At 40.8% G+C, this 72,089-nt stretch overlaps 1 protein-coding gene across 3 annotated transcripts; it reads left to right on the forward strand.

Moving 5' to 3' along the window:
* The first annotated feature begins 6,477 nt into the window (after positions 1-6,477).
* On the forward strand, positions 6,478-35,257 carry NREP (neuronal regeneration related protein). Of its 3 annotated transcripts, none has more exons than XM_060296125.1 (5): positions 6,478-6,687; positions 7,248-7,289; positions 8,595-8,663; positions 29,686-29,763; positions 34,038-35,257. In XM_060296125.1, exons 3-5 carry the CDS (start codon positions 8,661-8,663, stop codon positions 34,161-34,163), a joined length of 207 nt encoding a protein of 68 aa, XP_060152108.1. In that variant the 5' UTR covers positions 6,478-6,687; positions 7,248-7,289; positions 8,595-8,660; the 3' UTR covers positions 34,164-35,257. The 3 variants fall into 3 exon arrangements, with proteins under 3 accessions (XP_060152108.1, XP_060152107.1, XP_030725729.1); XM_060296124.2 differs by lacking the exon at positions 6,478-6,687 and adding an exon at positions 6,958-7,060; XM_030869869.2 differs by lacking the exon at positions 6,478-6,687 and having other exon boundaries at positions 6,979-7,289.
* The last annotated feature ends 36,832 nt before the right edge of the window (positions 35,258-72,089 follow it).

A 72,089-nucleotide genomic window follows, 5' to 3' on the forward strand; every position in this document is an offset into this window, starting at 1 on the left:
TTTAATTTTTTTGCCTTTTTCCTCATTTGTTAAATAAAATAATAAAATCTGTTTCTTGAAGCTTATGAGATATATACTGGAAGATTTTTACAAGATAAAAAGAAAGTACAACAAAAATATGTGAAAGTATTATTATTTTTAAATTCAAACACTTTCATCATTCTTTGCATGTGTATTCCCATGAATTCCAGGGAACTACAACATCTGATGTCTAAAGTTTCTGGCAAGGGTTTACCTTCTTGAGTATCTCCACAAGGAGAGGAAGTAAATCACTTCAATTTTTTAAAAGGAGAACTTCATACTAAAGGCAAAAAGCCTTCTGGCTTCCAATCAGCTGTTTCTCTCTTTGGTCAGCCTCCTCCTTCCATCTCCATTCTCGACTAAGTGGTCAGATGAGAAGGGTGATGAGGTGAGGAAAGTGCCTAACGAGGGTTCCCCAAACTATAACCCTGGGTATCTCAGGTATCTATCTATTAAATCCTGAAGTCTGAGGATGACAAATCCCACTGTAAGGGGACAGAACTTAGCTCAGCTGTCAAGGTGCTTGAGTTAATTTCAAAAATAGATTTAGTATGTATAAAATTTTGTTTTAACCATGCCACAGTATCAAGGGATGTTTAAATCTGGAGACTTTTTTTGTTACTCCATGTCCTGAATAAGGTGAGCACTATCTTCATATAATAGAATGGTGTACGTTCTGTCAGCTTCTTAGAGCATGTTTCTGCATTTTCCCAGTGTTATGGAGAATATTCATTGATTACTTTAATCAGTTTTTAAAAATTCACAATTTCCCCTTCTTCTTTGTTAAGACGAATTAGGTAACACACACACACACACATACATGGGCACACACACAATGGGATTTTTAAATTCCTTATACTTGTTTTGGAACAGCATTTACCACTCATATTATTTTTAAAGTTTTGCACCACCATTCAGATAAGTTTTAAGGCAAGCAGAAGGCTAATTTTAAAATGTTTCATATGGGTCTGTTTTGCATAGTAGGATCATCTGAATAAATCTTCCTTTGAGACATTCCTTCCATTTATCTCTTTGTTTCTACAACAGCCAGCTTGTTCTTCACCTACAGGAGGGCTAACTTGACTTTTCCAGGGACTTTCAATTATTTCTAGATGTTGGGCAAAATACAAGACTGAGATCACCATGATTTTCAAAAGTTCCTCATCTCTTACATTTGTCCTTTATCTTTCAAATGCTATGTTCATCATTATGTTTGATAGAGTGACGTAAGTTGGAAGTTATCCTATATTCACTTTTATGTTCAGATTTCACAGTTTGCTAAATATAAACCTATTTTTCCTCCTTTCATTGCCAATGTCCCCAACATCAATGGCTCAGTTCTTGATGTTTTGTGTTACTTCCTGAGACTTACTGAATTCTCAGATATGAAGACACTTTTCTGAACATATTCTCAGTGTGGGTTTCTCAGTGGTGGAGTAGAGAATCCTCATCTGTGCTGCCTTCAGCAGCTGTGTAAATACAGCTGGAAACTTGCAAGTGGACAGCGTTGATTGTAAATTGGTTTCCTTATGTGTTTTGGAATGCTGTTCTGAGAACCATGAACCCTGAATTTCAGATGAGTTTCCATCGCTACAGCTTTCATATACATATTTAATATTACTTTCTGGGTTTGGACAAAGCCTTGCCCTTAGTGGACATGTTACTTCTTTAGGCTTAGGCTCCTTCTTGGACTTTTTATTTTACAATATCCTAAAACTCATGACAAACAGAAATATTACAGATCCTTTAGTCGTCTGGATGTTTGGGGTAAGGCAGGTGTATTAGCCTACTAGAGTTCCCATAACAAAATACCACAGACTGGGTGGCTTAAACAACAGAAATTTATTTTCTAACAAATCTGGAGATTGGGGTGTCAGCAGAGTTGGTTTCTTTCAAGCTTATCTCCTTGGCTGGTAGATGTCCATCTTCTCCCAGCATCTTCACGGGGTCTTTCCTTTGTGCCTGTGTCTTAATCTCCTTCTTATAAGGACACAAGTCACATTGGATTAGGGCCTACCCTCATGAGTCATCTTACCTTAATCATCTCTTTAAAGACCCTATCTCCAAATATAGTCACATTCTGAAATACTGGGGGTCAGGACTTGAATATATGAATTTTGGAGGGGACACAATTCAGCCTATCATAGGAAGGAAGCAGGAGGAAAAGGGAGGTAGTGATAAGAAAATTACTCAAAGCTTGCTGTTGGAGTATTGAGTGTATGAGTTCTACACTCAACAGGTACAGAACTGAACTTATCATCACCTCCTTCTCCTCCCAAATCCACTCTTCTTGTGTTTTCTGTTTCAGGAGGGACCATCGTCATCTAAGCAGTCACAGAGCCAGAAACCTGGAATCCTCTTGGGCTCTCTTCTCCAGCTAATCCCTGTTACTCTATTAAACCCCTAATGAGTCCTGCAATTCTACCTTGGAACGTATCTTGACTCCTTCCCTCATCTCCTTTCCCATGGTCTCTACCTTATTTTGGGCTATTTATAATTACTCACCTAGATTACTGTAATAATCCCCTAATTCATCTTATTTCCTCAATTCTGCCCTTTCTCCATACTAAAATTCATCCTCCAAACTGCTCTAAGAGTAGTCTTTCTAGGAAAAAAAAATCTGGTCATGTCACTTTCAGATTGAATTTCTTTAATGGTTCCACATTGCTTTAAGCATAGAATTCAAATTTCTTAGCTCTAACATGCAATATAATTCTTTCCCTTCAGTCTGATGGTCACATGCTTATTTCTGGGTGAGCGTTATTAGACCCAGGCAATCCAATACGCTGATTGGCTAAAATAATTAGGATCTACTCCTTAGGGTCATCTTCCCTGGAATCATGGGCTGGATGGGGGAAAGATGGGGCCCAGGACAAAATCAGGGTTTCACTAAGAATGTGGAGGAGGAAAGAGACAGTGGGTTTCAGGCAGGTAACCAGTAATGTCTTCAGTCTCTTCCTTCACGGAATTCGCAGCCTAGTGGTGAAGACAGAAAAATAAAGGCAAAGTTACAGTGCAGTGTGATAAGGACAATTGTAGAGTTTTGCACAGGTTGCACAGTAAGCATGAAGGCTCCTTTGTAAATTAGACCAGGGCTTCAAAGAAAGTTTCCTAAAGGAGGTGATACACAACCCAAATTTGTGAAAAATGAGCAAGAGTTAACACATTGAAGAAGAGGAAAGAGGCATTGTGGCAGCAGGAACAGCAAGTGAAAAGGCCCAAGAGTCATGCAAGAGTCACTGGGGAGCCACACATCATTTGGGTTGACCAGAGAGGAACTATATATGTCATATAAGTTTTATTCTATAAAGTTTCCGATAATACTTCTGTTGTATTCTATAAAGCTACTGTGTATGTACTGCTAACTAAAGGCCAAACACGGTATGCAATTCCACTTAATACAGCACTCTGGGGTTAGAATGTAAACCCCAACCGAAAGATGAAGAAACTCAGACTAAAAGGCTAAAGAACTTATACAGGGTCATATAGACCTGGCTCTAACCACTTTTATACACAACTTTTCACTTAGAATTCAACCTCATGAAACTTGTTACCTCAAGCAATGACATAGGCTGAAAACAAATAGAATTGTAGGAATATACATTTGGATATATTTGAGAACCAGATATCTAAGAGAGATTGAAGGAAAACCCTGTTTCTAAAGTACAACTTCTCTTTTTGACCAAGTCCTCTGATGGACTATTCTTTGGCATACATGTCAGGGATAGAACACAACGGTCAGTTTCTGACGCAGGGTTCTTCTGTCACCTGGCTGTCACCAGTCAGCGATCACATTTCTTAGCTCATGATCTGCCCCCGTCTCCGCTGGAATGTCTCTTTCCCCCTTCTTCAATTTGCTGCCTTTTGTTCATTCTTCACAGATTCAGTTTAAGCATCACTTCCTTTAGGAAACTTTCTTTGAACCCCTGGTCTGGTTAAGAAAGGAGGCTTTGTGTTCACAGTGTACCCTGTGTAGAACTCTACAACTGTCCTTATCACAATGCACTGTAACTTTGGCTTTGATTGTTTCCCTACCCCCTCACTGCAGTCCGTACAGTCTAAGATAAGGACATTGCGTTCTTCTTTTTCCTCTTTCCTAAGAAAACCTCAGTTTTGTTCAGGTCTCTGTCCCTCCTGCATGTGGTCCACATAGCTCAAGAAAGGCTACCTCTTTCCTCTCACGAATGGATCTGGTTGTTTAAGCCAGTGATTCTCAACCAGAGGTAAGTTTTCCCCTCCAAGGAACATTTGACAATGTGTGGACACATATTTGGTTGGCACAGCCAAGGCTTGCTCCAGGCATCCACTTGGTAGAGGCCAGAGATGCTGCTAAACATCCTACAATGAACGGGGCGGCCCCCTATCGCCTCCGCACTGGGCCCCTGGGCCCCATCAAAGAGTCATCTGGCCCCAAACAACAAAATACTACTGAGGTAGAGGCACTCTGGTTTAAGTCAGTGTTTGTGTGACTTTGTTTCCTGATCGTTAATGGTCTAGGGATGAATATGAACCATACGGATGCAAGGGACTGATATACCATGAATGGGAAAAAGATGGGATGATAAAGCTAGAAAGCTGGATTGTGGTTACATTGTGGCGAATTTTAAGTGGAAGACTAAGTATGGTCTTTGTATTGTAATGGAGCAGGGAGTAAGTACCGTGATTGAAAAGTATTTCAGGAGAGTAGGTCTACCATGTCACCCGCAGGATAGATGGGAGTGGGACGGGGCATGACAGCCAGGAGCGCCTGAGACAGCTATTGTTACATTTCCTGAGTGAGGTGACATGGTGGGTGGTCCTATTTAGGTCCCTAGTGGTTAGTGTAGTCTCCTACACCTGGAGGGACTCAAGAATGTTTCTTGAATAGTTGGTTTGCAACTGTTTTCTGGAACACAGTAAATAGATTATGATTCTGACCCAGTGTTCTTATTACTTAAAAGATCTGTGTCACCTAGATGTCTGTGATTACACGTGGAGAAAAAATAAAGTTTAATAAATTCCAAATTTCCCTGTGTTTTGAAAAGACATCATCTTAGGTAAATTTTGCATAAACACTAAAGGCAGTTTGTGTGTGTGTGTGTGTGTGTGTGTGTATGTGTGTAGAAATGTTTTCTTGTAGAAGTACCTTTTGAGCATACTTTCCTGGGATAGATTTTTGGTACATGTGGCAGTGCCCTGTTGGGTTTCGAGTCTGACTCTGAGGTGAATGCCCAAGATCTCAATGTTGGGGTACCCTTTACCAGCTTCCTGGGGCTTCAGACGTGCAGAGGCAGCCCCCAGGCTTCTGCCCTATCCCACTGCCCTGTTTACTCGGCAGACCTGCCTTCCATCACTTTCCTGTCTGGTGAACACCGGCCCTGAAGGCATTAGGGAAGTTCACTGAGACTTGTTTTTTCCCTTTGTTCCTAGTAATGGTTCCAAGGTAAGTTTTTTGGCAGGAAAACGACTGTGATGTTTTAGATTAATTCAGGGAAGCTCCTAGTGGACCCCTTAAACATCGCACCCACTGGCAGCCTAATCAGTACTTGCTGCTTTGGTAGTGTGCAAGGACATCTATAGTCCTGGCAATAAGCTTACAGAGAATTTATTCTTTATAATTGAGTGTAAAACATTGCTTTTTAAGGTGTGCTTTTCTGTACTCAAAAAAACTTAAGACTAAAAAACAAGACATTCTATAAATATATGTTTAATAACTTAGTTTTGTAAGTCCACCCCCCCTTTCCTTTTGATTGTTATAATGGAAAACATTGCTTTCAGTGATTAGAAGTAAAATGTTGATGGCAAATTTAAAAGACATTACGATCCTTTATATCTTTTTTCTCTTGGCAAAGCAATTTAATTAGGAAATAATCTTGTCCTCTAACATCTGACAATTACCATAAAATTATATCCCACTTGGTTGGCAACGAAACCAGTTTGTTCGAATTTGTAGCAAAATTTTGAGCTTTTACATTACTGTGAAAAGACAGTCAGATTTTAAATTAGAAAGATGAGGTTTAAAAAAAATCAGAAATGCAAAGAACCGCTTTTAAAACGCAATCTCCAATTTTCAGAAGTATGATTTCAGTGGGGCTGAGAGTGGGGAACCTACTAAATCCTTCAGGGAAGGAGAAGGGAGCACCTGGGGAGGGTGCTGATCACATCAGAGCTCAGCTCTTGCTGCCTGTGCACGCGTGTGACTGTGTGCACGCACGCGTGTGTGTGTATGTGTGTGCCTGCGTGTGTGCGCGCGCGCAGCCACAGGGCCGCTGGGGTGCTCGGGCCGCGGGCTTCCTCGCGGCCGGGAGCGGGGCGCGCGTCCCCGGCTGGGCAGACCCGGGTCGTGCGCAAACGCATGCAACGCCGGCTCTTTGTGTGTCTGTGTGGCTCCGCGCCGCCGCGGGCACCATTTTCTGCTCGGCTCGGGACAGGCACATAAAAGGGAAGGCGGCTGCCGCCCGTCGCCGTCCTCTTTCCCTCAGATGCCCTCTGCTGCAGGTTTATTATTACAGTACGGGCCGCGCCGCCTCTCCCCGCGGCCTTGGCCAGCCGCCGGGCTATGCAGCGCCCTGGCCGCCTTCACGCTTGGCTCGCCCCCAAACCGCCTCCTCCGCCTCCTTATTTGTCTGAAAAGCAACCGCACGTCGAGGCGAAGAAGCCCGCCGGGGCAACAGAGGCCGGGCCGGCGTGAGTGCGCGCCGCGCTGCGGGGGGCGGGGCCGGGGCGGCGCGCCTGTCTGCGGGCCCCTTTGTCCCCCAGGCCCGGGCCAGCGCAGTGGGGGCAGCGGGGTGCCCGGGGTGCCGAGGGCCGGGGCGCGCGCTCGTTGGCCGCTCGCCGACCGGGCCCCGAGTCGCCGATTCCTGCCGAGTAAGCAGTCTGGCTCCGCCGCGGCAGCACAGTGGCAGCAAGGCTGGGGCGCTGGCGCCGCACCAGCCCATCAGAATTAGCTCATTGTTCACTAGCACACTAGCAGCAGAGAGAGGGAGAGAGAGAGAGGGAGAGAGAAAGAAACTGACTCTTAGAGAAAGAGACACACTCTTGGAGAGAGAGAGAGCGCGAGGCAGGGAGACCTTCCCCTCCTTTTTCCAAGGCTGCACTTCTTGGAAGTGAAGCTGGTTTGGGTTTTGTTTCCCTTCCCCCTCCTCCCTCCTCTTCCTCCACCCCTTTTCCCTCCCCCTGCCCCCTCTCCCCATCCCCCAGCTGTCTTTCTAGCATGATACCCTTTTTCATCCACATTTGTGTTTCAGGTGTAGAGAGGAGAGAGTGAACAGGGAGCGGGGCTTTTGTCTGTAAGTATATGCCATTCCCATCCCCGGCCGGGAGCGCTGCTTTCTCTTTTGTGTCGATTTCTTTCCGTTGCTCTTAGCTGGACCCTTCAACCCTGCAGAGTTCATGCTTCTTCCCTCTTAATTTTAAAGAGCTGAAGCGTGTACTTGGAGAAATTCTGGCATTTTGGGTCCTACTGCATTAAGGCTGGAATTTAACTTGGGCTTTTTTAAAAAAAATGCACAAGTTAAGAGGGAGAATTCTTTTGCGAAGGGGTGGGGTTTTTTGCTTGTTGGTGTGGTTAATTTTTGTTCTTCTTGCTCATAAAGCATTGTTAGGAACTGTTTTGTTTCTTTTCATGAGATGCACTTTGGTGCATGCAAGCCTCCCCCCACCCCCCGCGCCTTTTATAAAATGAATTTGTGTCCCTCCATCCTTAGACTTTATTACTCTTTCAAAGCTGCTGTCGCCTCCTGGGGTCTTTCCAGGCATTCGATCTTGCAACACTTTTTTTTTTCCTGCATTTTCTTATAAAGCAGTTGAACTTAAGGGGAGGGAGGGCTTAAAAATAACTGACTGCTTTTTGCTTGATGATGATAATAATCTCATTTGCATTTATATGTATCTGTAATACCATTATAGGAAAACTCGAAGAGCTTAAGATACCCTGTTAGAGAACTTTTAGTTTCTCCATTCATCTTAATTTTTGTCTTAACTTATGTTAACAAAAGAACTGTGTTCTGATGACACAAAGGTTGAGAGGAAAATCACTGCAGCATGTACATTAATGTTTATTTGGTTTAGGGAGAAGGGCATAATGGTGTATATTCCTGACTTTTCCCCCTCAGTGTAGTTTTTTTTTTTTTTTTTTTTTTAAGCACGGAAGGTTATGTAATGCAGTGCCATTTCCAAAAATATCCACTCTGAGGCATTACACTACGCGGTGGAAGGCTGATTCCTATTCTGCTGTCTTGATTGCAAATATACTGCCAGTAGTATGTCTGGGAACAAAGAGCAGCCAGAAAACAATCTATTTTTATCACTTGGTTCTACTTTTAAGTTTGAACTCCTGCAATTTAAAGATGAACCCAACAATAAGAATAGCCCAGGACTCTGGGAAGCTAGGTACCAGGGATTCCTTTGTCCCCTATTTAAGCCTACAGACCGATTGAAAAGCTCTTTCAGAAGCCCCAGTGGTTACAATAATTTGCATGTAACTTAGCTTAACCACAGAAAATGGTTATTTGTCTGTAGCCTCTAAACAGGCTTTCTCATTTGCTGACCTGTGGTGTGGCAATTTGTCTACTGTATTTAAACATATTTTGCAGGTTGGTTGGTCTCCTTGGACTGAAGAGAGGGAGGGTGCAAGGCCAAGACTGTTAAGGATTCTCAAAATGGTAAGCATTGGTCATCAGAGGAGATTCTCAGTTGCTTCTTATTAGTCTTTATTCCATATAAATATCAACCACCCACCTTCATCCTGCTTGAACCCTCCATTGTTCCTACCCCATCTGACCTTTCAAAGGTTCTGTCTCTAGCCTGGGGAGCTTTGCAGTACAGCAATTTATATGAACTGGATGTGGTGAATTAGGGATTAGGTCTTTTGATTTTCAATCATTTTGAATAGAAAACTGAAATTCCTCTTTCAGAAGGGGCGATTTATTTAACTCCAACAACAGAAACCATTCTGTTCTTTAAGAAGAGTGATATGTTGTGACATGCGTGGAAGAGGTGGCAGCAGTAGGGCTCAAACAAAGCAATGAGTCTTCTGTTAGAGATAGCCAGAACTTATCCCCCAAAATAGGAGTCTGTGTCCAGCTAATCCAACAGCTATAGAATCTGCTGTCTTTAAAAGCAATATATACATAGAGCATGGACTTTTATATTAATACACTGTCTATTGTATCTTTAACATAATTAGTGTTTTGTTGTTGTTGTTGATTTATAACTTCATTTATGAGAGATGTCTGCTCAGTTTTAGAAGATAAGCATGTTATCCTCTAAATGAAAGTGTAACTATTTCTGACAAGCATTATGATCCACAGAGGAGGAAGTTAAGTGTTTGATGACTGATTAAAGAAATAGATGAAATACACGTTATAAACAGTTGAATAAGTGTATTAATTTTCTTTGAAAAATTTCCTCTATGGAAATAAAGTTGAACTGAAAAATAGAACAGAAATGTCATGAAACTTTTCACTTAAGTACAGCATGTCCTCCTGCAGATGTTTATGCTCTTTAAAACACCTCTTTGCCACTTAGAGTGTGTGATTTCCAAATTTAGTTTTCATTTTTTCTTTTAAACGAGGGAGGAATTTAATGAATCAAAATTGAATCCGATGTACTTGATGTTTTCTTTGAGAACAATCCAAGTATAAGCTTCCAACGAGAAAAATGAATCAGAAGCAGTTAAATGAATTCTGTTTGAATTCTGTTAATAAGTAAGCTCTTATTTTTTGTATGTGCCTCACCTGTAATTTCAACAGGTGGGTGTCAAGGCACCTAATCAAATAGATCTTGTGTGGGCATAGATTGATAATGACCAAATTAAGGAACTTAATGTTGGAGGCAAAAGGGATGAACAGAAAATTAAACTAATCAGTAGGTTTTGTGCAAATGGTTCCTAACTCCATATTAAATTCCTAACTAGCCATTGTCATAGAGTTCTAGGATGGTAATAAAATAAACTGCTGCAAAGTATTTTTGTTTATTTAATTATCTTTTACTGTGACTGGCCACATCATCATGTCTTATAGCTCTTTATCCCAGAACCTTACCCTTTGTGTCACCATAGATAGACCATGAAGATTCATGTGTGTTGTGATATGTCAGGTGACCAGTTTGGTTGAACATCAGTTTGACCACTGACTCTGCCAAAACTAGCCCTATAGATCAGACTCAAAGAGTAAATATCATGTTTCCATAGTAGTGAGCGGAGTGAGCTTTGTGGAAGGCAAGCATGTGTGCCAAAGCCGAGAATGAAAGTTGGAACGATTTGCATGCCGAAGAGCAAATTCGAGTTATTACTACATGTTGTCAATTTCTCACAGTTGTCGTTTATGTATGGTGGCAGAATGAGAAATCACAATTTGTTGCTCTTGGAAGGATTTTGAGTCATGGAAAAATTCTCACAACTTTTTGGTGATCCTTTCATCAAGATGTCAGTCCCTTTTGGCACAAGCCCATTGCCTGAAATGAAACCACCGACAGTTATTGTCCGTGGGTGATTCCAAGTAACTTTCTAGCAATTCTCTTATTCCAGGAGGTCTGAGGTCTTCAAAGTCTTTTCACATTCTAATGTTAAAAAAAAATGTTTCGATTGTGTTTTTTTTAAAACTGATATTAGAGGGGTCTTATACCTCCTTTTCTCCTTTTTGGAAAAATGAAGTTATTTTCTTTCCTTGATTAAAACAGATTACTTTGCTGATCTCTGTAACTGGCTTTTTAAAGACTTAGCCCGTATACAGTAGAAACTAGTACTAGGGAAGCAATAGAGTTAACACCTGGCCACCTCTAGAAAATATACAAACATGCCTTTTCTATGTGTATTTCCATTTACATAATTTAAAACATTAAAGAGGATCTAATTTCAGTGTATTTGAGCTGCTTAGTAAAGGGCCTATTCCAAATACAAATTTATAGTCAGCTCATTCCAGAGTAAGAAATTAACTAGTAGACTCCAGAATTCAAAACAGAGTGATTCAATATTTAGACATTTGACATACCCTAAAGTGATGTTTCACAACGATAATTTGAAGGCACTAAAGAATACTAATGTGCCTTTTGCATTACCAAAAAAATACAACTGCTTTGTTGACACTACAAGGCTTTAATCACATTGTATTCTGTGTAGGGGACCCTTTGGGCACAACTCCAGGGGGCACCATTTACATAGACTACAGTTCATCTGGGGTTGTGCCTTTTAGGAGGACTGTTAAAAGTTTTAATTTTGAGTGTGGTTTGCCTTATCTTAGTTTCCTAGAATTTTTTTTAAATAACTCATCCCTCAGCTTTTTCAGTTTTCTAGTAAACATACGTTTTTCTAGTCCCCACCCCACCCCCTTCTTTGCAATTAACAAGATATTGTGAGTCTGCAGAAATCTTCAGCATTTCTTTAATTTATATTTGGCTTTTTGTTAAATTTAATTTCTAAGATTATATTTTTATATGGGTCCTTGGTTTTTACTTAGCTGTTTTATTTTAAAGGTACTTGCTTCAGGTACATCACTGAGAAGAAAATATTTCAGGATGAGCAGATGGGTCTTATTGAATAGTTTGAAAAACTAAATTATTTAATTCCATGTCAAGAGTAAGTCCTTATTTTCAACATGACTGCCCTCTGTGCTGTAAACTTGCCTCCAAGTATGGATGTGCCATGGATTCACAGTGGCATAAGCATGGGCTCATTATGTTTTAACAGAGACCTAGGAATTGGAACAATTTTAGATTCTCTCTAAGACCGATGCTGAGCTTTTCAAAAAGATGAGTTGACTCCATTGTACCATTCATAGAGCTCTGCTTTCTGTACAGTCTGTGAAGTGGCATTCATGGGCTTACAAGGAGACTCTTTCAATAATCTCTCCATTAACATAAGGTTTCCTTGTTTGAAGAAAAATACAAAGATTGCGGAGGGATGAGGTCCTGTTGGTAGCTGTGCCGTTGGGTTTTGGAATGTAAATTTACAAGGTGCTTAGTGATTCTTGATTGTGGAGATGCTGAAAAGTACCTAGAAGGGTAATTTTAGATGGTACTATCTTCTCTTTCACCAGGCCTTCTAGCACACTGTGAGGGGAGAATTGGGAATTGTTTAGGGAATGAGGACAGTAGGGATGGTCTATCTGGGTTTAGCCCCAGTCCTGCTTCCTCTTGAACTAAATAGATATTTCAGGCAGGAGAAGATATTTAAGCAGAAATCTTGGAATAAACAGTTATTTAAAGCACCATTCTATTTTTTTTGTTTGTTTGTTTCTTCTATTTTAACCTGATGCAATCCTTAAAAACTGGCATGTAAATCAGATCTTCATAAATACACTGAAGGAATTCACTTTATTTTAAACCCTAAGATGAATACTTTAAAATCAGAAAATACACTTCTAAAATATGAATACTTTAGTAAGCCAAATGAGTAACCTCCAGATTATGAGTCTTATACATCCTGTTCACTTACATTGGACCGACTGGGAGCCTTGGAGTGAAGTACTGTGGCTTGCTTGCTCTTGCACATATTTTTTTAAATGCTGTTTCTGGCTGGAAAGTCTTTTAAGGTCTTATTCTCACAACCAAAGTGAAATGGAGGGTTGAGATAATTACCTGAATAATTATGCTTAAAACAAAAAAAAAAGTTGATTTTTGTCTGATTCATCTTGGCTATTCAAAATGTTGCTGGAGTGAGGTAGGAGTGGGAGGGATTTGCCTGAATTATCTGAATAATTCCTTTCTTATTCAGGAAAAAACTAGCAATAAGGAAATCTTACCAGCAAATCCAATTTGAGTATACCAGAAAATATATTGCATGTACATGGACTGTGTCATCTTAGTTGATGAAGATACATTTAAAAAATTCTAATTTTAAACCACTCCTTTGCTTTGTACTGGAAAACAGGTTAACCATAAATCTCAGCCCACAGCTGTAGAAATTATGGTTACTAAAAATATTACTTATTGGTTCTAAATTTATCTGAAATGGGTATTTCTGGACATGTTTTGCACCTAAGGACAGCTTCAAGAGTCTCTCATCTCAGTGGTTTAAAAAACAGCAGTGATCCTGAAACTGATCTATTAGCGCATGACAGTATTAGCAGCTCTAATGGTTTGGGACTTAAGCATTAGCATGGCTCTCAACTAAATTCTAAATATCAATTCAGTTATTAGTAGCAGTGACATGGTATTAACCTAGTGTAACACTAGATTATACTCTCTTGCATTATTTGTTAGTTGGACCACATACATTTCTTTCACTGACCAGCTAAATTATAGGCTCCCAGAGGGTTTATAAACTTCATATATAGTGCTTAATAAAGTATTAAATATATGTTAGAAGCTCAGTAAATATTTGGTCTATACATGCTAATACCTATTAAGTTGGACTTTCAAAAAATTCATCGTTAATGACTTAATCTTGTTTAGTTTTGCTGGACTAGAAGTAATTTGTATCCTTCCATTCTTCTAAAGAGCTAGGAAGTTGAAGTGAGTGTAATTTTAGTTTCCACAGTAAATTATTTTCCTTCCCTCCCTTTTCTTTTTTAATGTACCTCAATGGCATATTGATTGTTTTTAATAAATTTATTTTATTTTATTTTTTTTGGCCACGTTGGGTCTTCGTTGCTGCAGGTGGGCTTTCTCTAGTTGCAGTGAGCGGGGGCTACTCTTTGTTGCGGTGCGCAGGCTTCTCACTGCAGTGGCTTCTCTTGTTGCGGAGCATGGGCTCTAGGCACGCGAGCTTCAGTAGTTGTGGCACACAGGCTCAGTAGTTGTGGCTTGTGGGCTCTAGAACGCAGGCTCAGTAGTTGTGGCGCATGGGCTTAGTTGCTCCGCGGCATGTGGGATCTTCCCAGACTGGGGCTTGAACCCGTGTCCCCTGCACTAGCAGGCGGATTCTTAACCACTGCACCACCAGGGAGATCATCCATTATTTATTAACAGGAGAAAAAAAATGTGCTTAAGCCATAAAGCCACTTGCCCAAAAAAGAATGGCTTGCAATTGCTCACCTTTACCAGCATTTAGAACCACACTCTGAACAACCTGGTACGATGCTAGTTCTCCAGGTTTGATCTAGCTGTGGTACTCAAAACTCACAGTAGCTTCTCCTGCAGTCCTAAAAATCCCCTCTGGGATCTAGGAGGACCTTTGCTCCCAGTTTTGGAACTTTAAAGAGTCTTTACTTATTTCCAGTATAATCTCATTCTGTGATATTATGAAAGTGGTCCCAAGAAAACAAAGATGCCATGTCTGAAAGTACTGAAGAAAATGAGAAGAGTAAAAAAAAAAAAAAAAAGAAAAGAAAATGAGAAGAGTTAGCAGTAGGGTTATGCATATATTCCCATGTCAGCTGAACAAGTTTTTGTTGTTGTTGTTGAGCATTTTCTTTATGCTTAGTTCTTTGCATTATGGAAAGTGCACAGTTGGCCAGTGGCCTCAGTGGATTTATATTTTAGTTGTGGCAAGAAGACTAATATGCATGACAAACTTAAACATTGTCTTGCAGTATAATCTAGTGCTAAATTGTAAAATGCAGAAGAGTGGTATTATTGGGGACTGGGGATTATAGGCAAAAACTTTTTTTTAAGGAGGTAGAAATTCAGCTAGACCCAGAGATGACAAATGTATGGCATGTGTGCCACCACTGACTCCTGCTATATACCTGTGGCAGACATTGCTAATCAGTGTCTTGACGCTCATTATTATTATTCACCCTGAATATGATTTCCCAATCCTCACAATCTTGTTCTGTTGACAACTGATTGGAGTCGGCACAAAATTTGAAACTTAGAAGCTCTTTGAGAGCAGGTACTATGCCTTCTTCAGATTTTTAGGGCTTAGCATCAATCCTTAATAAATATTGAGTGAATGAAGAATTAAGAATATTCCGGTAGATTTAGTTGAGAGAAAAGCATATTTCTCATAAAAGAAAAGTATGCTTACAGGAGTGAGCATAATGCGTTTTTACTACAGTAGGGAATGTCCTCCTCCCTGTTTAGGGCCTCTGTGCTCTCGAAGACAGACCTCACACACTCGACCTAGAGGTTGAGGACTTGATGTGCTGAGCCAGAGGAAGCCACTGAGCGGGCATCTTGGAGATGGCCCGAGGCTCTCACTCAGGTTCCAGCCTGTCTCAGGTTCTTTGCGTTTTGATTGTGCCCAACAGAAAAGGGCACACACACTCACATACACCTTCTGATTGATTGTAAGCTTAATTTACTGCTGCCTCTCACTCTCTTTGGGTCAGGGTGGAGTGGTGGAAAAGAAAGAAGGTCCCTAGCTGGAGGGAGTTGGGAAGGGAGCATACGCTTAACCTCTTTCTTGGGAGAAGGTGGCAGCACTTCCACTGGTAAATGCCAGAGGGTTCGTCAGTGTCCACTTGGCCAGAGAGGGTGTTGCTGCCGTGCCAGCTGCATGAAAGGCGGCCCCATGCGTCCCTTCTGTGAGGCTAACTGGGTGTAGCCATGTGCTAATCAGTTGTAACCACACGCACCCAGCTGGTTCTCTCTCTCTACTTCTTCCTGATTAGCCAGATGTACGTATTCAGAGTTCAAGCCAACACTTACATCACCATAATAAAATTGTTTACAATTTGAGGCCTACAGGCTGTTACTAATTTAGTCAGTAGTCTAGTGACCATCATAAGGGAATCTTGTCACATGATACACAAAAGTTGGGGAAAGCCAAGACCAAGAAGGATTTTTCTGGAACCTCTTCTGGAAACAGCACAGACTCAGAAGGCATCAGCTGCAAGGTTTTCAATATGAAACGATTTTACCAGCTCCTTTGGCCCCTTCAGATGAGGTTGGACTCATCCCCTAAGTCTCTCAGTAAGTGACATAGGTAAGCACTGTTCCTTGAATTCCTTAAGCCTACTCCCACCTCATACTTTCAAGTATTTTTTTTCAACTTCGGTGTTTAAACCTTCATAAGTTTAATTTCTGTGACTGGGCAGCCATGCCAGGAACTATGTGAACTCATCTTTTATTTCTATCTACTATAGCATATATTTTCTTAGAGGGACCAGGCCACTTGTTATTCTGAACATGCCCCAGGAGGCCCTCCCTCTGTGCCTTTGCTTACTCAGTCCTAGAAAGAATGCTCCTCCTGACAAAATAAAGCTCTTCCTCCAGACTGAATTTAAATGACAACTCCTCCATGAAACTCACCCCAGGACATCCAGCAGGAATGATCTCATGCTCCTCTGTACACTCATCACACAACAGTCTACTTGTAGCTGGCTTCTTTCTGCATGCTTTTCTACCCTCCAAGATTGTAAACTTGAAACACGAACACTGACCACTAGTAAGTGAACATCAGGCCTCTTTTTATGATAGCAGTTGAGGCTGTGATGCCTCATTTTTTTCCTTTTCCTCTACCAGGATGGTGAGTTCAGATGTGGGAAAGTTTCGTCATTGAGAGGGAACTCTAGAACAGCTAGTGAAGTTGATTGGCATTCTTTTCCTACAAAGTAGAAGGAACCCCTAACCTTCATGGACCTTAGAATAGATTGCACCTCCATGAACCACTCTGACCACTGCTCCAGTACCTGTGTAGGAACTGGCACACTCTTAGTAATCGATAAATGTCTGTGGAATACATGAATGAGTCAGAGCTCAGGGATACGTGGAGATCTGTTATTTCTGGGCAGAACCGGGTGGTTCACCTTGAGATTTACAACTAGTAATAGCCCAACACTTTGCAGGGTCGCGACAGTGCAGATTGTAGAATGTATGACCCAGGAAATGAGATCACCATGGACAGGTGATGAATTTGCTGCTGAAAACCCCTCTCACTGAATAAAGAAGGCTCAGTGTTTGTTAGGGAGGTAAAAGGGGAGAGTTAAGTGAAGTCTAAGCACAATACAAAACCAGCTCTGTAGTTCTGTGCTCCCTTCCTCTACACTTCTTTAGACAGAAGAGGCCCTGAGAGTGTCCAGAAGGTTAGTTCAGTGTGGTCTGCTGGAAGAGGACTCTCATCTTTAGGGTGGAGTCACACATCCATCCAGAACACTGGCTGTGGGGTGCCGTTGTGCTCCAGGTCATCAATGGTGTTTTGCCAGTGGTCCCAGTTTGCCTCTCAGCAGTCTGACTAAGGCATTCATGACGGTAGAGCATCATCTGCTCTGGTTTCACAAGGTAATGATATCTTCATAAGTGAAATGATTGCCTCTTATTACCTTAGAATGGTTTCCAGTCTAAGCTTTGTGCCTGAAAAGTGTTAGGATTATCTAGCTGGAAGTATTTTTAAACCCTTGATTTTACACTATCCTTGTTTATCCTCACTTTCATAGACTAAAATACAAACATAATTCGTGTTTGAAAAGGAGAAGGAGAAGATATTTAAGAGAATGTGCTTGATGAAAGGAAGGTCTCTTTGCCCCTTTTAAGCTGAAATTGGGAACCAGAGCCATTGACTGGAAAGAAAGGGAGAATGGCTGAATAGTTGTTGCCAGTGAAAATATGAGCCAGAGACTCATACCAATAGGCAATTAAAACAAGAGGGAGATTCATAACGTGCACAGAAGTTTTGGTGTCGTTGCCCGGTTCTAGCTCTTCTCCCTTCTCCACTCCAGCCCTTACTCAGATCACCATCACACACCAGTGTCCTTTGATTACTGGGGCAGGTAACAGCCTTCCTGTCTGAATTGTGTTTGATACAATTCCAGCAGGGAAAAATACTGCAGTCCAGTGGCTGAACAGGGAGAAATCTACAAAAGTTGGGTTTAAAATGGGTCCAGGCATTTTGAGGTCACTTTTATTGGATAAAGTCAGTGTCAGATATAGAACCCATTCTTGGACAGGAAAGAGTAGAAATTAGAAGATACTGCGTGTTTGGCAGCCAGCGTTAAGAACTGTCAAGGAAAAACTAGCGTCTGTAGTTAGATGAATAAAACGTATTGACTAAGATACTTATAAACATGACCCAAGTAAGGGATTGTTATCAAGTACTTTACTAAGAAGGACTGTTTCATGTCCTTCATTGTCGTCATAGTGAAAGTTACCAAAAGGCTTACTGAGACCATGAGGGGAGAGTCTGTTCTTGTGCACCTTTGCCAGGTAGTTGCTGAACCTGCGTGCACTGTTGGCAGCACATGGTTGAACATTTAGCCTAGTGCCTGCTGCGTTGTAGGGACTCAGTTAACACTGGCTGAGAGAATGAATACTGGGCAGGGAACGGACCCACTCTTTGAAAGATGCGATCTCATGTACTTTCTGTGGTTGCATGGCTAAGAGAATTAGAATTTGAAAAGATGAATTCATTAACTGGCCCTCTCCTTTCCTGAATAGATATCCAGGATTTGGTGGCTTAGCTCTGAAAAACTTTTTTGAGAAAAAAAAAAAGGGGTTTTCTTTGCTACTTTGGCACTTCCAGCCAAGGTCATGGGACATTTTCTTTGATAATATGTTCATTCTCTAGAGCTGAAAGCTACGTACTAAATATTAAATGCTTCACAGAAAGTAAGTACTTGGTAACTATTTCTTGATTTATTGATTGGATAATCAATTAATATATCTACTCAACCAATTCAGTTAGTAGAGCATCAAAAATTCTGCCTACATCTTCTTGGAGCCCTTCTCATCTTTGTAATTTTGATCCTTAGTCACCTGGATTTGACTGTTTCCAAAGCCTAGGTGCTCTGGACCGCAGCTAAGGCTCCATTTCATGTGCCCTGTGGAGACTTAGGTCTAATTATACATCACAGAATGCCTCTGGCCTTTGGATATTTTGTTCATTTCTTGATAATAGAATCTCAAATTGTTCTGATCTTGTTATCAAGGTCTGGGAGTCAAGTCTCCATATCTTTTCATTTCATCTTCATTAAGCCTATGCTTTTTTTTTTCATGAGGACTCCTTTTGAAACTTTAATTTTCTTTTACAGGATTAATTGTCTACACTGTCACAATCAATTCAATCAGAAGTTCAATTAAATTTGTTTCTTTGGCATCATATAAACAATTCATCTGATAGTTAATGTGAATTTTTACCAAATTGATCAGTATTCTTACGTTGTTCAGACAAACCCAGAGGGGCACTATGTCTTTGACTGATTGAATACAGTACTCTGCCTGTAGTCTGAGGATCAGATACTACTTTCCTTGTTATTTTCTATTTGTTACCTTCATGATAGAAATAACTAATAATTGGCTTGTTCCCTGATCTCTATTTTTCCATTTTTCTGTCTTTAGTACTGACTGCATTTCTACTACATTAATTAAAAGTTTCCAAATGGAATCGGGTTAAATTTTTTTTTCTTTCTGAATTACCATTCTTAGTAGTTTCCACACTGCCTCTCTGGTCTAATAAGTGTTTATTTTCTTCCTCTTCAACTAGGATTACTTTATATGTAGTGTATGGTTTGTATATCTGTATATCATTGGTAAAGATAAGAGTTTAAGTCTCCTTTGACTAAACAGTTTGTTCTGAAATTGAAATTTTGAAAAGCAAAGTTACAGTGAACATGATTTCAAAGGCATCTGATGAAAGAAAAGTATTCTGGATTAGACTGTCCGTTACTAGGCCATCAGAGAAGAAGTCGTTTGAGAGTTCATTTAGGGGTCATATGAAAACCATTTGTTTCTCAGCAAATGCCCTCTGTAATTAGCTGCAGTGTTTGCTAGATATTTATATTGTGCTGAACATTTCCTTCCAGGGAAAACTGAAAAAGACAAAACTGTGGTGATGAGTGTTGCTGGGGTTTAATTAGATCCGCAGCCCTCATGTAGCCAAGCGAGAGTTGCTGCTCTAAGAGTAGTCTTTCCCCCACTACTGTAGTGACATGTGGACGAGCACACCCTCTGTGCCCTCAGACAGTGCTGATTTTTTTAGGTAAGTTATTTTTGAGGGCAGCTATTTATCAGAAACACAGCTGGCAGAGTAACAAATATTTCTGAGAAAACTACTCTTGATAGTAGGTGTCAGAAATCTATCTAAATTTCATCACAAGGGCACTAAGTGGAGATGCTCAGCACCTACTTGGGGGTTGAAAACAGGCCCCAACTCTCAGGAGCCTCATGACGCCACTGCAGGTAGCTCTGGGGAAATAGCAGAGAAGATCGATATTGAGAGACCGTGTTCTCTGAGAAGAGAGACTGGGTTCGCATCCTGTCTTCTCCATTTCTTGGGTGTGTGATCTTGGGCAGGCTCCCTGACTGCTCCCCCTCAGCATTCTCATCTGTCAGACTGTGAGGGTGATGATAATAACAGCTACCCCAGATCCACTTAGTCCTTGTGTGCTGGGCCCTGTTGCCGCGACTTTACAGGTATTGATGCACTTCATCCTTGCGACAGCACCCTGAGGGTTAAATGAGTGTGCCTGGAAAACATGTCTAAAATTAAAAAAAAAAAAAAAATTACAATGAACTCTAGTATGCATTGCCATGGGAAACTGTGGGTCTCCAAATTTACATACTCTGCCCGTGTGGGTTCCAACAACCCTCATGCGTTGCTCACAGTTCTCTTCCTTTGGAGTAGTATAGTTTTGCTGATTGGTTTGCAATGGAAGAAGGACTGAGGGGGCAAAGCCCAGAAGATGTCAATGTCAATGTATTCTGTTGTCGCAGAATGCAGTCAGGACTTGGAATGAAGTTCTGAGTTTCCAAAGCTGGCTTTTTCGCGTCAGTTGGAATATGTGATCCCTTTCCCAGGGAATTTAGCCTCCTAATTTGGCATTCCTTTTGCAGTTATCTTCACAGCTCTTGAAGTATTTTTTGGGTGACTCCCAGTACCGAAACACCTTGTCTATTTGGGTTGGTGGCCGCCCCCATAGGTCTTCTCTGCTTCCCATGGTACTGCCTGGCTGAGCCTTTGTCAGGGAGAAGACTAATACTGAATCAGACCAAGCTGTACTCAGTGGGGCTGAAAATCCAGGTGGTGTACAGGGGCACGTCCATCCTAACCTTATTCTATTCCTCTTGTACGTTTAGCTTTTTGCCAGTTTTCATAGAGGACAGGTTACTGGAAGCCTCTTAGTGCCCTGTTTGTGACCTAAACACTTACAGCATGCAGATACGGATCTGGCTATATTTTCCCCCTTTTTAAAGCCAAACTTCTTATAAGATAATCAACTAGCCTCTGATTTAAACCAGTTTTAATTACACCCTCTCCACAACAGAAACCATTTTCCCTCCAAATTTGGTGATCTGTTATGATGCTGTTTGCTGTTAAAGAGTTATCAGTCTTTGAATGACCAAGACGGTGCAAGACAAGCACTGAACTGTGAAATGTGTTTTGCTAAATGCTGAGCGGTTTGCAGCTGCCAGCAGAAGAGGGTGCATTGATGGAAAGCGAGAATAACTTCTTTCGGAATGAGCACTTTGGGAGAAAATACACACTTTCTGGAAAAGTCAGTCTTGCTCATGTCATCAATAGGAATGCTTTGAAATGTCCACAAGCTCGTCAAAAGCAACTGGTTATCTCATCATTCATCCAGATCAAGAAGAACCCCAAATCCTTATGTCCAGATAAATAAATACCTATTGCACTAGCCTTTGATTGAGGGCTTTAGCGAAAGAAATCTGAGTTTTGAGGACTTATTCTTCCATGTTGTTGGTGAAAAGTTTTATAAGATTTTAGTGGATGGTGCAGTAACTTCAGGACAAGAGGAAAGAAAAATCAGTATTCTTGGTGAGTAGAAATCAGACTTCTTGTAGTTGTTTGAAACCCAGCATACCTAAAATTATTCAAACCAGCTAATAAAAGCAAGTCTAGATGTTTCCTATTAACCTTGGAATGTGCTTGGAAAAAGTCCTGCTAGTTCCAGATGTCTAGTATTGGAAAGCATATCAACAGCGTGACTCTCATTTGTGGCAGAGAATACAGTTCAAAAATTCCTAAGTGCAGTTTGGTGCACTGGGGCCCAATATGGTTTTCTTTCTTTCCTTCCTTCCGTCCTTCCTTCGTTTTCCTGTTTTTCAGTCTTTTGCTCTCTTTCTTTCTTCCTCTCTTCCCTCCCTTCATTCCCTTTCATCCTTCCTTCTTCTTTTCTTTCACCTTAAAAGTAGGAGAAACATTGCAAGATGTGGTGTTTTTCTGATTTCTTGGTTACAAATGAAAACCAATTTATATAAGGGAATAAGGTGGTCCAGACTTAGAACTCAGACGTGTTAAGTAAATATTTATTCTGGTTCCACTCCAGGGAGGTAAAGATTTTATTAACATATTTGTTGAGGTCATGGGGCAAGGAGAAGCTTATGCTGTGCTTAAATGCCTGAGGGGCCTTTTCTTTTTTCTTGCTAGTTAACAAAGGCCAGTATTTTTTTTCTGCTGAAAAGAGCAAATGTCTTGTTTTGTGGCCTGCACTTTCTTATTGTTCACTCACAAACTGCTTAATCTCAAACTAGAGTTTTTAAAAGCTGCTTTATTTTTTCCCTTTGTTCAGAAAATCTCTTCTTAGATATCCCTTATGAGATTTGTTTCCAAGCTTTCTTCTTGTACTTTTTCTCCTGGTTTACTTTGGGCTGTTATCAGCTTTTTGTACTTTGTTTTGTCTTCATCACTGAAAAGAAAAGTCACCCATTAAAAGTCTAGATTTGAAGTGGTGAACTTAATTCCCGGAGTCCAGTCCACATTTTGGCTCTGATTCCTGTACCAGGCTGACCTCCAGCCCAGGGGAGGGTGCCTTGGCAGAAATCTGAGAATTCCTCGATCAGTAACTCCCTTTTTTGGATTTATGGAGCCTTTAGGTGGATTGCTTTGTGTTAGGCACGTTCCTGTTGGAAAGGAATGAGGCTGGGATGAGAGGAGTTTGCACAATACAAACGTTTGCAACTGACCTCGGGTTCAGCACACTGAGTTCTCCAGCTACTGCTTCACCCCTGCCTTGAACCACACGCCATCCAAACCCCCCAAACTCACATAGCGCATGGTTTCAAAGAGGGGTGACAGAGCAGAGTTGGGTAATGTTGTTAACCTTTTGTGACTTGCTCCTGACTTGATTCCTGGCTCCTCTAACTAAGTCTTTGTTCTTATTCATAGAAATCAAATTTTAAAAGACTCAGCAGCCAAACAAGCAGAATATTATATTGTGGAACAGAGTGACTGTGAAAGCTCTTTGTGCTGACGATTAATTTCACATGTAAACACTTTCATTTTGTTGCCAGTGAGGAGACTTCCTTTTCCTTTCTCTGCCTAGTTGAAATCTAGAAATGAAATTCCACAGCTGTCAGGCTCCCACATATTCATCAGCGGCCTCTCAAGATGGCTTCACAACCAGCAGAGGGAATCTAGAGGATTCCACTATTAAACTCTACACAGCTTGTTTCAAACACCCCAACTCACAAAGTAAAGAGATATGAATCCTTTGCCTGCCTGACCTGTAATCACGGGCAGTAACATAATCTGCTGCATAATAGTAATAAAATGTGGACATTTTCTGTGCCCATAGTAAACATATACACCCAAAGCAAAGTTAATACCAGTGGGCTTAACCAGTTTGTGAGCTATGAACCCGGTTGTCTCTCCCACCCTCATTTCTACAGATTAAGAACTTACCAGGCCATGGAAAAACCGGGAGTGTCAGCAAGTGTTGTAATACAGCAGTGCCCTAAAAGGCCATGCCTTCCTTTCTAGCAGGAGGGCATTTGTGGTTGAGTGCAACAGTCAGGTGTTTGTAAGTCTTTCTCTGTGATTACCCATTGTTACCACAGCCAGCTCGTGTGTGTGTATTTAAGTTAGGTCGCTGCATGTTTCACTTAGTTCTCAAACCAGAATGTTGGCCAACTTAGGGACCAACTAACACTTTTATTTTACTTTCCAGAATCTGCAGAGGTGACGTACACTATCTGAATGACCCAGTGTTCTGCATATTTATCTTTTGGTCTTCTAATTGCAGGTCATTTCCCCCACTGTGTACTCCATCTCCAAGCAGCATTCACAGGGTTAGGCAGATTCTAAGAGTAGGTCTCTAGAGAGACAGCTCAGTGCATCATCTTTTGGCACCATCTAATCTTTGATGTAATGCTGTTCAGAGAAAATGACCTTGTAACTCATTTATGGTTTCAGTTTACATTCTGCCCTCTCCCATGACCAGTAACACCTGGGAGAAGACTGACTTTTGAGGGAGATTCTTAATAGCACCACTTCAAAGGGTATTTGCAGAAATGAAGAGCATGTATGTGCACATAAATTCTCCTTGTATTACAGTACTGGGTTTCACAACCTCCCAGCCAATTAGGCAGAATAGAACTTGGCTCCACGCGCGCGCGCGCGCGCGCACACACACACACACACACACACACACACATTGGCAGAGAGATGATAAAATATACTCCTTTGCTGCTCAAAGAATTAATTATGCAGGTTGGACATCTGCCACTCTAGTTCCCTCTCCTAATTGCTGGGGGTGGGCACCTATCCTTGGTAAGTCATAAAAAGGCCATTGTTTAAGCACATAGAATCCCACTAAGGGTAGAAAATAATATTATAATTATGGTCATTAACAAGCAAGCCATGCAACATCTTCATAGCAGGTTTCTGAGAAGTTACGTTAACCAGCGAAATAAGCAGCGTATATGTCTGTGGTATACTTAGGCTCCGAATAAAGCCATGACCCTGCTTTGAAGATTGTTCTCATATAACAGTCTCCCCAAAGAAATATTGATAAAGACAGTAAATGAGCAGAGGAAAATACGAATTTAGAAACAGGTACTAAATAGATATAGTTCAAAATTTACATGCAGTTTGGTAGAAGTGATAGGAAACATGTCAATTAGATTGATTCTGTATGTGGACTATACTGTTGGAAAATAAATAGCAGGTTTTGCCATGAAAAGCTTGAGAGGTTAGAAAAAATAATTTGAATGATAATCTAGTTGGCATTTTGAGAGGCCGGGGTACCTTGCCTGAGTGGTCTCTGATTCCTCCACATTTTATTTTTCTAATTTGGCAATAATCATTGCAAGCTAATTGTCTTATAGACTTTAAAAAACGAGGTTATTTTTCACTATGCATTGCCCTGAGAATAAAACAAGCCTGGAAAGAAAGAAGGAAATAAAGATTACAAAAGGCAAAAACCATGAGCATTTTCTTCTAAACTTGTATGCAGTGATAGACAATTGAAACTTAAATGCCCAACCATCAAATACATTTAAGGGAATGAGGAAGAAATAGTACCTTTTCTCCATAAAACTATATTAGTGGGTTAAAATATATAAAGTATACTTGAAAGCAAAAAAAATTGGTTTTAACTAAGAATTTGCTCATGGATATCTAAATACATATCTATCATGATTAGTGTATTTAAACCAACATGATTCTTCATGTTCTGTTGTTTCTAAACATAGTCATCAATGAGATAAATGTGGCATTATAGAAAAAGACGCAATGACTAACATATTCAATGAGCATAAACACTCAACCTTCCCCCGAATTCAAGCAAAACCTTTGCATGTTCTCCAATTTAAAACATTAAAATATTTCATCCCGTCTGTATTTTCACAAATACTGATGTTTTCTTAATTGCTGAGGCTATAGCTTGCTTCTCTGATTCCTGACATCTGGAAGAGCAGTATTCGAGAGGGTTTGAGGATTTTACTTGAGCAAAAACAAACAGTTGTTTATTTTATATATGGAAGACAGTTTTAAGAGAACACACTTCTCTTGTGAAGACTAAGACAAACTTTGGTTTACTTGTTTAATAAAACAACAGTTGTGAGGGATTCCCATGTGCTTACATTTCTGAGGTGCTCACACCACCACCACCACCAAGAGAGAACTTGGTGAAGTTTAAGAGAGGAAAAGTTAGTTTAACCGGTCTTCATGAAAAACACAAACTTGAATCCAGAAACCTGAATGCAAGGGATACAATTTAAACCATGTGTCCACTTTCGGAGCATCAGTTGACTAATACCAAGAAGAATGAACAGCTTTGGGGTCCAGCAAGCACAGATGCTCTCCAGAAAGATAGATCAACTTACCTTCTTTTCTGACCCACATATTATCAGCACTCAGAAGCCTCTATCACAGGATCATTGTCAGCTTCTGATATTCTGAACTAGGTAAGAAGCAGCCTGTGGGGTTGCATCTGTGTCGTTACTATTGTGGCCACTGAGAGCTGTAGCGAGATCTGGCCGTGGAGGTGCCTCCCCCCCCAGAGTTCATTACATCCTTACCCCTCAGCCTTCTGTCTTCCTTGGCTTGCATCTGGCAGCCATCACATACCCTCCCAGATCCCTCGCTGCCACCCTTACTTCCTCTCTTGACAGCACTAGTGGATGTCTTGCTAAATGTTGGTTTTGTTCGTTTTTTTAAATTTGTTGATGGATATTCCAACTGCTATTACAGTTGACATAACCTATACATTTTTTAAAATTGCACTTAAAACACACTGTGTTAGTTTCCTAGGGCTGTCAAAACAGAGTACCCCAGACTAGGTGGCTTAAACAACAGAAATTTATTTTCTCACAATTCTGGAGTCTCGAGATCTGAGGTCAAGGTGTCAGCAGGGTTGGTTTCTTCTGAGCCCTCTCACCTTGACTTGTAGATGGCTGTCTTCTCCCTGTGTCTTCACATGGTCTTCCCTCTGTGTAGATGTGTCCTGATTTCCTCCTCTTATAGGTACACCAGTCATAATGGATTAGGGCCCACCCATATGACCACATTTTAACTTAATTACCTCTTTATTACCCTATTTCCAAATTCAGTTACATTCTGAAGTATTGGGGGTTAGGACTTCAACATATGGATTTTGGGGGAAACACAGTTCAGCCCATAGCACATGCTTTAAAATGATCTTTTAGAGGATCTATCGCCCCTGCTGTTTGCCTCCCCTGCCCCTTGATTTGAGTTCCTAGGAGTCAGGAACTCTATTTTTCTTCTTGTGATATCCAGAGTCTATCTGTGTGCAGCACGCTGCGGGCATTTCACAAACTCATGGTGAATGCCTGCATGGACAAAGGTATTCTAAGTTATTTGAGAGTAAGGATAATGACTGTCATTGATTTTTTTCCTCTTAAGTCCTTCATGTTAAGAGTCTTCAAAACGCCACAGGTATAGGAATGAACAAAGCTGTAATGTAGGTAGCATATATTTCTAATAATCTACCACCTTTTCCCCAAACCAAAAAATAAAAGTTTAACTACTCCCCTTTAGATTCTGTGTCCAGGGATATACTGAGTTCTTAGAGACCAGCCAGACAGGTGTTAAGAATGTAATTGAGATTCTTATATGTCCATGCCATTTTGGGCTTAAAATTCTGACTCAGAAGGAGACAAGATGAATTTACCACAAGGCCAAAGTGACATTTATTTTTCGTAACATATACACTGATTACTTTATGATTCACACACTAAGAAAATGCCTAATTAGAAATGCCCTTGGTCAATCTGTAGCTAAATTAATATGTTTCAAAACAACAAATTTGAAGTAGGGAAGGAACTTTCCTTAGTCATGGATTTGCCGGCAGATACTCATTGGCATACAGTCGCTGGCTGTTTTTCTTTAAAAAAAAGGAAATTTCTTGGAAAAAAAAAACTTGTAATAAGTATTGTAACAGTAAGTATAATAATTTCTGAGGGGTAAGCTATTTTTCCCTACAGATCAGACTTGGGTGGCTTCAGTATTCATGTTTTGGACCTAGAAGTTAAATGCTAATGTAGTGTCATTTTGTTAAAGTAGAATATCATAAAAAAGCATAAGAAAACAGATACAACATTTACTTGATTTTGCTTTTCATTGCATCCATGTGTCTACTATGTTTCTACATGTATTTCTATCAATGTTTTTGGTTTACAGTAGAGTATTATTTCTTGCTGATATGTGTCATGTTTTTAATTATACTTAAAGCATGCCTTGAAAAGCAGTAATGTAGAGATGTCATCGTCTTTTATCTATTTATTTGAGTGAATTTACAGTAGGTCCCAATTTGAGATCTCCTATAATTTCCCAAAGTGGGATTCTGTGTGCTGTAACTTTCTTTTAAGCCTTAAACAAAGCTTGTGTATCTAAGATGGCAGTTTTGTTCTTTTCACCCATTCCTGGTTCAGGGGAATGTCAGTGGTGGCTGTTTGTCCCAGACAAGGCAGATGGTGGCATTCTCCTAGAAGGAACTGAGCAGAGCAGGGAAAGCTGAGCAAGAGGCAGGAGTTTGGGGTTGGGGGAACCACATGGCCCAGAAAGCAGACCCAGTCCGAAGTCAGAAAACAGGCCCAGTTCTTGCAGCATGAGCTCTCAAATATTTAAGACCTAAATGTGTGTGGTGGCTGTGGACTGGTGTAATTTTGAAAGAGAGGTGGTAGGCAATTTGCATTCTGGGATAATTCGAGGGCATCAGGATGGCGGAAAGAACCCAGCTTCAGAACCTGGGAGGCTGGCTTGAGTTTGAGTCCTATCCTACACTGTGTGACTTTGGGCAAGTCATGTGACCTTTCTGAGTTTCAGTTTCCTCTTCGCTGTAATGATAAGACCTATTTACAACCTACCTTCAGGATAAATTAGGTAATGCATGTAAGATTGCTTCGTACAGTGGGATGTGCCATAAATGTCCCTGGGGTTGAGCAAAGATAGTTTCTGTTAGACTCTCCCACAAAACAGGCACAGCCGTCACATTTTGTGCCTCAGACCCCCTGACCGAAGTGACTGATGGGGACATTGAAAACATTGCAGTCAGCCCGATGATTAGGCTACCACATCTAGTGCTTTCAAACATAAACAAAAAAAGACATACAAGTCTGTTAACCAATTAATGAGGTGTAATTCTTAATATTATTTATTAAATGTGAAGCTCATTTACAGCATCTAGAGAATCAGATCTGGAGGGAATCTTACCTAATTTTCTCCCCTCCCTTCAAGCAGGGCTGTATCAAATGTAAATTAGCCCTGACAGATGGTTGTTGGATTCGGTTTCTAAATTTCTTAAAGAAGATTTCACAGTTTTCCTCTCTAAATTCTTTTAGTAATTTAACAATTCTTATGCCAAGTTCTTCCTTACAGCTGACCTAAATCTGTAGTCGTAATTTAAGTCCTTATCCCCTCTCCTGCCTTTACCAGAGATGGAGAACAGCTAGTCAGCAACCTTCTTAGGATCGTCATAACCCTTTTTAATATTGAAAGAAGAGTTGCTCAGTAGGACTCACTCTCTCCACCTCGTCCCACCCCTGCCCCACCCCCATATGCAACAGCTAGCGTTCTCTGAATCATTCATGGCGATGCCACCAGTCCCCTGCCCTGCCCCGCTCTGAGACACTTGGCTACTTTCAGGCAGCTGGGCAGAGTATGTTGTCAGCGGACGTGTGGATCTGGGGAGGATGCAGGCTGCTTCTTCCTTTCCTCCATATGTTTTGTGCATAATTGAGCCTTCTAATAAATGAGTCAGGATTTAACAGTGTTTGGTGGGTACATGACACATTTATCTCATAAACATGGAGTTTTGCAAGGATGCTTATCACAGGTTGCTTTGAAAATTAGGCCTCCCCAGTGCCTTCGTTTGCTCAGGCAATAAGCCACGAAGCTACCACTTTGCATGCTAAAAGATAGCACTGATTGATATCTCTGCTCTGCTGGACTTGGTCTTGGAAGACATTGAGCTAAAACTCTCCTGAGTGCAGTGTACATTCAGAAGCACACTGACAGTCTGAAGAACTGACGGGCTTCCCCAGCACTCTAAGTTGCAATTGGCAAATAAGTGACCATTGAGGAGAATTGAGCTCATTAAGCTGTTCCCAAGTGGTTTCAGAGTGGATCCAGTTTTTAATCTGAATGTGTGTACTTTTATATCTCTCTAGGTTTGTTACCCAGAGCTTTCTGTCTGGGTCAGTCAAGAACCATTTCCAAACAAGGAAATGGAGGGAAGGCTTCCTAAGGTAAGATCTCTAGCTGACATTTTGTTAAGGTTTTTTGGTTTTTGGTTTTTGGTTCTTTTCCATTTAGAAACAATTTCAAAACCCAATTATTTCTAATTTTAATACTCATTATTGTCTACTATAATAATCCATTAACCTGATACTATTATGACCTTGGAAATAACATATACTACAAAAAGAAAAAGAATATCCTAAAGTCCTGTGACTCTTACAGTTCATACTATCTTTCTTTCTTGACAAGTCCAAAGTCCAAAGCAAATTTTCATTTAAGAATCATGGAACCAATTTGTCAAATGTACCTTTTGCAGGTTTTTATTTTGTTCGTTCCATTCCTGGGTGGATAAACTCAAATATGAAGATATCTAACTAAAAGTTATCTTAAGAGTATAAGATGGTGACAGTTTTGTCTGGTAATAATACCTGACTATCTGATAAGATTACCCATGAAACAAAACAGAAAGAATATAAAAAAGCTGTTACATTTTTTCTTATAATTTTTAGCCTAAAAATATTTTCTATAAACATGCTTTCATTGTTCAGACATCTTAAGGCGTGACAATTCTCTGCCTTAAGAAAATTTGTAAAATTTACGTTTTAGATTTTAGCAGCATTTCAAAACAGCAACAACAACAACAAAAACATTTACCAGTTTTTACTGTAGATACCTTTGGACTTTCCCGTTAGGGTAAATATCAATTTGACCTTAAGCAAGGAGGACTGTACTTTTTACCACTGACCAATTGATTTTGCAATTAAAAAAAAAAAATAGAGTCCATTGAAAATAAAATTTCCATTTAAAAATTTCTTAAGTGTAATTGACCAATGGAGAGGACTCCCCAGCTACTACTGTCATTTCAACTTTGGGAAACTATCTTACTTACCCTTAATGGTTTCAGCAATTTCTTATCTTTTATTAACAGGCAGACATTAGTTAAAGAGATTATGTCTACTGGCAGTTTGCACTGGAAGAAAACAGTTCTAAATCACTTTTAATCTTTCAGAGAATTTCTGAAGGTCAAGGTTGAAATCATTGGCAGCAAAGTGGGTGAACCAAATGATTTGGGCCCTGCCTGACCTAGAGTTACTCTGATCTTGTAGAGTTGGAGTGGAGCTGCGCTAAAATACTGGAGCTTTACTTAAAACACACCCACACCCCACCTCCTCAGCAGGACCACACCACCGGGGGCGCCATATAGTCTAGACATTCTTTACTGGGCCACCTCAAGGCATAATTCCCCTGAGTAGCTGAGAGGAAGATGTGATTATGGAAGAGAAGGGGGAGAGTATAGTCTTTTCATTAATTCCTGCCCCATTGAGGCATCCAGAGGTCCTCTCTTTGATACTGGTGGTATCAACCAGAGGGGTAGACTGGGCAAGTTCCTCAGTGAGGTCAACAGTGCCTCCCTTTCCTCTTGGAAGGCCAGTCTGTGTCCTAGGCCTTCCCTGCATTGAGGTATGCTCCAGGGGGCTGGCATAGTGGATCCTGGAATTCAGGTCTTCTGTTATTTTGAGTTCTTTCCTCTCTAAATATATGAATAGTATTTCAAGCATAATATATTTGTCCTTTTTCTAGCTGTTGCCTTCTGGAAAAGCACGTCTTTGCATAATCATATGGAAAACAATCTTGGCTTACTTGGCCCAAAGCACATTATTGAGTAACTGGGGGATTCATGTACTAACAGTCATGAGCAGACAGGGCCATCCTACCTGAGGTACATCAGCGAAGGGACGTCTAGGAGCACATCCCCTCCTCCAGCCTTCTGGATTACTCAAGTTCCTCAGTCCTGTAGAGACCATTATATGGTGGATGATAGAGGAAGATATGACACTGTGTGTATGAATTCTTGCAAGGCCTTACTTGTGGGGAGTAAGACATCTTTGTGTCTCCTCTTCAAAATACCTCCTCCCCTTGCTGCAGAAGCTTGAAATTCCTTTAATGGGGGCAGAAATATCTTTTTTTGTTGTTAATGAAGGACAGGAGGTAGGGACTGAAATCTAGTAAATTCCAGCCTCCAAAGGGAGTATACACAGAACTTTATCTCCCCAGGAGCTCCCCAGGGTGCCTCGTAGCAGAACTCCCTGCATGGTTTACCACCACTGCCTTGTTATCCTCCAGTTATTTAGGTGTCTCCCATACAGCAAATGAATTAAGGGCAGGCTGGAGGGACTGCTTTTGTCTCCGTTGACTTAAAATCTAATAGAGTGCTCAATCCATATAGTAGGCACACAAAACATGAATAATGAAGGGAAGACATGTGTGAACATTTTGGGTCCTTGAAAGAGAAAAAAATAGTAAACGTGATAAATTCAAATCTGAAATAATCTCCTTCACGTTTTTTTTCCTGAAAGGACATCTTTCCCAATTACCCAGATCCCACCCAGCTCTTTATTTCATTTTGTTGTATATTTTTTTATGGAGATAAGAGATTAGTAAAACTGAGACTTATATAAGGACCAACTGATGTTCTATATATTCACTTCACAGTAAGTCTGAAGGAGGCAGTGTTAAGGCCAGCCATGCAAAGAGTATAGCTGTTGAGTGAAATGTGTTATGAACTTTTGATTTCCCTTTCTAGGCCTATGACAGTTAACAGCCATTGAATTCTTCATTTGCCCAAAACTTAAGCTTGTCATATCCTGAACCATGATGCTAACTGGTTGATAGGGGAGGAGAAACAGACATTAAAGACATCAGGATTACAGTGGATTTCTTTTTTTAAGTAGTGGGATTGCATGCCAAAATTTCAAGATTGAAATTATTTTCACAAGTGAAGGGAACTGCCCAATACAATGCTTTTGGATATTTATCTAGATCCTTAAGTGTGGGTAAATGATGAATTATATTTTAATTTAATTTTCTGGTTTGGTCCTGTTGGTATTTAATGATACAAAAACAACCTCTAAATCACAAACTAAGACTGGAGCATTAAAGTACGTACTGAGTGGATTTCATATACGTTCTAAAAATGTTACATGCTCTCAAAGTCTGAGATTTTTAAAACATATTTAGGTATAACAGATGTTTAATATGGGAACCCTATACAGTAAATAAGACTTCTTAAAGTTGAATTATCTGTTACATTTAGTTCACTCTGGTGGCTGCTGAAAACACTTATTTGGTTTCAAGTTGCTTGGAAGTCCCTGACTTCTGAATTTAAAAAATTTGAATAAAGTAATTTGCAGATCACAAAGCAAGATTATCACTTTAACCCAAGTACTTATATTCAGTCAAATTGGCTTATTATAACTATCCTGTTAGAACATGTAACCTGAACAAAAAGGAAAAGAAAAAAAAAAACAGATCTTTTAAAACCATAGTGGATAATTTTTTTTAAGACAACTCCAGTAATTAAGTGTTAGCCTAAAAGAGACTCTTGTCAAATGTTCACTGTATTCATTTCTGAATGAGGCATAAAGTCTAGTTGTGATAAGACCTTTATTTTGCATCATCGTTGGGGCAAATGGGCTTCATTGTCCTGTCCTCTTGCTGTTTGGTTGTGATGGGGAGCTTCTCCCTGTGGGTACTCAAAGGATCATCAGTCACAGTGTGTTTGGATTCTCCGAGTCAGAACCACGAAACCCTCACTCATCAGGATCATGAGGAGAGACTAGAAGAGCCCCAGTCAGTCCAATCTAGCTGAATCTCACTCTCTTCTGGCCTTGGTTTCCCACTAGTTTCCTCTTTTCTGCAGCCGCCGCCTTCCCACCCCCAGCCCACATGATTTCCCTCCCAGACACTCCCCTGCCTTTGGTACCCACTTCTGGTTCTTACTATAAGGCCCATAGGGACTGTCCCAGTTGCTTCTAGAATAAACTGTACATAAATTACATTTGTGCAGTTGTGGCATGCTTTAAATATTTTTATTATGTATTAGAAAACAAGTATCCCCACCACGGCCACTGAACTCTTTAAAAAAAGTGTTAGCACTCCTAGGAACACCTCTCACCCAGTCTTTTGTCGGGGGTCCTATCGGGTCCTGGAAACTGTCTTCAGGAACCTGACTCTGGGGAATGCTGTCTCCTGCATGGCTGGGCCCAGCCATTAGGGATGTGCTTGATGCCACTGCAGCCACGGCAGCTAGTGTTTAATTACTTCATGCCCCGACAGACCTAATATTTACATTCAGGTGAACTGTGTTTAATATGTAAGCTCTGCAAAACACCAGGAGTTCAGGAATAAAAGGCGGGAGAGAGAAGCAAAAGTTTTCAAATGGTTTTAGGAGCGTGACTCAGTGTGTCTCTTTTCTGTGTGTGTCTGTCTGTGTGCTCTTCAGGGAAGACTTCCTGTCCCAAAGGAAGTGAGCCGCAAGAAGGATGGCCAGACCGAGGCTGCCTCCCTGCATCCACTTGGCAGCAGTGAGCTCCACTCCCCGGGAATCAGTTACCTCCTCTCTTTTTAATCACCTCCATTTGTATTACACATGGTGTATGGGTATTGATGAGGTCATGGTATCATATATGGGATTTTTTTCTGTGTAAATCATCAAGTATAAGAAGAAACTATGGGACTCTGAGCCTTGCTTTAGAGAATTTACAGTGGACAAATAGGTATCATCAAACCAGTTTTTAATCATTCTGACTCAAGTGAAAACGCTCAGAATTTCACACTGTGAATCCACGTTTACAACCCTTACAGGTGGGCCTTCAGGCCTGGTTTGCTACGACGATGTCTTCCACAACTCAAACCCCCTCTGCTCTCACACAACCGGTCCACTTCTGCCTTTTCACTCACACAGCTCCCGACTGCTTCTTGCAGAGGCTGAGAGTCCCCATTTTTTTTTTTTTTTCATTTAGATGTAACAAGCCTAGTAGTTTATGTTCATCAATTGTCTGTATATCTCTATATTTTATCCATGTACTCTTTCGATGTATAGAAGTAGTTTGAAACTCATTGTTTCCTTGTGGTAAGTGATCGAGATGCTGCCACAGGACCTGAGACACTGATGAATGGTGCTATTTTGGACTTTCAACATGCTCCTTGGCAAGGTAGCTCTGATGGAGTTATTTTTTATTTTCATGTTCTAAGAAGGTGTTGGTACTCTGTTTCCCCGAATGTTGTTCTCTAGACTGGATTGACTTGTTCTCCTTGTGTCTTCAGTGTGGCTTTCTTCTTCAGCGTTGTAGGTTGAGTGAGTGCCACCACAGAGCGGTAGAGACCCATGTCTCATGGGCTGGCACTCCTGGACACGCAGTCACTGTAGCGGGAGCAATCACAAAACTGTAATTTCCTTACCAAATCTCTTCCTTTCCATAGCCTCGCCTGCCTCACTTAGAGAACAAAAAGCAATAATTTGACAGGCATTTTTAGGTGTCTCTTTTGGTTCTTTTCATTTGAAAGAATATTTGAGGAAGAAAGGGCAAACTTTTTTTTTTTAACAAATGCCCTCTGAAAAAAATCTAAAAAACTGACATCTCAGTAGGAACATGAAAATTAGACCTTTCCCAAAAATTAGGTTGGAAAAAAATGTTTTTACAAATTTTTTTTTTTTTTAAAGGCAGAGCACTCTCTTTCGGCAGTTCTGATAAGCAAGGTGTAGATTTTACATTTTTGTCCTTGCTCCCAATGAAATGGATAAACAAAAATACAATCAGACAATACCATCCACTCATGGAATGTTGTTGTGTTAGCCAGTCTGAAAGCCCACCTTAATTTTTATATAACTGTCTTTTAGCTCTTCCTTTGACAGGGCAGGCTTTGTTCTGAACTGTCCCGCTTCTGACTGTTACACATCAACCGACGCATGCACTGCACTTCTTCGTTCTCTTCTCGCTCCCCCATTGGCCTGAGTTTCCTGTGCATTTACCCCCCTCCCTCCTTTGTTAGAATAGGTATATCCGCTGTGTAAATAGAGCAAGAAAACAGTATTCTGCATCTGTGGCATTTCCGTAGAGTTGCAGTTGTGTACTGCTGAATATGCAGGCTTTTGTAGCAATGTGATCTTTACTGATGCACTCACAACAAGTACCCAATGTATTTTAGCTATTTTAGTAGTATTCAATAAATATGCAAGCTGTATGGTAACTGGCTTGGCTCGTCATTGGAAAGGCCTACTTTTGAATGCTTTCACTTGTTCATGTTAATTCATGTGCTCTCAGAGCCCCAAAAGTAGACCCAAGGACAAATGTTAAAAGAGATAGAATCAGCTCTGCCTTTCATGCATTTTCCCTTCTGAGGGTTTTATGAGATTAGGGGCTAGGCAGTGGCTCATTAGGATGGTATTTGCAGAGCTGCCTCTGGGTACAAAGGAGAATTAAATCGAGACCCTTTTATTTCTATATTTTTTCTCTTTCAGGGCACTCCCACACACCTCAAAACACTCTTTTTTACCCCTTGCCATAAAGACCTACTGTGTGGTATTCTTTACCCATCTCAAAAGATACCTGACCTTGCTGCTTCATGGAATATTTACACACACACACACAAAAGTGTACAAATGTATAAGACAAAAGGCTTTATCCACTTGTAAGTGGATAAAAATTTGAGATAGGATTTTAAATCATGAATTCATATATAGCCAGCTACCTGGAATCTAGCAAATGATAAGCTAACATCACAGCTGGGAGGAGTTACATCTTGTCTTCTTTCCCTGGTTAAACTGGAACAGGAAAGGTGATGAGGCCAGGCCAGGAGGACGGTAGGCTGGGTTGCTTTATGCCCCTCTGTGTTAATCTATTGCCACATAGCAAATTACAGCCATACTTGACATCTTGGAACAACAAAATTTGCTTGTCTCACAGATTCCATTGGTCAGGAATTCAGGAGCAGTTGAGCTGGTGTTTATGGCACAGGATCTGTCCTGGGTTTGCAGTCAAGAGGTGAGCAGGCCGCAGTCATCTGAAGGCTTAAACAGGGCTGGAGAATCTGCTCCCAGTATGGGTTGCTCACATGGCTCTTGGCAGGAGAACTCAGTTCCCCCATGCATGGGCTTCTCCACAGGGCCGCTTAAGTGTCCTTATGACCTCTGGCTTCCCCCGCAGTGAGTAATTCAAGAGAGAGCTGGGAGCAAGCCATAATGCCTGTGACCTATTCTCAGAATCACTATCATCCATCATATTCTATTCATTAGAAGCAAGTCACTAAGTATAGCTCACATTCACAGGGAGGGAATTAAGCTCTACCTCCTGAAGGGAGGAGTATCAAAGAATTTGTGGACACATTGGAAAACCAGCACACCATCTGAAGTTAAAGCCTCAGGGTAATTGTAGGCCAAGGGCTGGAAGTGAGAATGGCTGAGAGCAGACCTATAGATATTTCTTTGATTGAAGAAGGTTTTACAGTCCTTGAAGCTCCAGAGACTGAAGGCAAATGAGGAGAGCATCCAGGAACTATAATACTATTTACTAATCCAAGTGCTATCAGCCCTGAAAGGAATATTTAGAAAATGTTAATGGAAGCTGTAAAAACAGGGAAGCTGAAATAAATGATGTTTGAAAGTCCATCCAACTAAATGGCTTGGGTTTGATGATGACAACTCCCTCCATCCCCATGAAGCTTGAAATACTAGATAATTGACCATGCACTTCACTCTAAACTTGCAGGACCCACGTGTGAATCAGCTACGACTTGTTCAGGGTTAATAAACTGCTGAAGCGGAGCTGGAGCTAAGAAACTGGAGCAGTAGCTGGAGTCAGAGCGGGAGACCCAAACTTTAGTTAAAGACTGCTTTGTTCTCTCTCTAGAGGTAAAAATATCACCCAGTTGCCTTTGGGCGGACAGAGATTGGTAACTAACAACCGCGGACCAGATATGACCTGTAGACTTGTTCTGTTTGGCCTGCAATGTGTTTTATAAAAGTGTTGATTTAATTGCCAACATTTACAAATTGGAAGATTTCACATGAAAATTCAGGTTTTTGGCTTCCCTTGAAAAATGGAAGCTGAGTAGCAGCCTCCATCTCTGGTGAGGCCTGGCCCCTCCATTATCCAGTCTCACACAGCTAATCTCAGACCCCGTCTGCTTTGTTCGTTTACATCACCTGCCTCCCTCTGTTGGCCTGTGAGTTTGCAATATGAAACTTCTAGTTTCAGAAGATGGTGGTGTGCTTATTTGCACCAACAAAGAGCCAGGGGATCTTCTAATTTCTGTGATAGCTGGAGCACGTGCATGTCTGTGAACACCAGACTGGAAACAGAGGCTCCTCATTACTGGTCCCCAAACAGGGGCTGCTGCAGTTCTCTCTGTACCTCTGGGCCCTCTTTTCAACTTTTCAGTTACTCTCCTCCAGTGACTGAGATCCCCAGGCTATAACATCTTGGACTGGGTTAGGTTAGGCTACATACGGGTCTGATAAATGCATGGTTTTCAAGCCGGGGTATGTGTAACTCAGAGTATGTGAAGTCTTTCCAGGGAGTACATACATGCTCATGGATAGTTTTAAGGAACTCATTTCTAGATCCTCTATGCAAACTAGACGTGTTCCTAAGATTGTTCTGCTGAGAATGAGTCTGTATTCACAATAGTCCTCTCCCCACATTATATAAAAAAAGATACAGGTCTCATACATCCCAACTCTTAATATAACAGATTGCCTTAATACGACACAAAAACCCCAGATGTGGCAAACAAAGAGAAAGTTTCCTTTAATGATTAATCATAAATCCATAGTGCTTTGGGCTTTCCCTTCTTATACACACAAACTGATAGATTAGAAAATACGGAAGTGAGGTGTTTGGACTCATTTGGATTTTCAGAACTCAGATAATACTGGTAAAGTGGAGTGATGGAAATAATGACAATTTTTATTTAATGCTTTTTCCTCTTTCTCCTCCTGGCTCTTGTCAAAGAATGCCTTGCACTTGAGGGAGAGTCCTGAGAGAGTGAAGCAAAGAGAAAATCAGTAGGAGACATCAACTACCCAAAATGGCTTGTTCATGTAATTGTAAGCAATTTTTTTCCACTATTCTCCATACTTATCCCTAGGATATTTCTTACCTGGGAGGAAAGTAACTTAGAACAGCTAAAGCAGTATAGGTTTGCAATGCTGATTATTTTCAATGCAATTAGGATGCCTTTTGAAAATACTCAATTTTTACACGATAAAATGGATAACACTCAAGAATAAAAACTTTTCATTATGGATTCTTTCAGACTTGATGTGCATTAGTTAATAAAATTATCAAAAACCTGTGGTATCAAAGCATAGCATGAGATATTTGTTTCAATTATAGTCAATTCTCATCATATTCTGTCTTATAAAATGTTTAATATCTTTTTCATAACAACAACAAAAAATATTACGTGCTGCTAGACTGATTAGCCGCCTAGAACCTTTCTATTATTTGTGGCGTTTCTGATTTTTACACTAGTTCTTACTTATTCTCCAAAGTCAGTCAGCAGCATTCAGTAACCTCACACAGTTTTACTAGAGATACATCATGCCTTTCGTCATTCTTCTTGATTGAGAAAGTGTATGGATCATTTTGTTTTTATAACTTATTTAAGCATGCAATAAATTATATTAGCTCTATATCATTTTCTCTGATTGGTTTTAGTGATCAATTTCACAAGATATGCTTTTAATTCTCATTGATTTTTATAATAATCCTCAAAATAGCTATTTGAATTGAAAAATGAAGTCAAAGTTTTTTTTTCTGACAGAAAGTGAATCTGATTTGACTAATTGGTTTAACAGTGAAGACTGGCTCTGCCAATGAGGTTTGTGATGGACATGTTCCGTAAATGGGCTGAATCTGCAACTCCAAGGTAACAGTAATATGGTTAAGGGAAAAAATAAGATCAAAATATTTTATCCAAAAGCATTATTTTGGCAAAAGTATAATGAAATTAGTAATATATCTGGTTTTCCTTTCATTTCTGAAGACATGGGATTTAAAAAGGTGGGTCTAGGTGAAAGCGTTACAGCATAATTAACAATCATTTGGTAAATCGTAGCAAAGATCTTTCTTCCCAGAAATTGAGAAAGTGAATTAGATTCTAATGACGAGAAGAAATCTCTTTGCAAGTCAGGGTGCTTTCCAATTCGTTGCTTATAAGAAAAATGCATAAGGACCTAATCAAGTTGTCAGGTGACAGGAGATTAGAAATATTTTTTGATAATAGATCATTATATGAATTTTGGCATATAACATGGAAGGAGATCAAAGAGTTGAATTACATTGCTATAATAAAACACTTTCAATTCTTACAGTTCATAGCTTAAAAACAAACAAACAAAAGAAATAGAATTGATGACAACCCCTGTCTCATTTTAGCAATAAGTAATATCCATCCACGGATACTAGAACTAACCGAAAAAATTGGTCTCATTGAGGTGCATTTTCATTATAATTTCAATTTTTGTGTTTAATAATTAATATAATATATGCATGTAGTTTTAATTAGTAGTGAATTGCTAATAATGCTAATTCATCCACACAGATTTCTTTAATGCTTACAGTTTTATGGTCACAGAAGATAAAAGTTTTAAAATTTAGATACTTTTTTTTATTGCAGATAAATGTGATAGGGTGATCAATATTTATTAATATAAGATTCTTAGAGGGAACTGGAATAAAAATTTAAGTTCATGAAAAAACGTCAAATTTCTGCAAGTTAAAGAATTGTTTGTTTTCAAAAATAAAATTATGGATTATCAATTGCACGGTGTTTGGATTTTATTGTATACATTTATGAAAGAAATTAAACTTTTATGTTAAAACAGAAACATTTACAATATACTCCAAATTATAACCTTTGAAAGTATTTAAATTTACGATGAAAAACTTTACTATTAACTTAAAAATTGCATGATGGAAATACTCTATTAAGATTCTCTTTTTTTAGAATAAAAATGTTTTAAGATCTCTGAGCTAGATAACCACCTATCCACTGGGCTTTGAGGAACTCACTCTTGGCCAGAAGTACTTCTCACCCAGCCCCAGTGCCTGAATTCCCCCATTATTCTTCTGAATGAAGAAGCCTTGAAGTTTGCTGGCCATGAACTTAGTGCACTGCAGGGAACAAGACTCCCAGGGAACACAGCAGGAATGAATTTTGATGGCGAAGGGAAAGAAAGATCCAGACTACCTGTCAGTGGATGGTCCACCGAGGCCCTACTGCACAGGGAAATGGCAGGAGGAAGATCTCAGAGATCAGTCTTCCTGGGCTTCGAATTCAGTAAGTCGGTAATTCTTCTCAGAGCCTTTACTTCATTTCCTTACAAGGTCAAATCTCTTTAGTGCTAATCCTTTTCTTCCAAATTCTTTTAAACACTTCGTTATAGCTCTATCTAGCATATCCAAAAGGCGGGGGTGGTGGTCAGTGGTCACAGGAGAAGGGGGCCCAGGTCAGTGAGAGGTGAGTTATACAGCAGGCTCCCAATCCTTGAGTCCTTGGGACCCCAGCACTGCTGAAGAAAAGCCCATAGAGCGGCAGGCAGCTTGGGCATCAGGGCAGAAAAAGGGGGTCATCTTCTTTTATTGTGTGTGTGTCCGTTAGGCTTACCTCTGAGCATAACTCCATAGAAATAATGTGAAATTGATCTATTCCCTCTCACAGTACACAGTGCCATTAACACATAGCTTAGCTATTTCCCTGGGAGACCCATGCAGCTAACGTGAAAGCCTCATGGAATAGAGAATCTTAAGAATGCATTAATTTGCTGATCCTTCAAGTTGGGCAGCTTTAATTATTACTTGGAACCTTTCTGAGCCTAACGCTTGTATTACTTTCCACCCACCCTTTGGTCCTAGCTGAGTTCTCAGAGCTACAGAGGTTAAGTGGGCTCTTTCTTCCACACAACAGCCTTTCGTGTCCTGCTCCCTCACCTTTTTCTCCTCCAGGCAGAACTGCCTTAGTTCCTTTAGCCAGTTCCCCTGTGATCTGTTTTCTGGAGCTTTCAACCCCCTATTGCCCTTTTACAAGAACCCTTGTTTGTGGCTGACCCAGCTCTTTTTTAAAAATGATGGCCGAGGTCTGGGAAGGATCAAGGGTGGAGGCTTACACCAGGGACACGTTATATGGCTCGCTGGCCATCGGGGTGTCCTGTGACGTAGCTAAGCTGAGGGAGCAGGGGTCCCCTTACTGTCCCTACAGCTGCTGTAGAGTCCCTTGCTCTCTGCTCCCTGACACTTGGGGCAGCCCCACTCCCGAGCCAAGTCTCCGTACGCCCCTCACCATAGTGTTGCTCCCAGTGCCCCTGAGAAGGAGGAAGACAGTCACGTCTTTTCTCAGAGGCCCTAGACCTCCTCCCTCGTCTCCCTGGGCTGTTTGTACCTAAGGTTCTGGAGAACTGGGAGAGGGGAGCAAGCAAGGGTAGCCACTCAGGCCTCTTCAGAGGCTGCTTCCCTGGCTCGCTCCTTCAAATCCCAAAGCTAGCTTCTGAAAAGCAAATGTTCCCTGCAGAGCTAAGGGGCACGGCTTTCTTGGAGAGAGGGGTAACTGGGATGCTCTAATTTGTCATTAACAGCTAGGATCTGCTTTGTCAGATGTGATAATGAAGGAGCATTTGATATGAGTTCTTGAGGAGGGCTAGCTCAGAGGGACATTTAAAAAGTGTGGTGGCAGCTCCTGGGAAGTGTGAAAAATACCCGCTTGCTCATTGTCTGTGTAGGACACTTGAGGAGCTGCCACTTATATCACTTCACATATGGCCCCTCTGCAGTGATACGAGGTCAGAATCATTAGCTCGGCTGAGGGAAAATTAGTTGCCCGGAGTGGAATAGCTTGTCTAAGATGGCAGAGCCTTTTCCTTAACCTTTACATTTCCTACACACTCTTACGTGGCTTTTGGGGATGCAACACGGTGTTAAATGTAGACTTAGCGTGTTGCTCATCAATTCCATGCCTAGGTGTACAGCCAAAGAACTGAAAATATGTGTACACAAAACACATGTATATGGCAGCATTATTCATATTAGCCAAAAAGAAGAAATGACTTAAATGTCCATCAACTGATAAACAGCTAAACAAATGTGATATAGCCACACAATGTAATACTGTGCAGCAATAAAAAAGCAATGAAACACTGAGACATCTACAACGTGGATGAACCTTGAAAACCTTATGCCTAGTGAAAGAAGCCAGTCACATAAAGTTATATATCGCATGATCTTATTTATATTAAATGTCCGAAATAGGCAAATCCGTAGAAATAGAAAGTAGATTAGAAGTTGCCAGGGGCTGAGGAAGGAGAGAATGGAGAGTGACTGCTAACGAATATGGGTGATTGCCATGTTCTGGACTTACATAAAATGTCATGGTTACACAATCTTTTGAATATACTTAAAACTACTGAATTGTACATCTTAAAAGGATGAGTTTTATGATATATTAATTATGTCTCAATTTTTTAAAATTCAACAGTAAAAAACCAATCCAATCAGAAAATGGCAAAAGACATGAAAAGACATTTCAACCTAGAGAATATACAGATGTGGCAAGTAAGATTTGAAGATTGTTCAACATCATTAGCCATTAGAGAAATGCAAATGAAAACCACAAAGAGATACTGCTACACGCCTATCAGAATAACTAGAATAAAAATAGCGCCAACACCAAGGGCTGCTGTGGATGAGGAAAGACTGCATTGCTCATACATTGCTGGAAGGTAAAAAGTTCAGCCCCTTTGGAAAACAGTTTGGTAGTTTCTTAAAAAATTCAACATGCAACTAACGTATGACCCAGCTATTGCACATCTGGCCATTTATCCCTGAGAAATGAAAAGTTCTGTTCATGGAAGAGCCTAGGCCTGAATGGTTATGGCAGCTTTATTCATAATACCCTCAAACTGGAAACAACCCAGATGTCTTTCAATGGGCTGGTTAAACAGACTGTGTACACCCATATCATGGAATACTACTCAGCAATAAAAAGAAATGAATTATCGATACATGCAACAACCTGGATGAACCTCCAGAGAATTAGGCTGAGTGAGAAAAAGCCAATCCCAAATGCTTACATACTGTATGATTCCATTTATATAACTTTTTTTAAATGACAAAAGTGTACAAATAACAGATTAGGGGCCAAAGAGAGGGTGTGGGCAGGATCAAGTGATTAAAAGCACAACATGACACTTCCCTGGTGGCACAGTGGTTAAGAATCTGCCTGCCTATGTAGGAGACACGGGTTCAAGCCCTGACGCAGGAAGATCCTATATGCTGCGGAGCAACTAAGCCCGTGCGCCACAACTACTGAAGCCCGGGTGCCTAGAGCCCATGCTCCACAAGAGAAGCCACCACAATGAGAAGCCCACACACACACCGCAACGAAGAGTAGGCCCCGCTCGCCGCAACTAGAGAAAGCCCACGCGTGGCAACAAAGACCCAACATAGCCATAAATAAATAAATAAGTTTATTACAAGAAAAAAAAAGCACAACGTGAAGGATCCTTGTAGTGATGGAAACGTTCTGCATCTTAACAGTCTCAGTGTCAGCGTTCTGATTGTGATACTGTGGTACAGTTTTGCAAGATGTTATGACTGGGAAAACTGCGTAAAGAGTACATGAGATCCCTCTGCATTAGTTCTTACAACTGCATGTGAGATTACAATGATCTCAAAATAGAAAGTTTAATTTTTAGAATAGAGGAAGAAAAAAACATTGAATGGCTGCCAAATATTCAATTATAGCAAACTTCCTTACCTATTACCTTATCTATGATGAAACTCTTTGCCGCCAAGGCTATATATGTATCTGTCATGTTTCCTAATTATATTTTGCCAAACTGCTTTCCCAAGAGCTTGTACCAACTTACACTCTTATCCACAGGGTAGGCACAGATACCTGTCCTACGACATCCTCACCAGACTTGCAGTACTCACCTGGTTTCCAATCTGCTAATTTTGTAAGAGTAAAGTAGTACCTCGTTGCTCCTATTTGGGTCTCTTTTCTTTTCTTTTTTCATATTAGTGAGGATGAACATTTTAAAATGTTTATAAATCATTTATAGCATTTTATGATTAGTCTGTTCATCAAGGACCAAGGGATTCCTCTGACTCTTCATGCATGAAGCAATGGGCACAGGAAAACATTATGAGCTGGTTAAAAATTGATTGCCAATTATTAAAAGATACAGTAAAAGTAACAGGTTTGGGTGTTAAGGAAATCCTCAGGTGAAATATAACCAAGAAATGGGGAGATGAGCAGACATAACCAGGGCAAGGTCAGAGTTGGGGTCTAGACATCATTTAAGCCTAGGAGAAGTCAGGAGGTGATTTCTGTATAGATAGAGGTATTACATCAAGAATTTCACAGATAAAGAGTTGCTTGTAGCCTTTCCCGGTGGAGAAAAGGAGCACAGAGGTGGGTAAATATTACAAAAATTGTGCAAGAATCAAATGGCATAGAAATACAAATGGCAGAAAGCTAGAGAGGTAGCCCAGGGTACAATTTTAATCCCAGAAACAAGGTCCTAGTCTATTCTTTAAAACAAATATGGGGTGAGGGTTGCTTGAAGATGTGTGTGACTGTGCATGTAAAGTGGGGAATGGGAAATGTCAGATTGGTGATCGTGGACTCACCTGAAAGAAACGTGAAAGCAGAAAATCATCTACACTGCTTATAACAGGAATAAAGAGGTAGCAGAGACCTTGTGACTGTTTTCCAGGAAAAGGACACAGAGTTAGAAATGAAGAAAACAGTGATCTCTCTAGACCAACCTTCTCAATCTGTAAAAGTACAAGACTAGAGGACCCTCCTGTGACCACACATGGATAATCACATCTAAATTACACCTGCCAGGAAAGAAAAGGGGCCAATATTGTAGAATCTGTGCTGGAGAGAAGTAAAGAGACCTCTCTACATCTAATCTTCTACCCTCAGCAGGAATCTCCTCTGAAACCTTAGATAAACTCCTGGTAAGACCAAAGACAGTTTCATCTTGGATACCGACCTTGATAGGAATTTATTTCAGCAAAAGATACCTTCATCTATTTCTGTAATGGTCTAATTGCCAGAAAATTACTTCTTTGAGTTGACTCACTATTTTCCCATTTCTCACTCTCACCCATAAACAGTAGTTCTCTCTCTGGAATCACACAAAACAATGACAATAACAGTTTATATTTACTGAGTGCTGGCTATTTGACACTATGTACATAACATGCATTATTTCCTTTAGTTCCTTTACTTAAAATAGGTAATTTTTATTATATCTGCCTTACAGATGAAGAAATGGAAGGCAAAAGAGATTATGTAAAATTCCCAAGTTGATGTATGAGAACAGCCAATATTTGAATTCAGGCTTTTTTTCTAAAGTATTTTCTTAGGTTCTGCTAAGCTGCCTTACAGGTCTAAGCCTGTGCCCTCGTGAGAGCCCTGTTAAGTTTTGGAAGCCAGCTCCTCCATAAGAGGTACAGATTTCTGCCATCAAAATGTTGTTACATCTGCTTCTAGAAACATCTCCATGAAAAGTATGGTCAGATGCCATAAAAGGAGAGAGAACTGGCATTTCAGATTGTATGAAGTGTTTCGTGCCTATTTTTTTTTTTTTTTTTTTTTTTGCGGTACGTGAGCCTCTCACTGTTGTGGCCTCTCCCTTCACGGAGTACAGGCTCTGGACGTGCAGGCTCAATGGCCATGGCTCACGGGCCTAGCCGCTCCACGGCATGTGGGATCTTCCCAGACCAGGGCATGAACCCATGTCCCCTGCATCGGCAGGCAGACTCTCAACCACTGTGCCACCAGGGAAGCCCCTTGTGCCTATTTATTAATAGATGTTTGCTTAATAAACGTCTGATAGACATGTGGCAGAATTTGTTTGGAGACCTGCTTTCATTATAACTTGGTAGTGACTTTGTGGGGAGGTAACTAATCTCACCCATTTCTATTATCTACTAAAACATCTGCCATTATTCACAAAAACAAACTAAAAAGAACCTCAGTGAATGATCAAACTGGCTCAGGACAGTTAGCAACAATTGGTCTTAAAGACAGGTTTTCCAGGAGTGAGCATGGTATGTCAAGGGATCTGATCAGTGTAGAGTGGAGAGAGGTGATGGGCTCCCTCTCTCTGGACACTGACCTCTCTGCTCAGTCCAAGATCGTGGCGGCTCTTGGCAGGTTCAACATCACGAGACCTCCACTGGAGCTTTAAGGACTCAAACTCCAGCCTTCATCATTTTCACACTTGCTGCTGGTCATCCCAACTTTGGACAAGCTAACGTGAGGTTTTGATTCACTCAAGGATAGCTTGTCTATGTAGAAAAGACTATTCAGGTGTTGATTTTGTTCTCAAAAATCGATACTCACTTAGTTAAAGTCACTGCTTTTTAATAACCTCATTCTTCCTTAGGCTGTAAATTCAATGTATAAATCCTGTTATTCTAGTTATGCTTAGCAATTTTAGCAATCACTCTAATGGACTTCGAACAACATTTGATCACATTTAAAACTAGTTAATTAAACACTTTCACATATTTTACATTGCATTAATAATTTTAATATATTTTATTTCCATTTAAAGTAATTTGTTTGCCTGATTGGCAAACTTTCCCAAGTACTAAGTAATTCATATAAATCTAATAAATTAAGTTTATAAATATTGTGAACCCTGAGTTATCTTAAGTGGTACTGTTGTATCATATAGTTAGTAAGAATTCCACTGCAAACCAGAAGTCTGAATCAGTTACTTAAATATTTTACATTGAAGTTACAAAGCTGTCATTCAAATGCAATTCTCAAACATTACAAGTATGCAAAATATTGAATTTTAAGTTTCCTTGATGCAAAAATGTTGATATTATTGGGTTTTAGTTTTCTAAGATATTCCTCTACTCAATTTTCAATTCTGAGATTGAAAAATGCTTACCTTTCAAGGAGGGCAAGTACCATCGTTGTTAACTGATGACTAGCGTTTTTGGCCTGGACCTTGTTGAGATGCAGTACAGTTTTTTAATACTTGATTCCATAATTTTAAGAAAGGTATGCCATGTGATCTACATTTTTGGATTCAGGACATACACATTATCTATTTTTTCCTGAAGTCTACTCACAGAAATCTGTAACTCCCCATTCGTGTGCCAAAGTGACCACATGATTGATTCTTGTCTTGCAAGGTCTATACATAATCATCTTCCTGCCCAGGCCGAAAGACCTTTGACCATGGCCAGATCCCTGCATTCTTTTTCATTGACTTTCTAATATTACAAATTATAAAATGAATATTAGATGTCTCCCCTATGACTTGAAGTCATAGGTGATGTGAAAATTTTACTGACAGGCGCTTTTTTTTTACCTAATCTTTGGTTTCTATCTGGTCAGACTTAGGCTGAGATCATTTCAGATGCTAACTCTACCATCTTGTCCAGTTTCATGTCATCCTAGAATGTGATAAACTTCTCCTCCTTATCTGAGACACTGAGGAAAGTGTTGACTGGAATGGAACACCGCATGGCATTTTGGGGTGTCTCCCTTCAGCTTGTCTTTTGTCTGTAAGTCAGCTTCCTTCAGCGATGTCATGCCTGTCTGCTCATGGGAGTCATCTGGGGAGATTACCAAAACCTGACTTCTGGAATTCACTCCAGAGCCTAAAGAGCTATGGCACAGTCGACTATCTTGGAGCATTTAACAAGCTCCCCAGGCTACTCTTAAGCAACTGTTTTGGCAGTAGTCCAAGGATTAGCTTTCATCACTGCTGCCTCTTTTTCCCTGACTTGATTACAAGGACAGAACTTAGGCTTTGTCAAGTGACTTGCTTAAGTCTAGACTCACTCGATTTAAAGCACCCCCATCTACCTGTAGAGTAGTCGTAGCCATCAAGGAAACCATAGCCTGGCATGACTTTTCCTTTGTGACACGGATTGGCTCTAAAAGATTAACTCCAACATCATCATGTGCTCAGGAAAAATCCCGAGAATGGTGTTAAATTTAATAGTCTTCAGCATCTACCTTATTCTCCCTTTTAAAAAGTTAGGTCGTTTCCCCTCTCTGTACCACGCACGCCCCACCCCCCCGCCCACCAAATCCTCCAGCTCTGTCCTTGGTCTACATTGTTAGTTTCTCAATATTTATCTGTGATGAATCACTGACATTATTGTCATCTTTCTTTTACCCACGAGTGTAAATTTTCCAGGTCTGAAGAAACTATATATATATATATATATATATATATATATATATATAAACTTTATTTATTTATTTTTGGCTGTGTTGGGTCTTCGTTTCTGTGCGATGGCTTTCTCTAGTTGCATTGAGCGGGGGCCACTCTTCATCGCGGTGCGCGGGCCTCTCACTATCGTGGCCCCTCTTGTTGTGAAGCACAGGCTCCAGACGTGCAGGCTCAGTAGTTGTGGCTCACAGGCCTAGCCTAGTTGCTCCGCAGCATGTGGGATCTTCCCAGACCAGGGCTCGAACCCGTGTCCCCTGCATTAGCAGGCAAATTCTCAACCACTGTGTCACCAGGGAAGCCCTAGCTATATATTTTAAAAAATAAAAACATACCAAAAAGAATTCCAGGATGAAGACATAAAAAATAGGCTCTAGAACAATGACTCTAATTGTCTTGATTACTTAAAATTAACTTGTCTGGTTTTTATCTGAATTGCACTTTGGCAAAACGATCTTTCTGCACTTATGGTTGAAAATAACTTTGTTGATTTTACTGTTCTCTTTGTGTTCTTATTTCTGGTATTCCCAAAAACCTGGCCCTTTCCCCACAACTGCTACCCACCCCTCTGCCCCATCTTGCCACTATCTACTCTCACTATCCATTTTTTTCTAGTTATTCTAAACATTCACAATAGAAATGCGTTTTATCTTATGGAAAAATATATGTCACTAGAACATGACCTCTTGTGTGAATATCCTTTCCAAATCCCCACTTTGTATGGGCATCTGTGACTGACCAGTCCGAAGTGTGCATCTCTAAATCTCCCTGGCCAACCACCTATCTTGAAAATCTCTTATTCCAACTGGGAAAAATATTTGCTAACATGCCTATGATAACCTCCTCATGGAGGGCTTTTTCTTGGTCCCTTTCCTAGTATGGCCTTGGCGATGGTGGAACATCCTCCTGGCTCAGGGCTCCGTTCTCCCCTCCCTCCCCTTTCTTCCCAACCTCCTTAACTTCATGCCAACTTCTGCTTTATCCAAAAGCTCAGATTTCTTTATTTCCTCTCACAAAAGACTTTAATGGCCCAATCAGTAAGAAACTTGACTCTACTTTAAACATGAGCCCAAATCTTCAACATCAAAAAAACTGGCTTTACTTCCCCAATGTAAGGCAATTTTAATCCTCAGAAACACAATTACTTGATCCACTGCCCGGGATGAACAGGGCATATTTGTGTTCCATCCTGGGGAAGGTCACTTTGTATCTTAGAATGCGCCAAGAAATTAAGAATGGGTTGAGATTTTAACCTCAAAACATGTTCATTCATATCCTGAATTATATGTCATCAGCTCACCTTTATAGGTGAGTATCCAGATAGGTGGTAAGAGGGTGAGTGGGCAGGAGGAGGGAAGGTCCTGGGTCAGGGGAAGGAGAGTACGTGGATAGGAAGTGGGACGCTGGAGACTAGGAGGTGGGAGTGTGGGTGGTACTCTGCAAGCTTGGGCTTGCCTAGAGCTGGGAAGATATTTGAGCACTCCAAACCTCTTAGAATTCTCTTGTCCATTATATCTTATAACCCAACCACTTGAATTCCTTTCTTCTTTCTTTTCTTCCATGTGCTTGCAATCTTTGCTTGGTACACAGATTCCTCATAAGAGTTCTATGATTCCAGAGAGAAGGAGGTGATTCTAAGTAGAAATAAACAGCGCCAAGTTTTTGTAAATTCGTAATTCTTATTTTGACACTAAGCAAGGCATTTTTCAAGGTTTTGAAATTCTAGCCTCATCATAGCAGAAGACATTTTATGCAGAGAAGATTGCCAATAATGGAAATGAGACTCAGAAAAAATAATTGCTGTGTTTTTGAATACTATTGAGTTAAGTTGAAATTTTGAATAAACAGATAACTGGATTTATTATTCTGTAATAGAGGAATCATGGTACTAGACAGAGTATAAAGGCATAATCTTGTGGTTCTCATTCCAGAGATAACAGTGGCAGTATCGTTGACTAACGTAAATGGAATTATGTTCATTTAAAAAGTATCTACGAAAAAACTGTCAATTAGAAAGTCATCGTTGAACACTCACTGAATGCATCTCCTTTGTCTCCTGGAGAATTTCATTTTTATCAACTTCAAGGAAGAAAGTAAGGTTGGTGTTCACCATCCACCACCCACCCACACATGCAAGGCACCCGATTTCGAAACACCTGGAACCACCCATAAGGCCTGGTTTTAAGTTCAGGGAGTTTTTTTTTTTTTTTTAATTCTAGAATTTTTGCATATATTTGCATGTTGACTTTTAAACATATGGAATCATATATACAAAAATAAGTTTGATAGCGTCCTGCTATTTTGGTGGCCAAACTCAATTCAAAGAATTGTCACATGTAAAGGATTCTAAATTGATTAGATTCTGGAGTATAGGAGAAAAAAAATACAGTGACACATAAATGTAAGGAAAGAAAAGATGACATTTAAAAGTCTTCCTCAATTCACAAATGGAGCGATATAAAAAGAAATTTATACCATGAACAGTCTAATTAAATCCACTTTAAAAATATTCCTTTGTTAATATTGCCTGGAATCCTGTATCCAATTCAATAACAAAGGGGTGCTTTTTTCTCACTCTTCACCCTGGGAATTCTGGGAGATTTCCTTAAGCTTATTGTCAAGCTGCAGAAGCACCGGAAGAGTCAGATGTAGAGAGCCGTGGAATCATGACATCCTAATGTCATTGAGAGACATTTTGATGTGAGTGCTGTCACTTTGTGGGAAAGAAAGTGAATGCAAAGCAGTTAATTTCGAAAAGGTTAACAAGAGGGTAGGACCTCCTTGTTAGCTTTCAGTTTCCTGTGAAAGAAAAATGTCTTCTGTTTTAGTCTCTTACCAAATGCCCATTACTGACCTCCCTTGTTTCCAGAATTCACATAACATCTGTTGCTGTATTTTCAGAATAGGTTTCTTTCCCTTCTTCCAATTATGAAAGCAAAACATAACTGTAAAATCAAGTTCAAATGTTCAAAGAGGGTGAAAATGTTCCAAAATCACATAGACAAATGATAACCTCTTTATTTTCCAGATCCTTTTGTTTGCATATATAACTTATTACACATATGTTATGATTTGCTTTCAAAAGCCAAATTGTTTTAGACGTACTGCATGCAACTTGCTTTTTTTTTTCACTTAACAACATATTGTGAACGTTTTCCATGCCAGTTTATGCATCTTCATCTTGTTTTGAATGTCTGCTTAATATTCTGTTTTTTTTACTACATCACAATTTAATTAACTAGTACCATACTGATAGACTTTTAAGTTGTTTCCAATTATTCATTACTATAGATATTTCTGCAGTGATCATACTTATGTAAATTATCTTTGTGCCTGTAGGTGGACATTGCAGTGGGGAAGGGAGGTTAGACTTTTCCAAGAAATGAAGTTGTCATGAGAAATATATATAATGGAATATTATTCAGCCATAAAAAAGAATGAAATCTTGCCATTTGTGACAACATGGATGGGCCTAGAGGGAATTATGCTAAGTGAAATAAGTCAGAGAAAGAAAAATACTGTATGATTTCACTCATATGTGGAATATAAAGAACAAAGCAAACCAACAAACAGAACAGAACAGAAACAGGCTCACAGATACAGAGAACAAACTAGTGATTGCCAGATGGGAGTGGGGGTATGGATTGGGCATAACAGGTGAAGAGGATTAAGAGGTACAAACTTCCAGTTAAAATATATGTCATGGGGATGTAGTGTGCAGCACAGGGACTATAGTCAGTAATGTTGGAATAACTTTGTATGGTGACAGATATCTACTAGGCTTATCATGGTGATCAACTCATAATGTACATAAATGTTGAATCACTATGGGATTTTACTATGTGAAACTAATGTAATATATATCAACTGTACTTCAATACAAAAAGAAAAAGAAAAAATAATCTTTGTGACATGTGAAAATAATATGAAATTCAAATACCAGTGTCCAGAAACAAACTTTTATTGGAATTCAAAAAAAAAAAAGCATTTATCCTGCTATAAGGATACAGACAGTCTCTGATGAACTCTGAATTACAGATACTCAAACACAATGTTATGAGGTTATAGAAATGAAAAAGATAGATTCTCCATTAGGGGAATCTCCAGAACCTGTGAATATGTTACTTTACATGGTAAAAACGACTTTGTAAATGTGATTAAGGATCTTGAGATGAGGTTTCTTGGAGGATTCAGGTGGACCCAATAAAATCACAGAATTCTTATAAGAGGAGGGACAGAGAGGAGGCAGAGTTATGGCAGAAGCAGAGAGAGATTTTAAATATGCGACCCTGCTAGCTTTGAAGACGAAGAGGGGCCACAAGCCAAGGAGTGTGGGTAGCCTCTAGAAGCTGGGAAAGCCAAGGAAACCTCCTCTAGAACCTGCAAAAGGAACATAGACCTGCCAATAGTTTGATGGTAGCCCAGTGAAAGCCATTGCAGACTTCTGACTTCCAGGATTATAAAGGTATAAATCTGTGTTGTTTTAAGCCATTAAGTTTGTGGTAATTTGTTACAACGGCATTAGAATACAGAGGAGTAGAGACAGTTTAATGGAAGGTAATGTTTCGGCTGAACTTTGATGCATAGGTAGGATTCTAATAGGCAGAAATGAGAAATGGAATTCCCAGCAAGAGAACAGCATGGGCAAAGGTACAGAGGTGAGAAAGTACAAGGTGTATCCAATAGATATTAAAAAGCACGGGAGCCATTAGGGAAGGAGAGCCTGGGAGACACACAGAAAACAATACCTGAACTCACATGCTCCATGTGCAGGGAGTACTTGGATGACCTCAGAGAAGAGGTGGAGGGGATCCCTCTCGAGCAACGCCTGGGAAAAAGAATTTGCGTCTGGCGGCTCAGCTAGCATTAGGTGAAGGGTGCAGGAGGGGTGCTCTGGTGGAGGGCAATGGGATAGCAAGAGGCAAGAATCCAGCACTGACAAGAACGGGCAGGGTAAGGAGCTGCTGGGGAGAAAGGATGTGGGGAGGTTCGGGGCGGGCTAAAGGATGCCTCTAATACTGAGTGAGGATTGTGACCTTCTGTAGGGAAACACTGAAAGAATTTGAGGACACCAGTAATATGAGTTGCTTTTTGTATGCCTTTGTTCCCTGCAGAATGAGCATGCAAAGCCACATCATGCCCTTTAGCTGCTCCAGGGGCTGGCTGGTAAGGGAAATGGACAATTCTTGAGGCAGGGAGACAAGAGTAGCTTCGGGCTTTTTGGCTGCACAACTCACGTTCTCAGACCTCTTATTTTGTCTGGCATGCAGAGAGTTGATTTTATCGATTGGAGGCTAGGGTGGCACTGTGGGATAGATGGGATGGTGCAGAAGCCCTTGCGAGCCACATGCTATAACAGCATGAACCCTGAGCTAGAAATCAAGGGACCTGAGTTATGGGCTCAGCTTCACAGCAATGAGCTAGCTACACGAACTTGGGCAAATGACCGTATGTCTCAGGGACTCAGTTTCCTCACCCTTGAAATAAAGGCCTGAGCTGGGCTGTTTGGCAGCGGTAGGGGATTCAGTGCAGCTATGCTGATGACCCCTGAAGCATTTCCACTTTGACTCTCTGTCCAGAAACCCTGGGTTTCTGGGCTGGTGAAGGTGCTTTTAACATGCAGCATTGGACAACCCAAGTCTTTCCTCAGCCACTTGTCACTCAGTGACCGTGTCTTGGGCTCTTTATTTGCAAATAGCAGGTCACTGAGCAAATCTCCCTTCCTATTTGGCCAATAGCACAAGGCAGGAGTTCAGAGCCAGCCCTGACTGATCCCACTGCCAAGTTGCCAGATGGAAGGGAGAGGGCACTGTTGGGTGGATGGTCTTCTCAAAGATGTGAATCCTTGCTGAAGACTGAGGGAAGGAGAGCAGAATAGGAGACCACAGAAGGAGGGGGACACAGCAAAGTAAGCTTTGATCATCCATGTAAAAGTACAGCAAAGTCATAAGCAAATAGCATAAGATAAGCAACCAGCCAAATTTCTAATGTATCGTAAGAAAAAGAAAAATTGCTTCAAAAAAATTGCAGAGGGTTCCCCCTGGAAATCTGCATTTATGACCAGCATGACTCTCCAGATTTCAAGGGAGTTGACCATACAAGTCATCCATCGGGCAAAAATTCTTGAATTAGCCACAGGCTAAGTGCTCTTCTAGCTGTAGCCGTAACTAACACTGGAAATCAAGATTTCAAGGGGAACCCAGGGTCACCATTTTCAGAATTCAGTTTGTGTATTTTCTTGGAAACGTTGGATGCCAGGCCTCTTCCTGAGACTAGATATGGGGCAGAGGATTCGGTAATACAGAATTAATTCAAGTTCAGACACTGTTAGGGGAGTGACCTGATATAGGAAAATCCTTCTGACAGTGAAATATACAGGAAACACTGCCTTTCTGCCCTGGAAAGTGTTGATGGTTTTGTTGCATTGGAGTTTTCCTGGCAGATTTAACTGAACAATTTCTTGTGGTCTCGTCTAGCTTTATGATTTAGTGAATCAAATTCATCTCCTTAGATGGCATCTTCAATCAAGGAAACTGAAGGAGAACCTCGGGCAATGCCAGGTAAGTTACAGCGTAAGAGCAAGAAAAAGAGCAAAGTGATATCACTCAATAGAAATAAGTTCATTTTTAATGCATGGTTGTTATCGTATCAGTGAATTGAAGAAATAAGCCTGTGCCAACCAAACTTATTACTATGAAGCCATTAATTGTTAATTGCTAAAAGACAGATTGCTTCTGACCTGAAAATCCGGAACTTGCTTTCTGCCACCATTAAGAATAACTGCATGGGCATCCTTGATGCTTATGTCAAGAATATTTGTTCTAGAAAACAAAATTCAGAGAACCCTGAGGGACTTTGAAGTAGACGGTGAAGCAAGTAGCATGTCAACATCCTGGATACCTTGTGTAATTTTCTCGGCCACCATTAACTCGAAGAATGAAGCACAAGAAACCTGCCAGAGAAACGTTCAGCAATGTTGGAGTGCTTTGCCTTGAGTGTGTTTGAATGAAGTGCTGGATGCCCCAGAGGCAGTGGGGAGGTCGAGTGCTGAAAGCAGATCTGTGTGCAGCAAACCTGTCACGTCTCAGCCAACGCTCTTCCTGCTGGGCCGAGAGACCGGAGGCTTCCTTCATTTCCTGATTTTTCCCCTGCAGTCCTTCCCACCACACCGTTCCACTCACCCCTAATGGAGACCTCTTTATTAAAATCTTCGAGAAAGCATCGAGGAGACAGCCTAGGGTTTTCAGAAAGACGATCCGTTAAAAACAATGCCATGTTTTGCAGACAAAAGAGAGGATCAGAATGAAGAGAAGAAAGGCTGTCACCTGACGTTGATGGCCACCTGCCTCTCCTTCTTTTATTTTTCTAGACTTTAGGGCCTAGATGTTATTGCCTTTTGACATCTGTATTAACCCCTGAATTGTGTCCCTCCCAAATTCATATGTTGAAGCCCTAGCCCCCAGGACCTCAGAACATGACGGTATTTGGAGATGAGGTCTTTAAAGAGGTGATTGTGTGGTTGTTAGGGTGTCCTTATAGGAGTTACAGGACTGGTGTCCTTATAAGAGAGGGAGAGACACCAGGGATGTGTGTGCCCGAGAAAGGGCCTCGTGAGGACACAGCGGGGAAGTGGCCGTCTGCAAGCCAAGGAGAGAGGCCTCAGAAGAAACCAGTCCTGCTGACACTTTGATTTCAGACTTCTAGCCTCCAGACTGTTAGAAAATACATTTTGTTAAATCATGCAGTCTGTAGTATATTGTTATGGTGGCCCTAGCAAACGAGGACAACCCCAATGTCGGCAAACTCTCCAGCTTTTTGGGTAATTTTTCCTTTTAATTCAAACAATGACAGTAGAAAAACAAACACAATGATAGTCTGGAATCCTATCCCATGCCATGTGGAAATCTGGTCTTCTCACATTCTTCTCTACCCTCCCACCACCCCTAGTAAACTTTTGAAAATTTGCTTAGGGATGATTTTATGTTCCATTAAACAACTTGTTCTCCCCTGCACCCCTCAGCTGGCTTTCTTCCTCTGACTGATATTCCTTGTCTACTAGTCATTCATCTTTTGCCATCTCATAACTTGCTTCCTCCTGAAGTACTGACGTTGGACCCTCCCATATGGACATGGATAATTCCTCCAACTACCAGAGAGTCTGCAGCAATGTTTAACATAGGCTTAGTGAAGTATTAGGTATAAGAGGAGGGAATAATAACGCAGAAAGAGAAAATTTAAAACTGGCTTCTAGATAGGATGTCTCCTGGAATCTCCTCCTAGGGGCTTCCGCAGGCTGCCTTGGTCCTGAGCTCCCTATACCCTGCCACGAAGGGATCCCCTGACCTCTGTGCATGGGACTGAGCTTGTTCTCCTCTAGCCAGCATTGAGGGCTCCAACCTCAGCTCAATCCCAAGAAAAGAGAATAGTCCCCCTTTATGAAGGTGGGATCAAGGCATGACTTAGTTTCTCCCTGGATCTATGGTTGAGGAAGAAAATCCCACCTTCCAGAGGACATCCCCACACCCACTCCCAGGAGATGGATGTGCAGCAAGGCAATCCCATGATTCTGTGCTCAAGTCTGGCACACAGTTGTGTAACTAAAGGGAATAGTTACACAGGAGACAGTTTATGAGAGTCATTAATTAAAAAGTAATTTAAAAAAATCACAAGATGTCTGTGATGTGTAAGAGATTCCATTTCTGCATTTAGTAGAGAGCAAAAGAATCATGCCTCAGATTATTGCTTTCCCAAAGGGTTTCTTTATGGTGGCTGATAGTTGTGAACAAATAAGAAAAAATCTTTCCCCATGAAAGAAGAACATTTAGGGATAAGGAGAGACATCACTCAAAAGTATATGCTTTTCTCATATTCTTCTTTCCCAACTGTAATCTTGTAACACCTCTACCATAATGATGACAACCATGAAATAGACTTCCTGAGCTAGACTGGTAATTGCACTTGACTGTAAAAATAACAATAGCAGCAACAATAAGAGTAATAATAATACAGACACCATCTATTTGGGTCTTAAAATGTGAGAGGTGTTGCCTTATTGCTTTTCAAACATTATCTTTATTGATCTTCATCACAACTTATTCTGAAGTAGGCAATATTACCCTTGTTTTCTAGATGGAGAAACTGGGTTTAGAAAGTAAAACAAGTTACCCATTAATCTCAGCTCTCAGAAAGATTTTTTTTTTTTTAACCTTTACTCTCTTTACTTAGTTCTTCCTAAGCTGATTCCAGGGTTATCCTTTTGTCTAAGAGAACATGATGTTGCCACAAGGTATGTGCTTTCTAATTACCTGACTACATGAGAGCCTGTCACCTAGGCCCTTCCCCGAAAGACTATTTAAGGAGGAGTCAGGCTTTAGCAGTTACTGTATTTTCATTTGTGGTTAGAAAAGAGTGGGTTTTCCTCTCCTCCACAAATATTTGGCCACCAAGTGCCAAGAGTATCACTTATGAGCCATCTGGAAGAGCTGTTGGTCCTTAATTGTTTCCAGATGACATTTCAAATGGATCATGTGGTGGAATTCGATTCCTACTCTCAGAGTACCAAGGATAAGCTTAGCACCTCAAAGCATGCTACTTGAAGCATTTTACAGAGAGCATGTGCAAACAGCACATGTATAGAGAACTTGTCCCTAAAGAGGAGGCTTTAGGTGACAATGCTAATATAAAATCCTTGAAGCGGGGATAGCCTCTTGTTCAACTTGGGCCCCTCATGGCTCAGTGGCTACAGTGGCCTTTCTAGCCTCTCACTGAATCTTGGTCCAAATGAATTAAATTACCAATCTAAAAGAAGCTGACCTTAAAACCATTTTATGTTTCCAAAATCAATTCAGGATACTAGGTTTTCCCAGAAAAAACAAACTGTCATGTATGATCCTGGCTAAGCAGAATGCCAGTATCCAATTAAGTAAGTAGACACAGCAGCCATCTTGTAACCAAGAGGTGATAATGTCTTCTTATTAAGGACAATAGAGGAACCTTGCCTCTAATTGTATTTTGAGTTGCAGCATTAGTTAAAAGTCTTGTTAGATAAGGTGGGGGGGGGGAAGATAAATCCTACATATTTAAGCTAGTGGAGATTTGGTTTTTTGATATGAGCAGCTAACTTCTCTCCTAGTTCATGTAATGCTGCAGGGCCTCGGTACTGTTCTTTGGTACAATGTCAGGACTTGACACAAATCTGTTCCAAACATCAAGAAGCAGCCTGAGGACCTGGAAATGTGTATAGGAGCCACTGGCACAGTGAGTGACTTAAGACTTAATAGTTCTCTGAGAATAAATACAGAGTGAAGTTTTGCCCTTTCCAGGTGTGACTACAAAGCCAATGGACCCTAAGAAACTATGCTCATTCAACAAACCCACAGGAGTCTTCACTTCATCATGAGACACGGGAGCTTGGGATCCAGGCTTCAGCTGCCTACACTCAGCTGATTTCTCTACGTTTGCAGTTGTGGAGAGGTCTGAAAGGGAAGAGTATGATGGGAAAGAGAATGGACTCCATCTTTTCAGAGACATTTGGCTTCTGTATAGGACCCCTTGATGATGGGGTAAAAGGCTCCATGTCCTGTGCAGAAGAGGGATAGAGTTCCCCTGCGGGAGAAAGTAAGTGCACAAACTTGGGGTGGGCTCTGTTCCTGTTCTTTTGAAATCCGAGGAGCAGGCAGGACAGTTTCTAGATCCCAGGGCTGAGCTGGAGTCCTTAGCAAGCCTGCAGTAGCAAGTGAAAAATCAACTGTGTGAAATATTGATAAAAGCTGTATCAGAAAAGTTTCTTTCTTTCTTTCTTTCTTTTTTTTTTTTTTTTGCAGTACGGGGGCCTCTCACTGTTGTGGCCTTTCCCATTGCAGAGCACAGGCTCCGGACGTGCAGGCTCAGCAGCCATGGCTCACGGGCCCAGCCGCTCCGCGGCATGTGCGATCTTCCCGGACCGGGGCACAAACCCGTGTCCCCTGCATCAGCAGGCAGACTCTCAACCACTGCGCCACCAGGGAAGCCCCAGAAAAGTTTCTTGATGGAATTCATAACGCAAACGAGTCAGACGGTTGAACATGTGAAGAGCAGTAGTCCCTGTAAGTCTATTATGAGAAAGTCAGACAATTTATTTTAGGTAAATGGCTTTTTGGCAGACCCTACTCTACTGGGGTCTGGTGACTTGGGTAATATCGTTTAAAATTCATTTTTATTTCTATTTTTGTCACTCATTTATTTATTCAACAAATATTTATTCACTGCTAGTGTGTGTCAAACACTGTTAGGGAAACAGACTCTGTTTCTGCCTTCAGGGGGGTGAATGAGCTGGTAGGGCAGATTAGATGAAAGCAAAGACAAAAGAAGCCAACAGACTGACAATAGCTGTGATGAAAATACAATGGAGGATGGAAAGTAGCTTGAGTTTTTAGAGCAGCGGTTCCTAAGCTTGTTGGCATTATTAGAGTCACCTGAGGATCTTTTAAAACTCCCAAAGGCCAGGCTGTACCTCAGACCAGCCATAATCTCTGGGATGAGACATAGGCACCAGTATATTTTGAAGATCTCTGTGTGATTCTAATAGGCAGACAAGTTTGGCCACCACTGATATAGAGGAGGGGGGTGGCCCTCTTCTTCTAAAAAAAATTAGGGGTATTCGGAGCTGAGTCCCACAGTCATGCTGCTAAAAGTGGGAGCTTGTTAGAAAAGCAGAACCTTGGGTTCCACCCCAGATGTACTGAATCAGGCTCTGCATTTAACAAGATCCTCAGGTTACGGTAGATGCAGCAAAGTCGAAGAAGCAGTGCAAAGCAGTAGTTCTCAATTTGTCGGCCGCAGATCAGCCTCACCGGCAACATGTTAGAAAGGCAAATTCTCATCCCCACTCCTGACCTACTGAATCAGAAACTCTGGGGGTTGGGCCCTGCCAGCTGTGCTGTAACAAACTCACCAGGTGATTCTGATGCACGCTGGTGTTTGAGAAACACTGGCTCAAAATAAGTATGGGGAGACCTTCAAGATGGCAGAGGAGTAAGACGTGGAGATCACCTTCCTCCCCACAAATACATCAAAAGTACATCTACATGTGGAACAACTCCTACAGAACACCTACTGAATGCCTGCAGAAGACCTCAGACCTCCCAAAAGGCAAGAAACTCCCCACGTACCTGGGTAGGGCAGAAGAAAAAAGAGACAAAAGAGTAGGGACGGGACTTGCACCTCTGGGAGGGAGCTGTGAAAGAGGAGAAGTTTCCACACACTAGGAAGCCCCTTCACTGGTGGGGACAGCGCGGGGGGAAGCTTCGGAGCCACGGAGGAGAGCGCAGCAACAGGGATGTGGAGGGCAAAGCGGAGAGATTCCCGCACAGAGGATCGATGCCGACCGGCACTCACCAGCGCGAGAGGCTTGTCTGCTCACCCGCCGGGGCGGGTGGGGGCTGGGAGCTGAGGCTCGGGCTTCGGAGCTTAGGTCCCAGAGAGAGGACTGGGGTTGGCTGCGTGAACACAGCCTGAAGCGGGCTAGTGCTCCACAGCAGCCGGGAGGGAGTCCGGGAAAAACTCTGGACCTGCCTAAGAGGCAAGAGACAATTGTTTTGGGGTGTGCGAGGAGAGGAGATTCCGAGCACCGCCTAAACGAGCTTCAGAGATGGGCGCGAGCCGCGGCTATCACCGCGGACACTAGAGACGGTCATGAAACGCTAACGCTGCTGCTGCAGCCACAGAGAAGCCTGTGTGCAAGCACAGGTCACTCTCCACACCTCCCCTCCCGGGAGCCTATGCAGTCCGCCACTGCCAGGGTCCCGGGATCCAGGGACAACTCCCCCGGGAGAACGCACGGCGCTCCTCAGGCTGGTGCAACATCATGCCGGCCTCTGCCGCCGCAGGCTCGCCCTGCACTCCGTACCCCTCCCTCCCCCCGGCCTGAGTGAGCCACAGCCCCCGAAGTAGCTGCTCCTTTAACCCCGTCATCCGAAAATTGAGGCTGTGGACTTTGGGAGCAAATGTAGACTTGGGGTTTGCTGTATGCGCCTGACTAGATTCTATTCTATCCTATTTATCTATTTATTTATTTATGGCTGCATTGGATCTTCATTGCTGCATGCGGGTTTTCGCTGGTTGCGTCGAGGGGGGGATACTCTTTGTTGCGGTTCACGGACTTCTCATTGCTGTGGCTTCTCTTGTTGCGGAGCACGGACTCTAGGCACGCGGGCTTCAGTAGCTGTGGCTTGCGGGCTCTAGAGCACAGGCTCAGTAGTTGTGCACACGGGCTTAGTTTCTCCGCGGCATGTGGAATCTTCCCGGACCAGGGCTCGAACATGCGTCCCCTGTACTGGCAGGCGGATTCTTTTTTTTTTTTGCGGTACGCGGACCTCTCACTGTTGTGGCCTCTCCCGTTGCGGAGCACAGGTTCCGGGCGCACAGGCTCAGCGACCATGGCTCATGGGCCCGGCCGCTCCGCGGCATGTGAGATCTTCCCAGACCGGGGCACGAACCCGTGTCCTCTGCATCTGCAGGCAGACTCTCAACCACTGCGCCACCAGGGAAGCCCTGGCAGGCGGATTCTTAACCACTGTGCCACCAGGGAAGTCCCGCCTGACTAGATTCTGAATTTTATGTTTATCTTAGTTTTTAGTGCTTGTTATCATTGGTGGATTTGCTTATTGGTTTCTTTGCTCTCTTTTTAAAAATTACTTGTAAATTTTTTTATTTTAGTAATATAATTTTTTATTTTAGTAACTTTATTTTATTTTACTCTTTTTTTTTCCTTTCTTTTTCTCCCTTTTTTTCTGAGCCATGTAGTTGACAGGGTCTTGGTGCTCCAGCCAGGTGTCAGGCCTGAGCCTTTGAGGTGGGAGAGCCGAGTTCAGGACATTGGACCACCAGAGACCTCCTGGCCCCATGTAATATCAATCAGCAAGAGCTCTCCCAGAGATCTCTGTCTCAGTGCTAAGAGCTAGCTCCACTCAATGACCAGCAAGCTCCAGTGCTGGACACCCCATGCCAAACAACTGGCAAAACAGGAACACAAGCCCACCCATTAGTGGAGATGCTGCCTAAAAATCATACTAAGTTCACAGACACCCCAAAACACACCACTGGATGTGGTCCTGCCTACCAGAAAGACAAGATCCAGGCTCATCCGCCAGAACACAGGCATGAGTCCCCAGTACCAGGAAGCCTACACCACCCAATGAACTAACCTTACCCACTAGGGGCAGACACCAAAAACAACAGGAACTAAGAAACTGCAGCCTACAAAAAGTAGACCCCAAACACAGTAAGTTAAGCAAAATGAGAAGACAGAGAAATATGCAGCAGATGAAGGAGCAAGGAAAAAACCTACCACACCAAACAAATGAAGAGGAAACAGGCAGTCTTCCTGACATAGAAATCAGAGTTATGATAGTAAAGATGATCCAAAATCTTGGAAATAGAATGGAGAAAATACAAGAAACGTTTAACAAGGACCTAGAAGAACTAAAGAGCAAACAAACAATGATGAACAACACAATAAATGAAATTAAAAATTCTCTAGAAGGAATCAATAGCAGAATAACTGAGGCAGAAGAATGGATAAGTGACCTGGATAATAAAATAGTGGAAATAACTACCACAGAGCAGAATAAAGAAAAAAGAATGAAAAGAATTGAGGACAGTCTCAGAAACCTCTGGGACAACATTAAACACACCAACATTTGAATTATAGGGGTCCCAGAAGAAGAAGAGAAAAAGAAAGGGACTGAGAAAATATTTTAAGGATTATAGTTGAAAACTTCCCAAATATGGGAAAAGAAATAGTTAAGTCCAGGAAGCACAGAGAGTCCCATACAGGATAAATCCAAGGAGAAACATGCCAAGACACATATTAATCAAACTATCAAAAATTAAATACAAAGAAAAAATATTAAAAGCAGCAAGGGAAAAACAAATAACATACAAGGGAATCCCCATAAGGTTAACAGATGATCTTTCAGCAGAAACTTGGCAAGCTGGAAGGCAGTGACAGGACATATTTAAAGTGATGAAAGGGAAAAACCTACAACCAAGATTACTCTACCCAGCTAGGATCTCATTCAGATTCAATGGAGAAATTAAAACCTTCACAGACAAGCAAAAACTAAGAGAATTCAGCACCACTAAACCAGCCTTACAACAAATGCTAAAGGAACTTCTCTAGGCAGGAAACACAAAAGAAAGAGAAGACCTACAAAAACAAACCCAAAACAATTAAGAACATGGGACTAGGAACATACATATCAATAATTACCTTAAATGTAAATGGATTAAATGCTCCCACTAAAAGACACAGACTGGCTGAATGGATACAAAAACAAGACCCGTATGTATGCTGTCTACACTTCAGACCTAGGGACACATACAGACCAAAAGAGAGGGGATGGAAAAAGATATTCCATGCAAATGGAAATCAAAAGAAAGCTGGAGTAGCAATATTCATATCAGACAAAATAGACTTTAAAATAAAGACTGTTACAAGAGACAAAGAAGGACACTACATAATGATTAAGGGATCAATCCATAAGAAGGTATAACAATTGTAAATATTTATGCACCCAACATAGGAGCACCTCAATACATAAGGCAAATGCTAACAGCCATAAAAGGGGAAATCGACAGTCACACAAGCATAGTAGGGGACTTTAACACTCCACTTTCACAAAGGACTGATCATCCAAAATGAAAATAAGTAAGAAAACACAAGCTTTAAATGACACATTAAACAAGATGGACTTAATTGATATTTATAGGACATTCCATCCGAAAACAACAGAATACACTTTCTTCTCAAGGGCTCATGGAACATTCTCCAGGTTAGATCATATCTTGGGTCACAAATCAAGCCTTGGTAAATATAAGAAAATTGAAATCATATCAAGTATCTTTTCCGACCACAATGCTAAGAGACTAGATATCAATTACAGGAAAAACACTGTAAAAAATACAAACACATGGAAGCTAAATAATATGCTACTAAATAACCAAGAGATCACTGAAGAAATCAGAAAATACCTAGAACCAAATTACAATGCAAACATGACGGCCCAAAAGCTATGGGATGCAGCGAAAGCAGTTCTAAGAGGGAAGTTTATACCAATACAATCCTACCTCAGGAAACAAGAAAAATCTCAAATAAACAACCTAACCTTACACCTAAAGCAATTAGAGAAAGAAGAAAAAAAAAAAACAACCCAAAGTTAGCAGAAGGAGAGAAATCATAAAGATCAGATCAGAAATAAATGAAAAGGAAATGAAGTAAATGATAGCAAAGATCAATAAAACTAAAAGGTGGTTCTTTGAGAAGATAAACAAAATTGATAAACCATTAGTGAGACTCATCAAGAAAAAAAGGGAAAAGACTCAACAGAATCAGAAATGAAAAGTAACAACTGACACTGCGGAAATATAAAGGATCATGAGAGATTACTACAAACAGCTATATTCCAATAAAATAGACAACCTGGAAGAAATGGACAAATTCTTAGAAAAGCACAACCTTCCGAGATTGAACCAGGAAGAAATAGAAAATATAAACAGACCAATCACAAGCACTGAAATTGAAACTGTGATTAGAAATCTTCCAACAAACAAAAGCAGAGGACCAGACAGATTCACAGGCAAATTCTATCAAACATTTAGAGAAAAGCTGACACCTGTCGTTCTCAAACTCTTCCAAAATATAGCAGAGTGAGGAACACTCCCCAACTCATTTCTACGAGGCCACCATCACCCCGATATGAAAACCAGACAAAGGTGTCACAAAAAAGGAAAACTAAAGGCCAATATCAGTGATGAACATAGATGCAAAAATCCTCAACAAAATACTAGCAAACAATCCAACAGCACATTAAAAAAATCATACACCATGATCAAGTGGGGTTTATTCCGGGAATGCAAGGAAATATTGATTCTTCAGTATACACAAATCAATGTGATATGCCAGAGAATAAAAAGGAGGACCAAGCTGGATAATGTAGATGGATGGCCCACTTGGGGTTACAAACTCCAAATGAAAAACGGTGAATCTGGTTTTTTTACTTTCTCTGAAGTCAATCATATAGAGAAGGATAAAAAATTTTTCATCAAATTGAAGGATAAAAACCATATGATAACCTCAATAGATGCAGAAAAAGCTTTTGAGAAAATTCAACACCGATTTATGATAAAAACTCTCCAGAAAGTAGGCACAGAGGGAATTTATCTCAACATAATAAAGACCATATATGACAAACCCACAACCAACATTGTTCTCAATGGTGAAAAACTGCAACCGTTTCCACTAAGATCAGGAACAAGACAAGGTTGCCCACTCTCACCACTCTTATTCAGCATAGTTTTTGAAGTTTTAGCCACAGAAATCAGAGAATAAAAGGAAATAAAAGGAATCCAAATCAGAAAAGAAGAAGTAAAACTGTCACTGTTTGCAGATGATATGATACTATGCATAGAGAATCCTAAAGATGTTACCAGAAAACTACTAGAGCTAATCAATGAATTTGGTAAAGTAACAGGATACAAAGTTAATGCACAGAAATGTCTTGCATTCCTATATGCTAATAATGAAAAATCTGAAAGAGAAATTAAGGAAACCCTCCCATTTACCATTGCAACAAAAAGAATAAAATACCTAGGAATAAACCTACCTAAGGAGACAAAAGACCTGTATGCAGAAAACTGTAAGACACTGATGAAAGAAATTAAAGATGATACAAACAGATGGAGAGATATACCATGTTCTTGGATTGGAAGAATTCAATATTGTGAAAATAACTATACTACCTAAAGCAATCTACAGATTCAATGCAATCCCTATCAAACTACCACTGGCATTTTTCACAGAACTAGAACAAAAAATTTCACAATTTGTATGGAAACACAAAAGACCCCAAATAGCCAAGGCAATCTTGAGAAAGAAAAACGGAGCTGGAGGAATCAGGCTCCCTGACTTCAGACTATACTACAAACCTACAGTAATCAAGATAGTAGGGTACTGGCATAAAAACAGAAATATAGATCAATGGAACAGGATAGAAAGCCCAGAGATAAACCCACACACATATGGTCAACTTATTTCTGATTAAGGAGGCAAGAATATACAATGGAGAAAAGACAGCCTCTTCAATAAGTGGCGCTGGGAAAAATGGACAGCTACATGTAAAAGAATGAAATTACAACACTCCCTAACACCATACACAAAAATAAACTCCAAATGGATTAAAGACCTAAATGTAAGGCAGACACTCTAAAACTCTTAGAGGAAAACATAGGCAGGACACTCTATGACATAAATCACAGCAAGATCCTTTTTGACCCACCTCCTAGAGAAATGGAAATAAAACCAAAAATAAACAAATGGGACCTAATGAAACTTAAAAGCTTTTACACAGCAAAGGAAACCATAAACAAGACAAAACGACAACCCTCAGAATGGGAGAAAATATTTGCAAATGAAGCAACTGACAAAGGATTAATCTCCAAAATATACAAGCAGCTCATGCAGCTCAGTATCAAAAAAACAAACAACCCAATCCAAAAGTGGGCAGAAGATCTAAATAGACATTTCTCCAAAGAAGATGTACAGATTGCCAACAAACACATGAAAGGATGCTCAACATCACTAATCATTAGAGAAATGCAAATCAAAACTACAATGAGGTATCACCTCACACCAGTCAGAATGGCCATCATCAAAAATCTACAAACAATAAATGCTGGAGAGGGTGTGGAGAAAAGGGAACCCTCTTGCACTGTTGGTGGGAACGTAAATTGATACAGCCACTATGGAGAACAGTATGGAAGTTCCTTAAAAAACTAAAAATAGAACTACCATATGACCCAGCAATCCCATTACTGGGCATATTCCCTGCGAAAACCATAATTCAAAAAGAGTCATGTACCACAGTGTTCATTTCCAGCACTATTTACAATAGCCAGGGCATGGAAGCAGCGTAAGTGTCCATTGACAGATGAATGGAAAAAGAAGATGTGACACATATATACAATGGAATATTACTCAGCCATAAAAAGAAACGAAATTGAGTTATTTGTAGTGAGGTAGTTGGACCTAGAGTCTGTCATACAGAGTGAAGTAAGTCAGAAAGAGAAAAGCAAATACCATATGCTAACCCATATATATGGAATCTGAAAAAAAAAAAAGTGGTTCTGAAGAACCTAGGGCCAGGACAAGAATAAAGATGCAGACATAGAGAATGGACTTGAGGACAAGGGGAGAGGCAAGGGTAAGCTGGGAAGCAGCGCGAGAGTGGTATTGACATATATACACTACCAAATGTAAAGTAGATAGCTAGTGGGAAGCAGCCGCATAGCACAGGGAGATCAGCTTGGTGCTTTGTGACCACCTAGAGGGGTGGGATAGGGAATGTGGGAGGGAGACGCAAGAGGGAGGGGATAAGGGGATATATGTATACGTATAGCTGATTCACTTTGTTATACAGCAGCAACTAACACAACAACGTAAAGCAGTTATACTCCAATAAAGATGTTAAAAAATAGTATGAGTATGTTTTCTACAGATGAGGAGGAGGGATGTCAAGGGCACGAACACATGAAATTCAGGCAGGCTGTTAGGGAACGAGAAATGACAAGAAGTGGGAGGAGAGATTAGAGAGGTACCCCAGGAAGAGAACTGAAGGCCCTCAATGCTGTTCTAAAATATCCCGCGAAGGTGATATGTATATTAAAACGATTCTGCCAGATGAAAAATTTTTTATCCTTCTCTATACGATTGACTTCAGAGAAAGTAAAAAAACCAGATTCACTGTTTTTCATTTGGAATTTGTAACCCCAAGTGGGCCATCCATCTACATTATCCAGCTTGGTCCTCCTTTTTATTCTCTGGATATCTGACTATTTTCAGACATCTGATTCATTTCTGAAGAATAGAGATTTATTGCAACTAGAAATACTCAGTGGAACGTACTGAGGGCTCTAGACAATCTGAAAAAAAATATTTTCAGCATTATAGAATTGATAGTCTTTCTAGGTAACTGTTAGGAAGAGGATAGCATTCATCTGTATGTAAAGGCTCTGGTTCATGTAATCAAAAGTCAGCTTAAATAGATGAAATTGTTCCTTAGTCAAGATAAATTGTATTCTACCGCTTCCTGATGAAAGGATGCATTACAGTTCTATATGATTAATTGTTCTGAAATGAATTATTTCAGAATGGCTTTGGTCTATGTATATTACACAAATATGTGAATATGTATGTTTATGTGTAAACAATTCAGAAACCTGAAAATATTAGCTTTATATATATATGCACATACATACATGTATACATATGTATGTGTATGTATATATTTATTATAAGGATTTGGCTCCTGTGATTATGGAGGCTGACAAGTCCCCATATCTGCAGTCAGCAAGCTGGAGCCCCAGGAGAGCTGATGGTGTGGTTCCAGTGCAAAGGCCAGCTGGCTTGAGACCCAAAATAGTCACTGTTTCACTTCGAGTCCAAAGGCAGGAAAAAACGGATTTTTCAGCTTGAAGACCATCAGGCAGGAGAAATTCTCTCTTATTTAGGGGAGTGTCAGCCTATTGTCCTACTCAGGCCTTCACCTGATTGGATGAGGCCCACCCACTGGGGAGGGCAATTTGCTTCCCTCAGTCTACTGATTGAAACATTAAAAACATCCAAAATCACCCTCACAGAAACACTCAGAATAATGTTTGACCAAGCATGAACCTCGTGACCTATTCAAGTTGACGCATGAAGTTAACCATCATATCCACTTAGAAAAATGTGACCTAGATGGAAGTCAGACCACCTCTATAGGACCTGAGCTTTTCCTGAATTACTTACTTTTTGCTCCCAACAAATTTGCTTTCCAGGTTGTTCACCTGAGCCAGTCCTGCCTGCTCCGTTAACAGAGTCTGAAGGGCTTGAGGCCAACCAGAAGACTCTTCATGGTGAGTCATCACCCTCTGTTGTCATCTGGGGTTCCAGGATCTGGCACCATCATAAAGGTACCCAGAAAGATAGGGCGTTCACCGCTATCTGGCAGTGGCTTCCCCGTGCTCCCCTCCATGGCTAGCCTGCTGCTTTGAGAAACGTGGTCCTTTGGGAGTAGAGGAAAGATGAGTGAGGCTGGAATCAGGAGACTTAAACCCCAGTTCTGCTCCATTTCTTTGTTTCCTTAGACAAATAACTTTGTAGTCTCTTTTTCTCTATCTGTAAAATGGGAATACCCACAGCCCTCATAAAATTTTGTGAATCTTAAATTAGCACAAATCATCAAAAACTATACAAACGGCACTTCCTGTTATTAATTTTTAGTAGCTAGAACTAAAAGCATTTGAAAGAGTCATCGACTTATCACTATTTTTACATTGTAATGACTGTTTGGACTGTGAACTCCTGGAGGGCAGAAACCAGACCACACAGTTGTATAGTAGCTAGGCAGGCATCATCCTCAGATATACGCTTAGTACAAATGTAGCTGATGACAAAAGAGTAGTTCTCTGATCTTTTTCAATTGGCTTAAAATTTCCTTATTTATGGCACACTAAATATATCTTCCAGAAATAGGACTGCCAGATAAAATTCAGGATGCCCAGTTAAATTTGAATTTCAGATAAATAATGAATACTTTTTTAGTACAAGTATGCCCCATGCAAATCATTTGCTTTTTATCTGAAATTCAAATTTAACTAGGCATTCTGTATTTTTATTTGTTAAATCTGGCAACCTATCCAGAAAGGGAGTTGGCAAAATTTATGTTAAAATTGAACATTAACATTTTCTTAGGTGATGAATATTTGAAATATATGATATGAAAAATATTATATTTAAGAGTTTTTAGTTGTTCATACATCTGTTTGGCATTTAAAAATGATTTACTTAAAAAGCTAATGGACCTAAGTATATGTTATAGCCTTATTAGTTTCATTCATACGATGAGGACAATAATATTTAATGTACAGGGCTGTTTTGAAGTTTACCGGGGATTACATGTGAGAAAGTTCTTGGTAAACAGACCCAAAAACAGAGTCTCAGAGAAGCATGAACTTTGTTGTCTTTGATTGAGTTTCACTGTTGCCATGTATTGCTGTGTGAGCTTGGAAAAGCTACTTAACCTCTCTGTGCCTTGTTTTCTCATCCATAATATGAGGATAATAATAAAAGTGACCAATAAGATTTTTATGAGAAGGAAAAAAGAAAATGCATATGTAGTGTGTAGTGTATAATAAAGCACTTCATATAAAGGTTAGATTGTATTAAAAATCTAGAAACTGTCCCGTTCTAGAAAGTCGCTAATACGCGGTAATGGGAAGTTATGGACCTGACTTCAAGTATAAGCTCCTCCTGTGTCTGAGGGTTCCTTAAAGCAGGGCACGTGTTGCTCTTGCCCCATCAAGTGCCCAGGCTGTGCTGTTGGCGGGAAGCGCTAATACAATGGCGCTCGTGCTTGGGGTTCTCACCGCCAGTCTTCTTCATGAATACTAAGGATGGTGACTCTTCCTACTCTGCACGTGTCATTACAGGCTTTCATGAAAATGCAGCAAGCCCCCAAAGGTTTACATCAGTTCAGATCATTGTTGTTTTAACTTCGTAAAGAGCATTAACATCATCATCAAGAAAAATAGGGCAAGTTTTACAATTGCTGCCTTAACCTTAGAAATCAGCCTGGTGGGGCAATAACAGTGGCGGTGCAGCCATGCTTTTTCTTATCACCGTCTTGGGTGTGCTCCTTCTGCAGAAAGAAGCTGAAAGAAATCATTAAGCATGAGAGGTCCACCTGTTAGGTCACGATCTCAGACCGCTAGGCGGAGCTTAGTGAGGCACTGGGGACTGTAATGGGCTTGTCTGTCTCGGAAGGGGGTTGAAAGGTCAGGGTTTTTTTTTTTTTTTTTTTTCGCGGTACGCGGGCCTCTCACTGTTGTGGCCTCTCGCATTGTGGAGCACAGGCTCCGGACGCGCAGGCTCAGCGGCCATGGCTCACGGGCCCAGCCGCTCCGCGGCATGTGGGATCCTCCCGGACTGGGGCACGAACCCGTGTTCCCTGCATCGGCAGGCGGACTCTCACCCACTGCGCCACCACAGAAGCCCGAAAGGTCAGGTTTAAGAAAAAAGATTACAAGGTGAAAGGCTATACGTCTTTTTTTGTTTGTTTTTTAAATCAGCACAACCTTGCTTTTACTGTGTTGGAAAGTTCTAGGTTCCTCACGGCTGATGCATATTTACATTAAACTCATGGCCAATGAATATATGCTCTCGAATGTTCCCTCTGGAATTATTCAGCTTTTCCTGGTGCTTCA

Source organism: Globicephala melas, chromosome 3, assembly GCF_963455315.2.
Source record: "Globicephala melas chromosome 3, mGloMel1.2, whole genome shotgun sequence".
NCBI classification, from domain to species: Eukaryota; Metazoa; Chordata; class Mammalia; order Artiodactyla; family Delphinidae; genus Globicephala; species Globicephala melas.

Bases quoted from the DNA above. Each gene is read 5' to 3' on its own strand.
- NREP (XM_060296125.1), top strand. The intron at 29,764-34,037 runs GTAAGATCTCTA...TGTGCTCTTCAG, and splicing joins TGGAGGGAAGGCTTCCTAAG to GGAAGACTTCCTGTCCCAAA.